Source organism: Homarus americanus, unplaced genomic scaffold, assembly GCF_018991925.1.
Source record: "Homarus americanus isolate GMGI-L3 unplaced genomic scaffold, GMGI_Hamer_2.0 scaffold37678, whole genome shotgun sequence".
In the NCBI taxonomy this organism is placed as follows: domain Eukaryota; kingdom Metazoa; phylum Arthropoda; class Malacostraca; order Decapoda; family Nephropidae; genus Homarus; species Homarus americanus.
In genome coordinates, this window is record NW_024725520.1 from 737,788 (window position 1) to 809,876 (window position 72,089).

The 72,089-nt window shown below is 38.6% G+C and overlaps 3 protein-coding genes and 1 long non-coding RNA gene across 4 annotated transcripts; 3 read left to right on the forward strand and 1 right to left on the reverse strand.

The window, feature by feature from the left end:
- Positions 1–726: 726 nt before the first annotated feature.
- Positions 727–32,324, forward strand: LOC121865177 (ATP-dependent DNA helicase Q1-like). Its single transcript, XM_042364489.1, has 12 exons — positions 727–846; positions 4,166–4,336; positions 8,704–8,883; positions 10,624–10,754; positions 12,005–12,179; positions 12,502–12,668; positions 13,331–13,561; positions 16,362–16,463; positions 17,300–17,454; positions 21,530–21,708; positions 25,132–25,314; positions 29,959–32,324. The coding sequence occupies exons 1-12, from the start codon at positions 804–806 to the stop codon at positions 30,528–30,530; spliced, it is 2,289 nt and encodes a 762-aa protein (XP_042220423.1). The 5' UTR covers positions 727–803; the 3' UTR covers positions 30,531–32,324.
- A 4,414-nt stretch (positions 32,325–36,738) lies between these two features.
- LOC121865180 lies at positions 36,739–42,814 on the reverse strand. Its single transcript, XR_006088721.1, has 2 exons — positions 42,341–42,814; positions 36,739–37,551 (listed from the first exon to the last, which is right to left on the reverse strand). It is a non-coding gene; the product is annotated as an uncharacterized LOC121865180 (long non-coding RNA).
- On the forward strand, positions 41,587–56,383 carry LOC121865178 (exonuclease GOR-like). Its single transcript, XM_042364490.1, has 3 exons — positions 41,587–41,699; positions 45,346–45,505; positions 54,357–56,383. Exon 3 carries the CDS (start codon positions 54,385–54,387, stop codon positions 55,288–55,290), a length of 906 nt encoding a protein of 301 aa, XP_042220424.1. The 5' UTR covers positions 41,587–41,699; positions 45,346–45,505; positions 54,357–54,384; the 3' UTR covers positions 55,291–56,383.
- Positions 56,384–60,133: 3,750 nt separating this feature from the next.
- On the forward strand, positions 60,134–69,639 carry LOC121865182. The gene is made up of 4 exons (XM_042364492.1): positions 60,134–60,223; positions 67,234–67,362; positions 67,993–68,161; positions 69,244–69,639. Exons 2-4 carry the CDS (start codon positions 67,240–67,242, stop codon positions 69,504–69,506), a joined length of 555 nt encoding a protein of 184 aa, XP_042220426.1. The 5' UTR covers positions 60,134–60,223; positions 67,234–67,239; the 3' UTR covers positions 69,507–69,639.
- The last annotated feature ends 2,450 nt before the right edge of the window (positions 69,640–72,089 follow it).

Consider the following 72,089-nt stretch of genomic DNA (forward strand, 5'->3'; position numbering starts at 1 on the left):
TAGCGAGCCGACCTTTTGGTGAAGAATATAAAGGAAAAGAGTCGTGACCGATCGCCCAAGCGGCTAACAAGCCGATCAGTGGCGAAGAGGATAAAAGTAAAAAGTAAAAAAGTGACATTGAATCTCAGCAGCCATTCCTTCGACCATTCCTGGAGCCCACAGAGGTCCTTCTGCAGCTCTTCACAGTCCGCTTTTTGTGGTAGTGTGGGTGATAATTGTGGTGGTGGTGGTAGTGGGTGATAGTAAGAGGATGAAGAGGAAGATAAGCAGGAGGAGGAAGAGTTAGGAGAAAGAGGAGAACTATGTACAATACAGGTATCACCTATACACATCAACAGGACTCTCCCGGAAATGAAAGACCATTCTGGAAATAAGTACATGACTGCTTATTCGGCTATACTTTGTCAAGTTGATTTACTGTTTATCGTTATTGTATACCTGTACCACCTTGGCACACAGATAACTTTACTCCCATGCCTTCATGTACCGTATACCTACAGTGTCTATAGTCATCATGCTGAACCTGCATAGTTTATAGACATGTTTAAATATTGTAAACCCTTATGACAAATTTACCGAATAAATATTTTTTTATTATTATTATTATATTATTATTATTATTATTAAAACTGACAGATCCGTTCATGAATCAGATTTTAGAAAATAACAAAAGTGAAATCCGTGATGAATCTAAATCTGACTACCCCAGCAGGTGACCCTCCCTCCCTCCCTCTGGTGTAAACATCAACACGAGCTGTGAGGCAGAGCTCCATGCTGTGTGAAGTAAAACTCTCTTTTGGACTATGGGCGATTGTGAAATAACAGACTCAACGTGTAATATTAAAGGTATAGAGACCATCTTGGTAGAGTACATACATAGGTTTGCCTTATGTACTTTTTTGTAAATATTTTTCACCACTCAGCTGGTAAATATTTACAACTTCACAGTCGCTGATTTTTCAAAGAAAACGAATTTAAAAGCACCGAAATTTCATTGTGTTTTAAAGTGGATACTGTCGTAGTTATGGCAAATGTGTTAAAAAGTGTTTATTAGTTCAGTTTAAGTTAACCTAACCTATCATAATGACACCTGCCGTGAGTGAACGTACTGTTACCGACACAGGGGAACCGGCTGTGAAGTTCTCCATATTAGGCTCTAACCCAGTCTAATGTAACCTACTCAACCAATCTAGGTAAATAATTAGAAGCTGCCAACACCTACTTCTATATTGTCTCATATAGGGATAATGAAAAAATGGGTAAGTTTCACTTGTTGCCACTACACGAAATCAAAGTTGAAACCTAACCTGAACTCCACAGCACTTTGTATGTTTTTTTTACAACCAACCCGCTCGGTCCAAGCTTACTCGCGCGTCAATAAAAAAACGTAAAATTACAACATGACGCTTCAACAAAGTTTCTTTCATCCAGAACCATATATCAAAATAAGTACTTTCTATTTAATATAGCTGGGGGGTCCGACCCTGGCTTAGAAATTAGGTAAGGTTATGTAGGTTTATTTGGTTGGTTAGGTCAGGTTCTAGTAAATTTGCCATTTTAAAATAGTCATTATAATGATAAGAACATTGTAGAAAAAATGAATGAAATGAAACTCCTTCTGGTGGTAATGCTGTTCTAAAACATTAATTTTTTTTATGTACAGTATCTAATGTAAAAAATTTGAATTTATCATCTGTACAAAAATGTTATAAATTTTTTTTATTTTAGTGAGTATGAAACATAATAGCATTAATGTCTTTAAGAGTTTCCTGTTCAAATTTAACTTCAAACAAACATGGTGATGTGGTTGAGTTGACGGCCACAGAGAGTCTTTACGCATGATGAACTAGAAAATAAACCAAAATATGAAAGTGCTAATTGTGTTACTTCTTACTAGAATATTAATTTTTTTTAAGACAATTTTCTTTAAGTAGATTGATAAGTGTTGCAGTGTTGTGTACATCAGTCTCTGTAATACTGGAAGAGAGTGATGCATGTTTACTGTCTATTTCACTAAATTGTTCTGTAACAGGTCAGTGTTTTCTTACTTTATGAAAATCCCAAAAAGTTGAGAGAAGTAATTTGTGTAAGATTATTTGTATTTATTTATTTATTTTTCCTGGAGCCAACCTATGGCCACACACTATGATACCATGTCTCCCCTGCTTACACCTGGAACACTTTGTTTTTGCCAAAAGAACACTTCCAAAAGCTTAACAATATTGCTAGATACAGTAATATGATTAATCTGCAATAAAATGAATCAACTTAACTTACTAAACCTAAGTTAGGTTAGGCTGATTAGTTATGTTAAGTGAGGTTGATTCGTTTTATCAGCTAAATCATATAATGTAGGAGCAGCTGCTAAGCTGTTCCCCTGTGCAAGAAAAAATTTGGATGAAAAGTTGTTCAGGTGAAAATCGCCCTCCTATTTTTTTTAAATAACAAAACTGCTGTAATATAGTACTGGAGAGGGGTCTGACTAATTACCCAAATGTAGCCGCAATGAAGTCAAATAATGGTCCTACATGAATAAATCGGACTGCCAATCACTTCTCGACTGGTATTTGGTGTCACGAAGTCACCAAAAATTGGTAAACTTAATTTAATCTGAGTTAATAGATCGAGTGCATGTACCTAACCTAACCTAACCTCGACTAGTATTTGGTGTCACGAAGTCACAAAAAATTGGTAAACTTAATTTAATCTGAGTTAATAGATCAAGTGCATGTACCTAACCTAACCTAACACAACACAACACAACTCAGATTAAATTAAGTTTACCAATTTTTTGTGACTTTACGACACCAAATAATAATCGAGAAGTGATTCACAGCCCGATTTATGCTTGTACGACCATCATTTGACTTCATTGCGGCTACATTTGGGTAATTACTCACTCCCTCGGTACATGCACGCGATCTATTAACTCAGATTAAAGTAAGTTTTCCAATTTTTTGTGACTTTGTGACACCAAATACTAGTCGAGAAGTGATTAGCAGTCTGATTTATTCATGTAGGACCATTATTTGACTTCATTGCGGCTACATTTGGGTAATTAGTCGGACCGCTGGAGAGTACTGTACAGGTACTTATTACAAAATGTACAAATACAGTTATCTTTTTATGTTGTCATCTTTACTAAAAATTCTGAAAATTTATGGTTCTTGGTATGCATGTAACAAAAGCTGGGAAGTATTTCTGTGGATTAAACAAAGTGATGAAGCATCCCGGATGTAAGCACTGGAGAAATGGTGTAAAATTCTGGAGTGTTCATGGCAAAAAATATAAAATGATTCTCCAAAAAACTGTGGGTTTTTTATGGCAAACGAAAGCATTTACCTTCTACTATAGAAACATTTCCTCAAGTTACTGGTTAATATGCATTACTCCCTTCCAGTGTTGCCATTTTGTGTACCCAAGTCAGTGTTGGTCAACTTTCTGGACCAGATCATGTTATTGGAATATCCCGAGACTAGCAGTACAGTGGTGGATCATCACTCACTACTGCTACAATCAGACATAGTTCAATGATATTTATGTCAGTTAGCTGGAGTGCCAAAGGTGCAGAAGTCATGATGTATTGCCACTTACAAATTAGACTTAAAAGTAGGTAGGGTAATACTGTACTCTGGTGTAGTGTCACAGGATAACCAGGAAGTCAAGGAAATATTTCTATAGAAGGCAATGCAGTACCGGGTATATTTTTTTTTTCAAGAATATCCTCCAAAATGGCAAAGATTTGGAATGTTCATATTTTTGTTTTTCTTAGTTTTTGTTATAAATAACTTTGCTCCTCTCACCATGATGTCAGTTGTAACGTCTGAACTTGACAAGTGCTTCCCAATGATTGACCCAACACAAAGCGAGCAAATGCTTCTCAGCAGTCTTTCCACACCTTACCAAATTAAACCTCCCCAACTTAACCTAAACTACACACACACACACACACACACACAGTGTAACCCCCTGGTGGAACTTTATAAATGTCCCGGCCAGGACAGACAAGTTATTGAAGTCAGAGGTACTCCACGTAGGGGCTATAAAATGAGATCTCATATTTTGATCTTTCACATTTCTGAACAGGTGGGTCAACTATTGTCAGAATATACTAGAAAACAAGAGCCTTAGAGTTGCTTTTAATGTTAATTGTTCATATTTTCAGATCCAGAAACCTCTCTTAAGCAAGTGGAACAAGAACTAAGAAATGTTACCCGAGAGCTACAAATCCTTCAGGGTCGTAAACAAAAGTTAGAAGCCAAGAAAGAGAAGCTAATATATGCCATTCAACAACAAAAGTCTGCTCACCTGGCTCGGAATGACTGGGAGAGACAAGGTTAGTTTGTGTCTGTCTTGTTGTGTACAGTTTAAATGGCACTTCTCTTAAATATACCTGTAGCATGATACAGTATATGGGGAACTAGGGCCAGACAAGAACAAGACAAGCAGCACCTTGTAGGATGTGTTCTGTGTTTCTAGTGAAGTTTAAGTTAATCATTACAGAACCCCTTGATGAGACACTTGTGCTGTAGCTTGGCAGTGAACACTAACAGCTCTCAGCCTATGACTACTGTCACCCCTATTTTGTAGGTGTTATAGTTAAGCTGGGTGAGACAGTACATTTGTAGGTGTTATGGCTAAGCTGGGTGAGACAGTACATTTGTAGGTGTTATAGTTAAGCTGGGTGAGACAGTATATTTGTAGGTGTTATGGCTAAGCTGGGTGAGACAGTACATTTGTAGGTGTTATAGTTAAGCTGGGTGAGACAGTATATTTGTAGGTTTTATGGTTAACTGGTAGAGACACTATATTTGTAGATGTTAAGGTTAAGCTGGGAGAGAGTATATTTGTAGGTGTCACTGACCTATTATTTTTAGATGTGACAGACCTGGGTATTGTTGGGATGGAAAGTGTGTAAACAATAACATTATTTCCAAAGTGTAACAAGATACAGGTATCCCCCATTTACAATCTCCCCATGGTGTATACGATATTTCACTTGAACGATGGTGATGTAACACCCCCCTCCCCTTCCTATTTACGAGAAAAAATATTTGCATGAACAATTGTCATTGTCCAGCCAACATGGAATATAGAACACATCTTTCGGTGCACTTACCATCAGCGATATACTGGCACATTGCCACCCGGTGCACTATAGTCCCAAACTTTGTTCCATGGTGATTCCACATATCCATGATTGTGCAGCTCAAAAGCTAAAAAAAAAAAAAAGAAAAAATGGTGGTGGAATAACCCACCCAGGCACAGGTCTTTAACCCACAAAATTAGAGGAGAAAAAGAATATGCTAAGCTACACCACAAAGATGTGGAAACACAGGAAGAAGGCAAAGCATTTCACAATTTGGCTGTGTGAGGAAAGAAGGATATACTACAGTATAAGGGTTATTCTAGTGTGACCAACATCCACACAGAAACGGTGGGCACCACAGACAAGACGGGTGTTACGAGCCAACTGCCTTGCCGGCGGTGTACAGGATGCCAAATCCACCGAACATTGTCCGTTAAAGTACACTTCCTGTAAAAGAAAGAGTGAAGTAACATTGAAGGGAAGAGAGATTATCAACTAAAGGAGGAGAATTAATAAGATGAAATGCCTTTGATTTCATCCTATCTAACAGTTGGACAAAAGAAGAACCACCCTATATATAAGAGCAGTACTCGAAGTTAGGACAAATTAATCTCTTATATACCTGAAACAACTGCTTAGGAGTGAAGTAGCTACGGCATCTGTACAACATTCCCAGCTTTCGAGAGGCAGCTTTATCTGTGTTGTGGATGTGTGGCTTCCATGCCATATTAGAGGAAATGGTGAGGCCTAACATATCTATGGGTATTTTAGAATTTGGCAAATTGACTACATCCTGAAATGTGATTGGTGGGAGATCTTTTATTTTGGAATGTGTAATTGGTGAATAACCTTGTATACTGTGTTTTCTTACTACAAGTATTGAATTTGACCAAATTTCTATCTCCCCATTCGGGGCTACTGCACAGATCCACATTGATAGAAGAAATGATATCAGCTTTTGAAACCAATCTAGCTTGAGAGTTAAGGAGAAAGGATAAATGAGAAGAGTGAAGAGTCATCAGCATAAGAATGGATAGAATTAGTCGCAATGTGAAGTAAATTATTGATAAAAAGAGAGTAGGTGAAAAAACAGAACCCTGTGGAACACCACTATTGGTAGAGGTAGAGAAAGAGTGAGAGATCGGTTCCTCGACAACAACTGCCATGGATTAGTTCTCAAGGAAGCTATAAATGACATCAGAGTGGAGGAGAAAAACCATAAGAAGGAAGTTTAGAAAGTAAAGACTTGTGCCATACCCTGTCAAATGCTTTGGAGATGTTGAGGGCCACAACAAAGGTTTCCCCGTAATCCCGAAGAAAGGGTAACCAAAGATGAGTGCCGTAGGAGAACAGATCACCAGTAGATCTTGCCTGGCGGTCGGTATCTGTGTTGTTACTTATCGTCGGTGTTTTTATTACCTTACAATGAGAGGACATCACTAACATTCACATTATACTCTGATTTGGTGACTGTGAAGTGATTTTTGTTATGTTTTTGTGACTGTAAAGTGCTTGCCTCTGTTGTTGTGAACATAATGTGACCAGTGTGTGCTGCTATCGTTGTTTTTAGTTTTCCGTGATCATCGTTTGCTCTGTTTATGTGACGAAGTGCTTTCGCTCTGTTTTTGTGACTGTGAAATGAGCATTGTAACTTTGAGAATGTCTGGGAAGGCCAAGGCACCCAGGAAAACTGTGTCTCTGGAGGAGAAGCTTGACATTGTGAACCTGTGTGGAAGTCAGAGTAACATCTCTACTCCACCGTCAAGAGTCCCCTTAGCCTTGAAGGGGACATGTGATGATGACCAGGCTTGGTCTTAATGATGTGGTGGGTGTTTTTTAATTGTATTGTTACAGGGTTGGCATGATTAAAATCAAACCATTTTAATCAAGTGATTTTAATCGATTATAATCAGAGAAAATATCATTGATTATACTCACATTTATTTTTATTTTAAATAAAATCTACACAAAAATAAAGATATTTTACACTATTTTGTGTACTCCTTAACTATTTATCATCTAAAACTCTATAATAACATACAGATAGATGGACAGTCACAACACATTCTTTATGTTCATGTATGACTGATGAAGTTATTTTTGTACTCAGCCAGCATTATTACCTCACTAAATTAGGTTTATTTAAGTGGTTACTATGGTTTTACTAATGCTTCTTTTTAACATAACTATTGGTTGGCAATTCTTCCCTGAGCCATCACCCAGTGAGGAATATCTGCTGGGTGAATTTACTCATTTTGTCTTGGTCTGTGTTCATGTATGACCTAGAAGATATTACTTACATGCTCAGTCACCAGTATTATATACCTCACTGAATTATGTGTATTTAAGTAATTACAGGTTGACAATCCCTTATCCAAAATCCTTGGGGCCAGGGTCATTTCGGATTTCGGAATTTTTCGGTTTTCAGAATTTTTTTCTCCCCCACCCGGGCATAGATCACTGACCCACATCAGGGCCTGGGGGGCGAAAATATAATAAAAATGATAATAATAATAATAATTCATAGGTCTAGGTTGTGTTTCTCACTTTTGATCTCTTTTTCATTCTTGTATTTCTTTATTATTATTATTATTATTTTATTATTACAGTATTATTGTTATTATTAATTTTAATATTTTATTTTATTATTATTATTATTATTATTATTATTATTATCATTTTCGCCCCCAGACCTAATGTGGGTCAGTGATCTATGCCTGGAAGGCTAATCCTATTAAAAAAAAAAATAGCCCCACAAAAAACTTTCGGTTTTCGGAATTTCGGATAAAGGGTTGTCAACACTGTACTATGAACTTTACTAATGATTTTGTCTTCTATAAGTTCTACTACATGACCTATACTGTATGAACAAAATGTATTATTACAGTATTTATTTTATATAAATATAGAAGCATTTATTTCAAAATTCTGAAAATCGCAAGTATTATTTTCTTATTAATATATTATATTCGTACGGATATTGTACAGTAAAAAATCGATTATTAAAAAAATCGATTATTTTGATTTTCATTAAAAAAATCATATTTTTTTCCAACCCTAGTTGTAGGTATAGTATTAGTGTAGGAATTTTATTTTCAGTGATACATGTGGGTGTCAGACTGTGGGAATGTATCTCATTGAACCTCATGTTATAGTGATCCTGATTTACAACATTTCAACCTGCAATGGGTTTTTCAGGAATGTAACCCCATCATAAAAAGGGGGGATACCTGTATATCTTTTGTGGGGAAGTAGTTTGTTATAATCATGATATGTTTTCTCTAAATCATATAAGAAAATTAATGCCACATTTAGTATGTATAATGCATTCATCATATCTCACTTTGTCATTTGTACAGTAGTTCAAAAATATTATTTAATAAAAATGTCAGATCTCTCTGTATTTAACTAGCAATTTCTCAAGGAAAATTCACAAAATAATATATAAATAAATACTATAACTTAATCTGTTTTATGGTTGTTACATCAAGACAGTTAATTCTTCAGTCGAGGACCATTATTATTATACCCTTTAAAAGCAAAAATTTACTTTCTTCCCCAGTCCAGTGCTCAGAATAACAAGTGAAGACTTATTTTATTATTTTATTATACAGATTTTTCTTGGTCAAAAGAGTTGGAGAATGTACAGAAGAGTGTGTTCAAGATCCCAGCACTACGAGAGCACCAGCTACCCACCATAAATGCGACTCTCTCAGGTGTTGACTGTATCCTCATCATGCCTACAGGAGGAGGCAAGAGTTTGTGTTTCCAGCTGCCAGCTCTTGTGTCTAAAGGTAGATATAACATATCAGTAGTAGACAGGATTCTCACCTCTTGTATTAATATTAATGTAGTTCTTTCTATTTTATGTTTCAACACTTTATTCCCTTTAAAATATGAGTGGCCAAGCATGATCTTCTCTCAACATGGGTTTACAAAGGGAAAATCTTGTCTAACAAATCTGCTGACGTTTTTTAGGACAGTCTTCGAGGTAGTAGATAATGACGAAAATTACGATGTTATTTACTTAGACTTTAGCAAAGCGTTTGACAGAGTACTGCATCAGAGGCTTCTCAGAAAAGTTAAGGCTCATGGTATCGAGGGGAAAGTTTTAAATTTGATAAAATCATGGCTCACCGATAGAACACAGAGGGTCAGTGTTGATGGTGTTAAATCTGAGTGGGGCTGTGTAACCAGTGGGGTTCCCCAGGGGTCAGTACTGGGCCCACTCTTGTTCATAATCTACATAAACGATCTAGATGCTGGGATCAGTCGTGACATAAGCAAGTTTGCGGATGACACCAAAATAGGGCGGCAGATTAATTCAGGGCAGGATGCAAATGTACTACAGGAGGATTTAAATAAACTGCAGGAGTGGTCAGAAAAATGGCAAATGAAATTCAACACCAGCAAGTGCAGCGTACTTAATATTGGAAGAACAAATACTGTCAATGTATACAGCCTTAACAACATCAACCTAGAGAAGTTGATTTGTGAAAGAAACTTAGGGGTACTTGTAAGCCCGGACCTACTGCCTAGAAAACATTGTGTTAATGTTCGAAATAAGGCAAACAGTATTAGGTTTTATATCTAGAAGTGTAAGTAATAAGAGTGCAGAAGTCTTATTGCAACTATATCTTGTGCTAGTTAGGCCTCACTTCGATTATGCTGTTCAGTTCTGGTGCCCTTATTGTAGAATGGATATCAATTCACTGGAGTCGGTGCAGTGAAGAATGACGAAGATGATTCCGGGACTTAGAAACCTTCCATATCAAGATAGGTTAAAGAAACTAATCTTGCTTTCCCTAGAAAGACGAAGAGTGCGGGGAGATATGATAGAAGTATTTAAGTGGGTGAAAGGAATCAATAAAGGATAAAGTTCTTATAATATCCGAGCAGGATAGGACTCGTAGCAACTGATTTAAGTTGGATAAGTTTAGGTTTAGGAGGGAGATAGGAAGGAACTGGTTCACAAATAGGGTGGTGGACGAGTGGAACAAGCTTAGCAACTTTGTAGTAAGTGCTGGAATACTGGAAAGTTTAAAAAGGAGGCTAGATAGATTCATGGATGATAGAGAGTGGTAGTAACTCTCGACAGGAGCTGCCATGCACAGGCCAACTGGCCTATTGCAGACTCCTTATTTTCTTATGTTCTTATGTTTCTCTAACCCTTGTTAGAGGTTGGCTGACCCTTGGGTGAATTTGTATAAGTTGTTAAAGTTATCACCAAAACAACAACCAAACCCTGAGCACAGTGTGACCCACTGTCAAGGAATAACCCAGCAAGCCAGATCACTGACCCACCAAGTACTTAGCATGTAAGTCCCTAATTACTGTTGGGTAGACAGAGGCAACTGGTGTAAAAGAATCTCCATACATATTTTTATAAGAATGGAAAATTTGGTAGAGACAACTTATTACATGTAGATAGATAATGTGTTATAGATAATTGCTTGCATATATTGGCTTCTGTTGGTTCTTTAAGGCAATGGATATAAAATATGTTGTTAGTGTGTTGACTTGTTCTGTTACAGGCATCACCTTGGTAGTGTCTCCTCTAGTGTCACTGATGGAGGACCAGATGATGGGTCTGAAGGCTCGGGGGATTAACGCCAGAATGTTATGTGCATCCTCCACCAAAGAAGAAGTTAATGGAGTCCACGGTGTATGTACACATTTTAATATTTACTATCACTGTACAGGAGACAGGATTCATACTACTGCCTGTGATGTACAGGTATACAGGTTGACAATCCCTTATCTGAAATCCTTGGGACCAGATGCATTTCAGTTTTTGGAATTCTGCGGTTTTCAAAATGGTTAGGGTTTTTTTTTTTTTTTTTTTATTATTATACAGGGATCAGCCCACCCGGGCACAGGTCACTGACCCACATTGGGGCCTGGGGCTAAAATATAATAATAATAATAATAATAATAATAATAACAATAATAATAATTCATAGGTCTAGGTCGTGTTTCTCACTTTTGATCTTTTTTCATTCTTGTATTTCTATTATTATTATTATTATTATTATTTTATTATTACAGTATTATTGTTATTATTATCATTGTTATCATTCTTATTTTATTTTTGTGTATTTTTTATTAAAATTTTTATTTACTATGAATAGTTATTATTATTACTGTATTATCATTAATATTATAATTATTATTACTATTACATTTTCACCCCCCAGGCCCCGATGTGGGTCAGTGACCTGTGCCCGGGTGGGCTGTTACAAAAAAAAAAAAATTGCTCCACAAAAAAACTTTCGGTTTTCAGAGCTTTTCGGTTTTTGGAATTTCGGATAAAGGGTTGTCAACCTGTACCTTGTTATCTTGAATGGGTTAGGTTCCTTGATAAACATTTAGATAGTGAATAACAAAGCAAATGGGTAAAATAATGTTCAGTTCTCCCCCCAAAAAATTGCATTGCTGAATAGGAAGGAATGGTGAAGGTAGGCAGGTAGTGTTTGATTACCTCAGAAGTTGTGACTTTGCATTGCCAGTTCTCACCTGTGGGTTGGCATTAGGAAGGGAACAAGTCATAAAACTTTGCTTCAACATGTCTGATGACAACTAGGTCACCAGAGCTGTGCCCATCCCCTGGTCTTTACTGCATTTTCTGGACTAATTTGTAAATTTTTATAGTACCGTACAGGTAATGGCAAATATAGACATTAGATTTGGAAATTTTGCCAGAGAAGTCATGATTTTAGATTGATGTAGGATAGTACATATATAATGTATAAACTTTGCTAATAAAGATTTTATTTTAATGATTATTTTCTTGTGAAACTATTGTAATAATCGTACTAAGCACTTCCCCTTCTCTTGCTGACTAGTGGTGAGAGCAGTGTATGGTCAAGGAAAAAGTTGCTATTACAGCACTGAGTATATGCATTGTACCTTCAGGATATGATCAGTGCCAGCAGTGGACTGAAGTTGCTCTATGTAACACCGGAGAAGTTAGCAAAATCTAAGAGGTTCATGACGAAGTTACAGAAGATGCACCAGATGGGTAGATTTGCTCGCTTAGCAATAGATGAAGTCCATTGCTGTTCACAGTGGGGTCATGACTTTAGGCCAGGTATGTATTGCTTATGTTTTATATACTGTACCTAACCTGATGCTAATGGAACCTAACCTAACCTAATCTAATGCTAAACAATCTTAAACTAATGCTAACTTAACCTAATGCAACTTAGCCTAACCTAACTTACCTAATGCAATCTAATTTAATATAGTTTAACCTAACCCACTTCAACTCCCCCAGGTATCATTAAGGTGTTTTATCATCAGATGAAATAAGTTGGGGGTCTAATCTTCAGGTGATCCATACTTCACATTGGCTATAACTTGGATTTCATGTGTAAGTATTTTTCAGCCTAAAATTCCAAACTTTCTTACAGACTTCAAGTATCTCGGTATTATGCGTAAAATGTTTCCCGGCACACCAATTCTGGGATTGACGGCCACAGCAACTTCAAGAGTAATTCAAGATGTGCAGAAAATTCTTAACATTGGAGGTTGTTTAGTTCTCAAAGCTTCCTTCAATCGACCTAATTTATTTTATGAGGTAATGATTAAGTCAGTTTGTGAATTATCATCACTATTATTGCTGGGTGTGGAAGGGTTAAGAGTTCATCGTCTCTCTTAGAAATTACTTTTATAATATCACCTCGGCCACACACCACCACCCAGCATCACCTCGGCCACACACTGCTAAAAACACTGATTTCACAATGTCAAAATTCAACCCAGTTTTTCTTATAAGTTTAGGAGCATCAGTACTGTTGGGGACTAGATCATGGTAAAATTGTGACATATCACTAAGATATAACACAGGACAGTTGGGACACGTTACCGTAATATATTATGAATCTGTTGGGACACACTACTGTACTATGATGTATCATGACACTGTTGGGATACATCACTATGATGTATCATGACACTGTTGGGATACATCACTATGATGTATCATGACACTGTTGGGATACATCACTATGATGTATCATGACACTGTTGGGATACATCACTATGATGTATCATGACACTGTTGGGATACATTACTATGATGTATCATGGTACTGTTGGGATACAGTACTATGATATAACACAGCATTTGATACATTGCCATGTTATATCATGGCACTATTGGGACATACTGGTGGTTTACTGTGTCTAGGTCTGTATTATATATGTGCTTGTATTGTATGCTGTATATTTCCATTATAGGTACGACCCAAGCCATCAGTCCAGGCAGAGTGTATGTCTCAACTACAACACTTACTTGAGCGGGAGTTCAAAGGCCAGTCTGGGATCATCTACACCATGACCATTAAGGACGCAGTTGAACTGGTCAAAGAACTCAGATCTAAAAATTTGCGTGTTGCTCCCTATCATGCTCAGCTCGAGGCTGATGTTAGAAGCAAAGTACACAGAAAATGGGTAGAAAATGAATATCAGGTAAAATTGCAAAATAATTTTGTTTTGTTTTTAATGTATTTTTTATAGTTGTTATGGAACAGTTTTAGTAACATTTTGAATATCTTCCTTGTAAGTTTATTGATACTGCATTTTTACATTTATTGTCTCAGTGTGATGTTGATGATGCACTACTGTGCTGTAATGACCACTAGCTCCTTATCTTAACTAATATACTGTGATATTAACAGCTCACTCAAAACCTTTCTTATGAATAGAGAGACAATAGTTATCCTCAGTGGAAGTTCCTCGGCAACCTGATAACCAGTCTTTCAGTCAGTCAGTCAATCAACCAGTCAGTCTGGATTCTCAGTTAGTTTATCGCTTGTAAACCCATCAGCCTCACTGCTTCTCAGGATGTCATTACCTTCCATATTAAAGTCCTGCACAGTTATGCTGGCCAGGCAAGCTAAGTCAAATTATGACTGAGGTCAGAGGCTTCTACAGTATACATTACGCACAGAAGGTGAAACAACCATTATTGTTACAACAACATCTTTAACAGCTGTCTTCCGCTGTATACTGTATGTGGAGAAAAGATGACCCTTGAAAAGTTGGTTAAACTGAATCCATCTCTACTGTAATTCCCAAATTGATTCTTGAACCATGTATTCACAGGACGGCAATATCTTACGCCCAGAGTTTTAATCCCCCTCTTTATTGATGTAGGTCATCATGTTTCAACCCGAGTTTTAAAAAAAGTCACGAAGGACACCGCACTACAGTGCTTGACTGGGAGGTGTGGCGGTAAATTAAATTTCCATATTTTACGGCATATAAGACACATCCCCGGTTTAGCAAGGAGTATTTAGGAAAAAACTTGTTTTTGTATTTTCCTCATTGTAGCCATAGTTTTCTTAAAACTATATATTGTACAGTGCCAGTAAATGTGAGGAATGAATACAAATAATACTGATAAATAAGTTACAACAAAAAATATTGTATTGTTGAACCAATAAATAAAAGCCAAATGAAAGTTTAATACAGTTGTTATTTGCATATACTGTACTGTACTGTACGTCTGTACTCCCTGTTCATCATAGCAAAGGCGACGCTACCTCCGCCGATTCTCTAGCACCCCCTCCCCAACACACACACACACACACACACACACACACACGCACACACGCACACACACACACACACACACACACACCACCACCACCACCACCACCACCACCACCACCCGCCCAGCCGTCCACCCGCTTCCCCAATAAGCCAGCTAACTCATGGGCAAAGAAATGTATACCTTATTCCTTTTATGTGTTTGCCCTTAGGACAATTATTTCTTTTACTTTTTTCACAATATGTATGTAGGTTGGTGTGTACATGTATATCAGTAAAAATAAATGAAGAAAGTTCCGTATACCTGTATTTACCCAAAAATACGAGTTGAAAAACAACAGCTTGGCCCAGTAGCCTGGTGAATACAGAGACTAGTCTAACTTGGCTACAATGCGGCCAGTGATGTTAACAGATGTAAATGTGAAAAGAAAGTTATCTGCAAATCTTCATTTATATCAGGTATTTGTAGATTGAAAAATTTATGTTGCAGGTATGGCATTAATAGATTGTAATACTCATAAGAGTTCAGAAATAGTTACTGCTTAGCTACCTTTGAAGAGTTGGGTGTCTGCCGTACATGATGTTAATCGTCTCAGGTTATCGTCTTCAATACAGTGCAGAGTAGGTATAGATCGACTTTTTATATTTACAATAATTATTTTTTAATTAATTAAAAATAATAATGTTTAAGTAAGCAATAACATATTTTTAATTCTGGAGTTGGGTTAGGTAGAATTTATCCTTCTGGAGACAGCAACGGGGAGACCTCAACTTCACATATAGAATGCAGGCTGATTTTTTAGCCATTTTTCAGACAAAAATGTGCGTCTTATATGCCGTAAAATACGGTAATTCTAATCCTATAAGTTAATTTTATTGGAATTAATTAATTTTACCGCCACACCTCCTCATCAAGCACTGTAGTGCAGTGTCCTTCGTGACTTTTTCATTTTTTTTTAACTCAGGTTGAAGCACAATGACCCCCACTAATGGAAGAGTGGGATTAAAACTCCGGGCGTTAAGCACTTCGGCTAAGTAAAGTTATGATACTAAATCATAGTTATACCAATACAGTAAACCTTCGCCCAATGTGGGGGTTAGGTTCCTCGAAAACGTCACGCTGGGCAAACTTAACTTCGAGGAGAAGTCTGTTATTTTCTGTTGTTTGCTTTTTCAATGCAGATCTTTCAAAATTTCTCTGTATGACACACATATCATGAAGGGCCCTTTTGGACTTTAAACTTCTCTCCATTATTGGATCTATGTCGAAACACTTCTCACCAAGTTCAGTTACTTGCAGGAGGAATTCAAAGGTCACCTTAATTGTTAATTTAGGTTTTACAGGTTCCACTTCTGCATCATCATCACTTTTACTGTCATGTGCTATAAGCTCTTCAAGCTCCTCATTTGTTGGTTCTTGAAAATGCGAGTCCAACACTTCATTTACCTCCTCTTTCTGCATGTCATCAAAACCATCACCTCCAATTTCCTTTGCAAGTTTCACAATGTCTGCAATTTCTTTGTCAATCGTCGGAAATCCCCTGAAATCGTAAACAATTTCGGGCCAAAGTTGGTCCCAGCAAATGTTGACATAAGTTACAAGCCCGGCACCCACAAGAAAATTGCACCGAGTAGTTTGAAGTCATATGTGCCTCTGGAAATATGTGTCTAAAAATTTTTATACTGTACTTTGTATAAAGTTAAGTGTTTGTTACAGGCTGTGGTGGCAACCATTGCATTTGGTATGGGGATCGACAAACCTGATGTTCGCTTTGTTATTCATCATTGTATATCTAAGTCCATGGAGAACTTTTACCAGGTGAGGAAGAGATTTTATCTATATTATATAAGGAATTACATATATTTAGGTGTTTAAGTTCAGTCTTCCAATTGATTATACAGTATATATAATGGTATACAGTATTGGGATCAGCAGCTGTGTATGGCCTTCAAGTGTTGGGGGTTGAATCCTCCTCATGCATCAAGGCTCCAAACTCATAACTGGTATTGAATAAATTAGAAAACTAAATTATCCTTGACCTTCACCACAATTCCATAATATAGTAATACCCAGTGTAATGTAGGAACTTAAAAAAGGGAAAGGGTTGAAGAATTTTAGATGCCTTGACTAAACACACACACACACAGTATACTGTACTGTATGCTGATCTTCTTTTGTTCAACACTGTCTTTAACTGTCACCAAGAACATCACATTGGTTAAGTCACACACACAGCAGCTGCTCACCGCTTGTTATGACTTTCCATGTACTGGTGAAAATATATAACCTGTAATAACAAAAACAACAAACTGACAAAAATTAAGCATAATCAAACTTAAAGAATGAATCATATTACAAGTGTTGGGAAGTGAGTGATGAATATTAATAAGTGTTGGGAAGTGAGTGATGAATATTAGAAAGTGTTGGGAAGTGAGTGATGAATATTAATAATTGTTGGGAGGTGAGTGATGAATATTAATAAGTGTTGGGAGGTGAGTGATGAATATTCATAAATGTTAGGAGGTGAGTGATGAATATTAATGGGTGTTGGGAGGTGAGTGATGAATATTAATAAGTGTTGGGAGGTGAGTGATGAATATTAACAAGTGTTGGGAGGTGAGTGATGAATATTTTTCAATTCATTATACTTACAGGAGAGTGGAAGAGCAGGAAGAGATGCCAAGCCAGCAAAATGTATTGTGTTCTGGAGATTTGCTGACCTAGCACGACAAAGTACGATGGTGTTTACTGAGCAAACTGGATTAGAAAATCTCTATGGTCTGATCAGCTATTGTTTAGACAGTCACAGGTAAAGATTTTTTTTTAGTACTACAGGTATATGAGATATAATGTGTCATTACTCTCTGTGTGCAAACACAGGGTGGTGTAATGCATCTAGTGTGGCAGCATTATGTTAGTGTTATGGTGCAAGCACTGCTTGCTTTCTGTTGCTTTCAGCTACTGCCGCTGACTAGTCCTCGTGGCGAACATTAAAGCAACCTGCATAAGTCCTCCCCTGCCAGTACACAGCCTCTTCACCATCAAGACTCCTGCTGTGCTTCTTCGTGGCAACACACATTAACTGGGTGCTTCGTGGGCCCAGGCTAGGCCAGTAGGGGATCTCGGAGTAGCAGTGGGACCCAGAGGGACAGCGCATAGGCCCACTGGCATGGGGACACGTCCTGGCACCTACCAACCACTGCCCCGCTGCCTTGCGGATTAAACTTGGTAGGTATAAGGCTACGGGAGTGAAACCTGAACAAAAAATCTGCGTTGGAGCCCAGCATCAGGCAGACATGCTTACAGAGCTCCAACAAGACCTCAGCGACAGTATAGACAGAAGAGGTGACCACCATGGGAACAAAACTGCCACACTGGTGGACGAAGGCAATGCATGATGAACAGGCTACTAAGGCAAAACCCAACAAACTGGGCTATTGGCAGTCCATTGCAACTCTCCCTCTCCCCAGTCATTGCAACACTTGCACCACTGGATCAGGAAAAGGGAGAGCCAAGATTTGTGGTTGCAGCCTGCACTCCTGCCTCACATGCAGCCATCATACTCCTCATCGTCATCAAAACCCCTATACCCCCAAAAGTCCTATGGCGACGGACGAGTGGCGACGAGGACAGGCAGAGATGACTGCCAGGAGTCTTTAGTCACAACTCTGCACATGGGCGGCATCGATAAGATGGTCATTTATGTACTGGGATCTAGGCAGTAGTGCAATCCGGTCCTGTCTGTGCAACTGAGCAGCCCTTACGAGGAGCCACTCTGCTCACCCCACATGGGAAGGGGGCTAGAAAAGGTGCCCTAAACATAGCCTGCCTAAAGAACCAACATAACTGAGCAACCGCACCCAATTAGGTCATCCTTATGCGGTCGAAAACACAATCATAATAACAGATCAAAACAAAAACAAACTATACAACCTTTTATGGTCACTGCATGGAATGTCAGGACCCTTCTGGATACTGGCACAAATGAGCATCCTGAAAGAAGAACCGCCCTTGTGGCAAAAGAGCTGGCTAGGTATAACATTGACATAGCAGCCATTAGTGAGTCCGAGCTCGCAGACAAGGGTCAATTCATAGAATGGGGGTCTAACTATACCTTCTTCTGGAAGGGTAAGCCTGTTGCAGAGAGAAACCGCTTTTATGGAGTTGGCTTTGCCAATTTGCTATCTGCCAATGCATCCTACATAGGCTAACTGAAATGTCTGTTGGGATCAACGCGCGCTTCATGACTCTCCAAGTCCCACTGAATCACTCACGTTATGCTTTTTCATCATTGCATATGCCCCAACACTGGATGCAAAAGATGACATCAACGAGGCCTTTTACTTCGACCTCGACAGAGTGCAAACCTCTATCCCCAGAGAAGGTAAGGTTGTGCTCCTTGGTGACTTTAATGCCAGAGATGGCAGAAATGCCGACATTTCGTAGGGAATCATAGGGAGAAATGACTAGGCAAGTGTAATTCCGGTGGTCTCTCGGTTAACGAACACAATTCGTTCCAGAGGGTCGTTCGTTAACCGAATCCATTGTTTCAATGGGATATTGGGTAATTGGTTCCAGCTCGCCGAAAAGTACATACAAAGTAAAAAAAAAAAATGCAGTAAAGTACACTACTTACTTTGAGGTGTGTATGTAGAAGGTTCCTGGTTGATGATGATGATGGGAATTAGAAGTGGGGGTGGAGGAGAAGGGAGAAGAGAAGGAAGTGGGGATGGAGGAGAAATCACCTTTCAGGGGACCCATGCTTGATGCCGTCATTTCACCAATAAAATTTTAAGTTCACTAGGTGTAATTCAAGATTAGTTTCTTTAAATCAACACTGCACTGCACTATATATTATCAATATGTTAACTAAATTTCAGAATGACCAATAATTTCAATGAAAAATAATTTTAATGAAAAATTAAAAAATATTCAAGACACCAACAAAATAGATGTTCACTCCACTGTTTTCAAAGCCCAACTGACACCTTGTGGCTGAGTCAAGCTGCTGATGGGCACACAAAAAACTAGTTCCCTGTACTGCATATATTATCAATATGTTAAATAAATGTTAAAGTGACTTATAATTTTAATATAAAAATGCAAAAATATTAAAGAGCACAACTTTCTTGATATTTACTCCACTGGAAACGAATGTAAACATAGAACAAATTACTGAATTGGCAGGCTAGCCCATCAGCTGATGCTCACAGCAAAACGTGATGTTCGTAAGGATTTCCTTAATCAAATATTTGTTCCGTTAACCAAATTGAACATTCTTATGGAAGGTAATTCGTTAACCGAACCGTTCGTTAACCGAGGGACCATATATATATATATATATATATATATATATATATATATATATATATATATATATATATATATATATATATATATATATATATATATATATATATATATATATATATATATATATATATATATATATATATATATATATATATATATATATATATATATATATATATATATATATATATATATATATATATATATATCATGTAGATCCACAATGAAACGTGGATAAGATAAATCTTGATAAAATCACACGGAAAATGGAAACAACGGAGCACCTTAGCTTTCGTCTTTATTCAAGACATCTTCAGAGGCAACTGGATTAGCTCCCATAAAGATTTTTAGTTCGATTAACAAACAGAACTTCAATTAACGAAATCCTTACGACAAACACGTTTTGTTGTGCGCATCAGCTGATCGGCAGGTCCGCCAACACAGTAATTGGTTCTATGTTTACATTCGTTTCCAGTGAAATAAATATCAAGAAAGTTGGTCTCTTGAATATTTCTGCATTTTTTATATTAAAATTATTGGTCATTCTGAAATTTAGTTAACATATTGATAATATATACAGTACAGGAACAGTTTTTATGCACCCATCAGCTGATTGAATCACCCAACAACGCTTCTCAGTTTAACTTTGTTTACAGTGAACATCGACTTTGTTGGTCTCTTAAATATTTTTGCATTTTACATTAAAATTATGGGTCATTCCGAAATTTTTTTAACATATTAATAATAAACAGTGCAGAAATTATTATGAAACATGAAGAAGGCGTTAGAACCATTGCACTCGGTAAAGAATATGGCATGTCATCATCGACTGCCTCTACAATCAGCTGTTTGATATGTAAACAAAGCTGCCAGTAATACGACATACACACCTCAAAGTAAGTTAAAATACAGTATTCTATTGTTTTTTATTTATTATTTTACAGTGTACTGTACAGTACAGTACTGTATTTAGTTTATATTTAATGTTTTGTTAATTCTATTACTGGTATACAGTATTTTGTATGTACATTTTCTGTGAGTTGGAACCAATTACCCAATATCCCATTGAAATAATAGATTCGGTTAATGAAATTTTTGGTTAACGAACGACTCTGTGGAACGAATTGTGTTCGTTAACCGAGGAACCACTGTACTGTATATTTAAAACTATCAATACAAACTATACAGGTGCTCCTCTACTTACGAACGAGTTACATTCCTCAGGCTTGTTTGTAAGTCCAACTTTACTCCTGTAGATACCAAACATATTGTAAAAAATTAAAAGATTATGGATATTTAGTACAGCTATACCCTTTAATACAGCCTTAAAACCTGGCTCACTCTTCTCCTCTTAGGTAATGTTTGTTCTAACTGGAATTTTCTTCTAAATAATCCAGTCTCAACACATTAAATACCTGTTCTGGCAGGTAACCCCCCTCAGTGATGATGTTTGTATCTCTGAAAGTTTGTAAGTTGAACATCCTTAAGTAGAGGAGCACCTGTACTACATATCAGTATCTGTACATGATGACGATATTAAAGCTTTTAATCACTTTATAAATTACTTTCAGGTGCCGAAGAAATATGATAGCCGAACACTTTGATGAGAGATGGGAGACAGCCGACTGCCAAGGAATGTGTGATCACTGTAAAGCACCAAGAGAAGTTAAAAATTTAGACATAGCAAAATATGGTGAACACATTCTGATGATACTCGCTAACGCTGCTTGTGTGGATCAAAGGTTGACAGGCAAGTAATAAAAACTAAATTTAGTTTTTTAGATATCCTTATAATCACATCTCATCAGTGAGCGACCTTTGAAATACTGTGACTATTAAAGGCTCTCTCTTTATGTGCCCTTCAGCAGACTCCTTTAGTATGTATGACAGGTATTTTATATAAGCTGACCAAGTGGCCTGATAATGGTGTTCTTCCAAATATGCTATTGCTTATTATTCCCTCAGCCTAAGCAAGGGACCCTACTGAAAATAAGCATGTGATGGCTTAATTGGCTTATTGTTTACCATTGTTTGTATACTCTACCTGCACTCTCTATGTAGTTGCCTCCACATGAACTTACCACAGCTAAATGTAGGGGGGGGGGGGCACATTTATGAAATGTGGCAATGCAGCACCGTATAGTCATGGGCAGTAAACCATGGATTACCCTGTTTGCTGGTTCCCCATAGTTCAGTCCTAGTCACTCAGCCATGGCTACACAACAAAACTGCATAACTCATATTACCAGGTACAGTACCTTGTTTTCATCAATGTTAGAAGATCATAAACAGGGTGGGTCCAAGGATAGAGCCTTGTAGTACTGTACTCCATTGAGAACCTTTTTCCATTCAGAATATGTGCGAGTAAAGTTTCTTTCCATGAAACTGTGTTGTGATGCATTGAGGAGATTGTGCTCGGTCGGGTGTTCAATGATGACGTCCCTTAGAATTTTCTCAAAAAGTTTGCATGTATGAGATGTTAGGCTGATCAGCTTGTAGTTTTAAGCTGCACTTTTCCTACCCTTCTTGTTTACTGGGGTGACATTGGATGATTTCCATTCCCTCGCCACTTTACCTTGATCCAAAGATTTCCTGAATAAGAGTCAAAGTGGAATGCAAATCTCATTTAACACCTCACTGGCTTCATTATTGTTTTGGCTTTAACATAAGCAGAAAAAATATAAGACGAAAATAAGACTATATTTTTTCACACCAAATAAAGGAAAAAAAATATTTGTGTTCCCAGCATCATATCTCGGATATTTTCTCAAAAACCTACCAAGATAATATAAGTATAGAAGTGGAATTTTATGAGCTTTTTCATTGTGACTTTGGAATTTTTAAATGATTAATTCTGGGGAGGATGGATGAGGAAATAAAGAGACAAGTGTGACCTAACAGCATGACTCATGAGAAGAAACTGATGGACAGTGGAATTCCACCCACACTCTGGTACTTTCTGGAATCTTCCCTCGCAAGATCATGCTGTAATCTATGATGCATGAAATTATGATGCAACTTTCTTGAATTTTTTTTTATATATATATATTTTTTTTTTTTTAAACTATTTGCATTACCAGTGCAAATACTGTATAATAGTATTACCCAATTATTTGTCATAATGCGAGAGAGGATTAACTATCTTGTGTGAGTACATTCTAAATGCGGTAGCATATATGCACTTTTAACCCTGAAGATAGTGACTTATCTGTTCCAACAGTGGTAGAGATGATGGAGGTATACAGCTGGGTCTTGAGGGGGGAACCATTACAGGTGCATGGAGTCAGTTTAATGGTGACAGTTACTTCACTTGCTTTAAATATTTTAGATCAAATTCACATGTTTGGTCATGTAAAAATCACCTGTATGCATTGTTCACTTAATGCTAATGTACCCCGATATACAGTACTATTGCTATGTACGTTATTGTAATACACTTAAAATTTGTGACATGATATCCTGGTGGTTCTGAGATGAACTGATAGCACATTAGTTACCAAGTCATGAATTTTCTTTCATTCACTATTCTTCTGTTTCATTTATAGTGAGACCTCTATTTAATGGATTAAAGGGCAAGGAAAGTAAGTCTGTTATATCAAGGTCTGTTAGATGTAAAACACCCAACTAAAGGATTATATAAAAAGAGAAGTCTAGTATATGGAGGTTTTACCATATAATATATACTACTGTGAGCTGGTCTTGGTATGCCTTCATTATATTTTCCCTCAGTTTCTGACGTAATGCGACACTGATAAGATTAACCTCTTCACCAAGGTAACCTGGGTGATGCTATGAGTTGATTGCCTGAATAGTAAAGTTCTTATGCTGTGCCTGTATTTTTATAAAATGACAATACTGTAACTGTATTGTTTATGTACCTGTACAGTACATTGTGTACAGCATTGTCTATGTGTTCTGTATACATACTGAATCAATGTAAACTTGCATAGTGGTTTTACTGAATTGATGTGCTTGTCTATTTCTCTCTGTAACTAACTAACTAACTAACTAATTAATTCAGTGGCGTAGCTAGAGAGTTTGCCGCCCCCCCGTGCCCCCACAAAAAATACATATTGCACAGTGACTCACTCATATATATATATATATATATATATATATATATATATATATATATATATATATATATATATATATATATATATATATATATATATATATATATATATATATATATATATATATATATATATATATATACAGTATATATATTAAATAGTTTGTGTACCATTATAATATTACTGTACTTTCACATACTCAAATATAGTATGCTTTAAATACACCCCAAACATACTTAAACTTTATAAGTAACAGTTAAAGAAAAAGCAAAAGCGACATATAAGATAGGGAAAAAAGTAAAAAAGTGTAAAAATTAGGACCATCTTTATTTCTGAAATGAAAACTACAACTTTCTACAAAGTAACTTTTCTTGTTTTTTGTTGGCAAATTCTTCAATGACATTGTCAAAAACTATTTCATATGTCAATTGTCGCTCTATAGACAGTATGGCAAGATTTCTCAACCGCAAGGTGCTCATAGTAGATCTTAAGTAATTCTTGATCAGTTTTAGTTTCGAAAAACTCCTCTCACAGGTAGCAACACTAACAGCAATTGTGAGGAAAATCTTCAGCATTATTACTATATTTGGAACCGAGTTCCCAAGGTTATACTTTTGAATAAACTGCAAAAGTTCAAGGGGGCCTTCTTTCCACGCCTGTATTCTGTCTTTAATAGTTATAGCAGCAACAGCAACAAAATGATGAAGTCTTTTTCTCTCAACGAGGAACTCCTCTTTATCAATGTCGTCGTGATCGTGATCTATTTGACACTCATATTTATCATCCAAAAGATTCAATGGGGTAAGGAAGGCATATTTCTCAGCAAGTTCATGAAGCTGTTGAAATCTCAAAGTTATTTCTTGGATCACTCTGTCCGGCGAAGAAAACATTTCTCTCCTCAATTCAGTGTCGTATGGCAATTCAGCATCTCGTGATCCTTCACCCAAAAGTGCGCCCCAAAAGTGCTGCCCGGGCGGACCGCCCCCGCCCCCCAGCTACGCTAGTGAATTAATTTACCTGTCAAAATGACTTAGTGTTATGAAAGATCAACAACTATATAATTAAGTGATAAGAAGTTAACTGTGGTGTTGTTTCAGGTCAGAAGCTTGTTGACTTGTTCCTAGGTAAAGGTCCCGCCAAGATGCGAGTGCAGGAAGCTACAGTGACTGGAGTAACACGAGACAGGGCTGAGAACATCATTGCTTTTCTTCTTATTGATGGTTTCCTTAAAGAAGACTTCCACTTCACTCCCTACAGTACTATTAGCTACATTGTACCTGGTAAGTCTTGTCACTTTCTTCTCTTTTTGTCTTAAATAAATACAGTGATATCCGATTAGCCGGAACAAAGGGTGCAGAGCTCTTTTCGGGATAGAGATTTCCTGGTATCAAAACTTTCTCAAACCTGGGATAGGTTTCCGATAGTCTAAACTAGCGGAGTCTGTAAAAGCTGTTCTAATTAATTTAGAAACTTCATTTCTTTACTCAAATAATCCTGGTATTTTCCACTCATATGGAGCTGTGGGAGATTTGTAGATCTCCTGTTATTGACCGACCTGATGCAATGTCCAATAAGTAATATCCCCATTCGCCAGAACTCTTCAGTACCTGGAATTGAGGAGTTATGGCTAATTGGGATATTACTGTATATTGGGCAGTAACCTTATACAGTATTTGTATCTGATGTTGTGTACCAGAGGTGAGTGATGTTGTGTACCAGAAGGGGGTGATGTTGTGTAGCAGAAGGAGGTGATGTTGTGTACCAGAAGGAGGTGATGTTGGTACCAGAGGTGGGTGATTTTGTGTACCAGAGGTGGGTGATGTTGTGTACCAGAAGGGGTGATGTTGTGTACCAGAAGGAGGTGATTTTGTGTACCAGAAGGAGGTGATGTTGTGTAGCAGAAGGAGATGATGTTGTGTAGCAGAATGAGGTGATGTTGTGTACCAGAAGGAGGTGATGTTGTGTAGCAGAAGGAGGTGATGTTGTGTAGCAGAATGAGGTGATGTTGTGTACCAGAGGTGGGTGATATTGTGTACCAGAGGTGGGTGATGTTGTGTACCAGAGGTGGGTGATGTTGTGTAGCAGAAGGAGGTGATGTTGTGTAGCAGAAGGAGGTGATGTTGTGTACCAGAGGTGGGTGATGTTGTGTACCAGAAGGAGGTGATGTTGTGTACCAGAAGGGGTGATGTTGTGTACCAGAAGGGGTGATGTTGTGTACCAGAAGGAGGTGATGTGTACCAGAAGGGGGTGATGTTGTGTACCAGAGGTGGGTGATGTTGTGTACCAGAAGGAGGTGATGTTGTGTACCAGAAGGGGTGATGTTGTGTACCAGAAGGAGGTGATGTTGTGTACCAGAAGGGGTGATGTTGTATACCAGAGGGAGGTGATGTTGTGTACCAGAAGGGGTGATGTACCAGAAGGAGGTGATGTTGTGTACCAGAAGGAGGTGATGTTGTGTGAAGGAGGTGATGTTGTGTACCGAAGGAGGTGATGTGTACCAGAAGGGGTGATGTTGTGTACCAGAAGGGGTGATGTTGTGTACCAGAAGGGGTGATGTTGTGTACCAGAAGGGGTGATGTGTACCAGAAGGAGGTGATGTTGTGTACCAGAAGGAGGTGATGTTGTGTACCAGAAGGGGTGATGTTGTGTACCAGAAGGAGGTGATGTTGTGTACCAGAAGGGGTGATGTGTACCAGAAGGAGGTGATGTTGTGTACCAGAAGGAGGTGATGTTGTGTACCAGAAGGAGGTGATGTGTTGTGTACCAGAAGGAGGTGATGTTGTGTACCAGAAGGGTGTGATGTTGTGTACCAGAAGGGGTGATGTTGTGTACCAGAAGGGTGTGATGTTGTGTACCAGAAGGGGGTGATGTTGTGTACCAGAAGGAGGTGATGTTGTGTACCAGAAGGGGTGATGTACCAGAAGGGTGTGATGTTGTGTACCAGAAGGGTGTGATGTTGTGTACCAGAAGGAGGTGATGTTGTGTACCAGAAGGGATGTTGTGTACCAGAAGGGGTGATGTTGGTACCAGAAGGTGTGATGTTGTGTACCAGAAGGGGGTGATGTTGTGTACCAGAAGGAGGTGATGTTGTGTACCAGAAGGAGGTGATGTTGTGTACAGAAGGGGTGATGTTGGTACCAGAAGGGGTGATGTTGTGTACCAGAAGGGGGTGATGTTGTGTACCGAAGGGAGGTGATGTTGTGTACCAGAAGGGGGTGATGTTGTGTACCAGAAGGAGGTGATGTTGTGTACCAGAAGGGGGTGATGTTGTGTACCAGAAGGAGGTGATGTTGTGTACCAGAAGGAGGGGATGTTGTGTACCAGAAGGGGTGATGTTGTGTATAGAACGGGTGATGTTGTGTACAGAAGGTGATGTGTACCAGAAGGGGGTGATGTTGGTACCAGAAGGGGGTGATGTGTACCAGAAGGAGGTGATGTTGTGTACCAGAACGGGGTGATGTTGTGTACCAGAAGGGGTGATGTTGTGTACCAGAAGGAGGTGATGTTGTGTACCAGAAGGGTGTGATGTTGTGTACCAGAAGGGGTGATGTTGTACCAGAAGGGTGTGATGTTGTGTACCAGAAGGAGGTGATGTTGTGTACCAGAAGGAGGTGATGTTGTGTACCAGAAGGGGGTGATGTTGTGTACCAGAAGGGGTGTGATGTTGTGTACCAGAAGGGTGTGATGTTGTGTACCAGAAGGGGGTGATGTTGTGTACCAGAAGGAGCTGATGTTGTGTACCAGAAGGAGGTGATGTTGTGTACCAGAAGAGGTGATGTTGTGTACCAGAAGGGTGTGATGTTGTGTACCAGAAGGGTGTGATGTTGTGTACCAGAAGGAGGTGATGTTGTGTACCAGAAGGAGGTGATGTTGTGTACCAGAAGGGGGTGATGTTGTGTACCAGAAGGGTGTGATGTTGTATACAGAAGGGTGTGATGTTGTGTACCAGAAGGAGGTGATGTTGTGTACGAAGGAGGTGATGTTGTGTACCAGAAGGGGTGATGTTGTGTACCAGAAGGGTGTGATGTTGTGTACCAGAAGGGTGTGATGTTGTGTACCAGAAGGAGGTGATGTTGTGTACCAGAAGGAGGTGATGTTGTACCAGAAGGAGGTGATGTGAACAGAAGGAGGTGATGTTGTGTACCAGAAGGGGGTGATGTTGTGTACCAGAAGGGTGTGATGTTGTGTACCAGAAGGGTGTGATGTTGTGTACCAGAAGGAGGTGATGTTGTGTACCAGAAGGAGGTGATGTTGGGTACCAGAAGGGGGTGATGTTGTGTACCAGAAGGTGATGTTGTGTACCAGAAGGAGGTGATGTTGTGTACCAGAAGGAGGTGATGTTGTGTACCAGAAGGAGGTGATGTTGTGTACCAGAAGGAGGTGTGATGTGTACCAGAAGGGTGTGATGTTGTGTACCAGAAGGGTGTGATGTTGTGTACCAGAAGGGTGTGATGTTGTGTGAAGGGTGTGATGTTGGGAAGGGTGTGATGTTGTGTACCAGAAGGAGGTGATGTTGTGTACCAGAAGGTGATGTTGTGTACCAGAAGGGTGTGATGTTGTGTACCAGAAGGAGGTGATGTTGTGGTACCAGAAGGAGGTGATGTTGTGTACCAGAAGGAGGTGATGTTGTGTACCAGAAGGAGGTGATGTTGTGTACCAGAAGGAGGTGATGTTGTACCAGAAGGGTGTGATGTTGTGTACCAGAAGGGTGTGATGTTGTGTACCAGAAGGGTGTGATGTTGTGTACCAGAAGGGGGTGATGTTGTGTGAAGGGTGTGATGTTGTGTACCAGAAGGGTGTGATGTTGTGTACCAGAAGGGGGTGATGTTGTGTACCAGAAGGGGGTGATGTTGTGTACCAGAAGGAGGTGATGTTGTGTACCAGAAGGAGGTGATGTTGTGTACCAGAAGGGGGTGATGTTGTGTACCAGAAGGGTGTGGTGGTGATGGTTTATTTTTTGTTTCTGTATGTCAGCTGCTGGGACACACCTTTTCACATTTTTTCTTACATCAAAAGGAAAATACCGTACTGTATTTACTGTATACCTTGTGCCTTACACACAAGTACAGTAACATGGAAAATCATTCAGCAGTTCGAGTGGTGTCTCTTTGATCCTTTGCATAAGCATAAAAGTACAGTAGAATCCCAGTTATCCAGCTCCTAATGGTGATTGAGGGGTGTTATTTAAAGAGATTTTCTGGTTAGTTGAAGCTCACTTTTATGATCCCTCACTAAATCCTACAGTCCATAGTGCAACAGGCTGGCCTTTTGTCTCAGAAAAATGGACTTCTCTAACTCTTATCTCACTCTTTATTAATGATGTGGCTTAAGAATAAAGAAAATGTAATATCAAACTATAAAATAAGAAAAACGAGGAGCATGGGTGTGTAAATGTGGGAAGTGAATGTGTGTGTGGCGGCATTGAGCTATAACAGCAGGGCTGCTGTGCATACACACAGCGCAGCATAGCAGCCACACATCTGTGAGTCAGCTGGTTGACTGCCTGCCTGAACTGTTATGCATCGTCCAGAGGATAGTTTGAGTGTGGTAGGAACTATTTTTTTTTTACATAAAATATGTGCTATTGTATTTTATGATATGTTATGTCTCAGTTTTATTGTTTATCAAAGAAATAAATATGGCAGCTTCTCTCATTGTGCGTGATATTTAAACTTATGATAAGAGCTGATTAAGGAGAAATTTGTATATTACTACCACTGTATTTTATTTTGGTGCTGGCTACCGGATGCTGGATAACTGGGATGCTACTGTAATTTGTAATGACAGGAATGTTTGGTGATTTGATTACTTCAATCATCTTACCATTCAGAATAAAAGGACATTTGCAATGATAAGGTAGATGACTACATTATCTCCAAGAATATGTAATAATCTATACACTAATTATATCAATAACTTTGCAGGTCCAAAGGCAGGAGCTGGAATACCACCAAGTCCTTTAATTGTTGGTGGCATAAGAAAATTATCAAGTTTTTCAGAAGAGTCAGCAGAGTCAGACAAAATTACTTTGGCTACTAAACAGAACCATTCAGTTACAAGTAATGAAGCAAATAAAGGAACCAAGAGGAAAGGTGGCAGCAAACCAACAACCAATAACAGTGATCAGTATACCCACAGTAGCAACAAGGGTACTGGTGGCAAAGATCATCCTCAGAGTAGGAAGAGTGGTATCAAAACAGTTACTATTGTTACTAGTAGCAGTAATTACACAGATTCTGACACTGACTCAAAGCTGAACAGGAAATGTTATAAAAGAGAGGAATACAATAATGATGGTGGCAGTAAGAGTCAGGTAGAGATTAACTCAAGATATAATTCAGAAGATGAGAAGAAGACTTTAGAAAAGAAAGCCTCCTCACTTCTCACCTGCCATGATAATGAGAATTACCTCTCTACTGACTCTGACCAACCAACCTCATCTAAACGGAGAAAATTCATCACCATTGACAGTTCTGATGATGACTTAGATGATTAAGTACATTAATGGATTACAGTACTTTATTCCTTTTAAATTTAATGGTGTCATCATGCAGTTATTGGGGTGTCAGTTTTCATAGTACACCTGTACAGTACCAGATTTAGGTGCCTGGTCCAGGGTTTTCAGACATAACAGCTCAAACACTGGGCAATGCTCAGAAAACAAGTGGAAAAAGCATGCACCATAGACCATAGATGTACACTCCACAACTGACCAATGTGAAGTGACCGTCATTGACGCGTGTGATGCATAGAGTACTTATTTACATTAAGGTGGGCGGTCAATGATCGCATCCCATGGCAATATGTTCATCATATATATACTGTATTTGCAAATGTCTCTCATATTTCAAAACAGGGATGGATCCAAGGGGAGTCCTGGGGGTCTAGACCTCCTTTTCATCAGAAAATTCCAATACTTTTTCTTTAATGCAGTATTGTACTCAGGCATTTTTGTATAGTAAAAAGTAATTACTATTGCCTCAGAATATCTCTTAATGTCAATGCAAATGGCCTCAAAATGCCCATGATATTGGTCAGATCTAAAAAAATCTGGAGGGTGGTCTTACTGCCCCCCCCAGCTAGGTGGGCTCACTGTGCTCGCCAGCTTCTCTAACCAACAACTTCTTGGACCCCCACCCCCTTTTTGATATTCCTGAATCTGCCCCTGCAAAATTTTACCAAATATTGCCAAATTTTTAATATCTATTTCGTAACAGCAAAACATTATGAATTATGTCTGATTTCAAATCTGAGGAGTACAAATTATCTTTTTTTTACTGTACATATCCTCATCTTCACATCATCCACCTCTCATTGCATAAGGCCATCCATGCCACATGCACGCATGTCGGCACTCGGGAACCCTCAAAAGTCTTTGCGGCTCTGAAAGCTTCTACATCTAATAACAGTTTAAATAAAAAACATCTGATTTCCTGAAAGAGTAACATGATGTATGATTATTTTGCTTGAACTAATTTATTTTGAGCTTAACTAAGCCAATCTCTGTTAGTGTTATATGCTGACTGTTGTTTTGAACAGCTGTGCCTCCCTGGTGATATGGGCTTCCGAATACAGTAAGTCCTCACTTAACGTTGTGGTTCCGTTCTTGTAAACAGCGACGTTAACGGAATCAATTTTCCCCATAAGAAATAGATAAAATACGGCAGTTGTGTTCCCCAGTTTCCCATTGCTCCATAAAATACAGTACATTACATATACATAAGTTCAATGGAATTTTTTTAGAAAATAGTATATATTATACTGTACTATTTCCAAAAAGAAAAATAAACTTAATCATTTTGTATTGTACCCACTGATGGGCGGAAGTGGAGCGAATATGTGTTTGGTAGTGAAGAGGAGGAAGAGAAGGGTGGCTCCTCCCGCTCTGACTGGGTGAGAGAGGGTGATGCGTCGTACAAAGTAGTCCGTGACGACGTTATACCAAACTGGCGGGACGTTGTCCGAATCATGGTTATCTAAAGAGTAGCGACGTTAAAACGAAACAATGTTGTCGGGAGCAACGTTAAACGAGGACTTACTGTAATGGATTCCGTTTGAGTAACAACATCACTGTGGCTTAATTAGTCCAGTACTCAGGGTCTTTACTGTAGTTTATTATTTTGGCTTAACTTGAATACTATATTATAATTTATTGCTCTTGTATAGGGTGTGCCATAGATGGTGCACCATACTGTACTGGGTGTGTCATAGATGGTGCACCATACTGTACTGGGTGTGTCATAGATGGTGCACCATACTGTACAGGGTGTGCCATAGATGGTGCACCATACTGTACAGGGTGTGTCATAGATGGTGCACCATACTGTACAGGGTGTGTCATAGATGGTGCACCATACTGTACTGGGTGTGCCATAGATGGTGCACCATACTGTACTGGGTGTGCCATAAATGGTCCACCATACTGTACAGGGTGTGCCATAGATGGTGCACCATATTGTATGGGGTGTGCCATAGATGGTGCACCATACTGTACAGGGTGTGCCATAGATGGTGCACCATACTGTATAGGGTGTGTCATAGATGGTGCACCATACTGTATAAGGTATGCCATAGATGGTGCACCATACTGTACAGGGTGTGCCATAGATGGTGCACCATACTGTATAGGGTGAGCCATAGATGGTGCACCATACTGTACAGGGTGTGCCATAGATGGTGCACCATACTGTACAGGGTGTGCCATAGATGGTGCACCATACTGTACAGGGTGTGCCATAGATGGTGCACCATACTGTACAGGGTGTGCCATAGATGGTGCACCATACTGTACAGGAGCGGTTCCCAAACTTTTTAGGCCACGCACCCCCTTCCAAACTAGGACAGAGTTGGCACACCCTATCTCTTGTCATTGTAATGCACTTATGTATAAACACTGCATTATAAATGAGCACATTTTAACCAACCAATATTATGACGTCTTTGGAACATGAATATTGGTATGTTGCTACATACCTTATTAATGTGAAGGATGTGTCTGCATTTCGGTACAAAGGTCAGTGAAGTTGGGGGCAATTGAGCACAGTTTCACTCTTCTTTCTCAACATCTAACGAAACTTTGTCTTCACTGCTGTTAGCACAGAAAAACTGGCCTCTTATAAGTACGTACAGGAAAGCCTCCGATAACGACGGTTCTACTAACGATGATTCATATTTAAGACCCAAGTTAATTTAGGACCCAATTCAATGAATGTCGTTATTTTATTCGTATTTACGCCGAAAATATAATACAGGCCCACAATCCTTTATCTGAAACCCTTGGGACCAGATGTGTTTCGGAATTCGGAATTTTTTGGATTTCAGAACGGTAGCAAGGTACATATGCCGTATATTATGGTAACACCCTAGCTGGGTCTGTGGCAGCACCCAGTAAGCAAACACATTAATATTTCTGCAATGAACCTTATGAATATGAATTAAGAAATACATACAAAGTACAGTATACCAGTAATAGAATTAACAAAACATTAAATATAAACAAAATAGAGTATTGTACAGTATACTGTACAATAATAAATAAAAATCAATATAATATTTTAACAATTAATTTGAGGTGTGTTATATCTACATTCAAATTATTCGCTATCTTGCAAGGATTCCAGCAATGCAGCTTATATTCTGCTAACTTTAGTCACTGCAATAAACTCTCGATAACTCAGCATTTGATAACTTGGAATTTCATAGAACTCGGCATGGATATGGTCTCGGAATGTATTAGTATAACTCGGGAAATCCCGAGATATGTAAGATTATCTTGGAAAATCTCAGTATATCTGGCCACCTGCATCACCTACCATGCCTCTGTCACCTACCATGTATCTGTGTCACCTACTATGGTACTTCATTCTTTGCCTGCAGTGCTGCTAAGTGTTACTTTTTTACATTTAGTAATTACATGTACAATCAAAGACAAAAGTGGAGTCGCGGTTTTGTCCGAAGATTAAATATAACTCGTGAAACATTATGAGAGCCTCCTACCACAATGCAGAGCGCACCAAAAGTTTTAGCCCTTCGGCATATGTTTTCACCAAATTTCACGACACGACTTTTGTCTTTTGTACTGTACACATATATGGGTCGAAAAATATTTATTGTTGTAGAGTATTTTTGTAGGAGGGGGGAAGTGCCTCGATAAGTAGGAATTTGGGATAACTCGACAAGGCCAGAGCCCCATATGTGCCGAGTTATCTATAACTCGAGGGTTTAATGTACCTGTAAGATATGGTGTATCAATTTAATCTTCACCATTAGCACTCAATGTACTGTGTATCCATAAGTATCTCAACTTCTTTATTTCCTACCATCCCCTTCACCACTGGCATCCATTCAAATTTTCTATGTGCGAGATATACACAGGCACTGCTCACTAATGGTAGTCTCTTGCCATTAGCCTAAATTAGCTGTTTTTCTTCTATGCACGAGTTTACTTCTGCATTGGTTATCCCCCAGTAATAACTTCCAATATTTTCAGAGCATCAGAAATTGGCTCATCTGGAGCTTCATATCCAAAGTGCCTCTTTGTCATTCGAAGTTTCTTTTCCTTCAACACAGCCTCCACATTCATCTCCTCACACATGTCCTTAGCTGATGCTTTTTCTGAGGCAAATCCACTCTCATGGTAGCTCACCAGGAAGGCTCTTTAGTGTTCTTGAGTAAGCTCATAGCCACAACAAGCTGCATGGTGGTTGACTGAAGGAGCTTGCACACCTGTTGTATTTGTCTCAGAATGTCATACCATACCACGTTGCATATTCAAAAATGGTAAGATCCAACTTTCTCTATCCATGTCATAGGGTTTGTGACTTGGTTCCTCACATCCAGCAGGGCCTCCCTTACCTGTGTAGTTTGATAACACACAGGCTCTATAGCTTTGATATGGCTTTCCCACCTTGTCTCTGACCACGATTTCAGGGAGATATATACCCTGTTCTTCAGCATTGTCCATCGCTGTGTTGCAGCTGAAAACATGATAAACAGCTTCTGAAGAATTCCAAAGTACCCTAAGGCATCTAGGGAGCTTTTAACAGCATTTGCCTCCACCAGGTTTAGGGTATATGCACCACAAGGCAAAAAGAGTGCATGGAGATTTATTGCCAAGGGCCATATTTACACTCTTGTTTTCCTTTCATGTTTGACCCATAATTATCATATAAGTCTGTCCCATGTAATCAGCAAATGGTATGTTCATGTTCTCGAGTTTCTCATGAATAAGGTTTGCCAAATCTTAACCTGTTGTTACTAGTGAGCCAATGAAATACTCTTTGACCTCAGGGGTGTCTTTTTGTATTAGAGTACTTAAGGTGACTAAAATTTGTTCTTGATGGTTGATATTAGGCGTGCAATCCAATATAACAAAGTAGTACCTTGACTTTTTTACCTGTTACAATTTTCTCAAATGATTTTGTCACAAATTTACTCGATGAGATCATCTTGAATTCTTTTGCCAAGATAGGTGGTATGGGTTCCTACTCCTCTTTCAATTCATTTAATGTGTTCTTTTAAAATAGGATAAAATTTAGCTAGAAGCTCAATTTCTTTCTGGAAGTTCCCATTGTCTGCCTAATGTAGTGTCTGTGAACCTCCTCAAGGCAAGATTTCTCTCAGCTAATGATTGTATGATACACACGAAATATGAGAATATCCCTCCAGCTTCTTCTCTCTGCCTCTAAGAGAGAAACTTCTGTCTTCTCAATAATTTTCCCCAATTTAAGGTGCTCTTCCATATCTTTCCAAATTCCCATGTGTTTAATATGCTCTGGAAATAAAAATACAACAGCAAAACTTAAGGTGACCAGATGTCCTGATTTTTCAACGAGCATCCCGCATTCTGACAGCGTCACGATAATGTCCCGCATTTTCAGAATGTGTCCCGAAATGTCCCACTTCATTGACGAAAGAATAAATTTTACCACAAGAAATTCAAAATGTTTTTGAGAGAGAGAGAGATGTTGGCAGTGGCACAAAAAGTAATGTTTGGCAACTTAGCCCTCCAACTTCATATGATTCCTGTCCTGTCCGAGCTGCATGCATAGATGTCATATGTTACGTGATACATTTAATATTTTTAATTCACACAAGTGTAAAATTCTGTTTGTTGCCGTTTATAAAGTCCTTTACCGATATAAAAAGTGCATTGCAATGTCAAAGTGGTTTTTGTACATCATATATTGCATTATAATTCTCAATATATAACATACAAACATTGAAAATGTATACCAACAAGAGAAGAAAATTTACAAAAACAGGCAGAAAACTGCAACTGTAAGCTATGCTACTCACTGAATCCTCAGACAGTGTTGGTTAAACCGCTTGGACTATTACACGTGTGACGCACAGAAAAATAGGAAAATTATTTTTGTGTTGGACAGGTTTTCTTCATTTTGGTTGGGAAAATGCCAAAGTGAAAGTGCACATTTAATTCCTCCCTGCAGTTAAAATGCCCCGTTCTTATAAAAATGAAGACAGAAAGTGATGTACGTACAGGATGATGTATGAAATGTAACGGAGAGTTTAGCATTGCACATGATGGAGATAATGATATTGCTAAACATCTGATCTCACTGAAACACAAAGCTGTTGATGTCAGTGCCTTGTCTAGCAAAACAGTCACTACCCTTTTTTAAAAGTGTACCCCCTTCAGAACTGCTTTGAGCCAAAATTTTGATGTGTCAGAATGAATTGCCATACAATTGTTACAGATGTATTTGCTTCATATGCCTTATCAGAACTGGATAAACAGTTGAAAGATGCTCATTGTGAAACAATATTAACTGATGCAAGCAACCATGGCAGCAACAAAATTTTCCCTGTACTGATTTGCTTCTTTCAGCCCTATGAAGGTGTTCAAGTAAAACTCATTGACTTCCAGTCTCAGTCTGGAGAAACCTCGGATATTGTGGTGACCTACTTAACATATATTATCAAAGAACATGATCTTGGCAAGAAATTAGTTATTTTCTGCAGTGATAATACAAACTGTAATTTTGGTGGAGCTCAAAGAAAAGAAGTTAAAAACTTTCAGGAAATTTAATGCTTAGGCAGAGAATTGATTGGTTTTGGTTGCTGTGCAGACTGCCTGCGACTACAGTATTTGTCAGTTGTTGTCAAGATATATTCATATTTCTACTTGTATTCAGTTAAGAGTAGAAGACCTGAAGGACTTCTGCTATTTTGTGGAAATTGAATATAAACAAGATGGTTAGCACTAATGCCTGATGTTGAGAGAATTCTTAGAATGTTTCCTGGCTTAAAGTCGTATTTTCTCAGTCAAAGCAAGTGTCCTGTTGTGCTAAAGATTTTTTTTGAGAACCATTGTGCAGAAGTCTGGCTCAACTTTATGTATAGTCAGTCAACCACCTTCCATTAAGTTATATTCAATTGTTGCTTGTGTCTCTTCCGATGTCCACCATCCCAATCTTTTGCTGTTTGGACCATTCTCTCATCACCCTTTCCATCACAGCTGTTGTAGCACTATTGTATTCATAGTTTCAGCAGACACTCTGGAGAAAAAACCCAAATACAATATAACAGCACAAATTTATATACTGTGCTGCATCTGTGACATTAGATCAGAATTTTTTTTTCATAAAATTAAAGTACACTGTATTGGGAAAAGAATGTGAGAGTAGAGTCAACATAAATTGAAATGTGCCAGGGGTAGACTGAAGGAGGATGCCAGCCAGGTGGAGAGGATGTTTTCAAAGAATCAAAGTGGTGTAAAATTAAACTGAATGGGAGACACTTACTCATGTGAGATGTATCTACAGATCCCCAAACTGTAGCGTATTAAACCAAAGGAACTTAAGAGCCTTAATTGACAACGTAACGGCGCTAAACCCTAGCCACCTCCATGTCATGGGGGACTTTAACTATGGCAACATTGACTGGAGAAATGAATCCACGCCAAACGACATAAATAATCCTGCCACTCTTTTCATAAAAACTCTGAGAGACAATTTTCTATTCCTACATGTGAAAGATCCAACTCCCTACAAAGGGGAGCAAACACCCAAACCACTGGACCTCATCATAATCAACAAGGAGGGTATGGTGGCAAATCTGGAACACCTAGCCCCAGTTGGCGCCAGACACCACATAACGTTGTCCTTCAGATTTAACTGTTACTTGGTTCATGACAAAAATAGGTCTAGGTTAAAATATTACAAAGGAAATTACTATGGGATGAGGGAGGAGATGAGGCGTATACACTGGCCTGACTTGCTTAGAAATAAGAACGCAGACACTACGCTGAATATCATAGCTATTAAAGTGAACCATTTGATCAAGAAATATATACCAAAGACTAAACCCAGTGCCTCTAGGAATACAAGGCGACCCCTCCACATGAACCATGCGACAGTCAACAAAGTTGAGAAGAAAACTCAGGATTTAGAGACATGGGTTAGGACAAATGATGGGCAGGATAGGAGGATGTATGCCAGTTCCAGGAACCAAGCAAAGTCAGAGTGTAGAAGGGCTGAAAAAGAGTTCCAGAGGCAGATTGCAAGCAAGGTCAAGTCAAAGCCTTTTATCGCTACACAAAGTCGAAATTAAAAGCGCGAGTCAGCATATCGGATTATGCAGATTCTGGCCAGGATAAGATGGAGGCGTTGAAATTTGTGTTCCCTCGTTCACGAGAGGGCGCAAACTATCTTCCTTCATTGAGGAAAGATGGTTTGGCACAGTGCTGACCCACAGTGTTTTCTCAGATGAGGGCAAAAGAAATAAACTGTCAAAGCTAAAGATCCACGAGTCCTGGCCCTGAAATGGTCCACCCCAGTGTGTTAAGAGAACTGTGTAATGAGCTTGTGGAGCCCCTTAAGATCCTGTTCTGCAAATGCCTGGATGAACTAAAGGTCCCGATGACTGGAAAATGGCTATGTGAGTACTATTTTCAAGAAGGGCTATTGTCACTACATGAATAATTATATTCCAGTGAGCCTGACCAGCATAGTGTGTAAAGTACTAGACAGCATCATAAGAGATGCCATTATGGAACATCTACTATGATACAACCTCGTAAAGGACTGCCAGCATGGTTTTATGCCGGGATGCTCCTGCTTATCACAATTACTCAAGGTCCTGGATGTTTGGACTCAAATTCTAGAACAAAGCAGAAATATCGACAATATATACTGTACTTATATTTTGCCAAAGCTTTTGACAGCGTATCCCATGAAAGGCTGAGAATTAAATCGGTAGGATACGGGATTCGGGGAAGTGTCGTAGACTTTCTGCATGACCGCAAGCATTGTGTGGTGATTAATGGTACAAAATCGTCATGTGTACAGTCAACCAAAGATGTACTCACCCCAAGCCGGGTTTCGTGCTCGCAATATTACTTGGTAGTACTTGGTAAAGTAAGGCTGTATGTAATGGTGATTGTGATTGGTGGATCTATTTTCGGCTGTACCAGTCAGTATGAATATTAAAAGAACCAAAGGCAGCATTTTTATAATATAAACTATTCATCATTATTTAAGATCATGAGAAGTTTCCCAATTTTTGTATACAGGTACTTACTTAAATAATGAAGAGAATTATATTGATGAAGTGGCAACTCAACTGCAATCACAGCTGCCACATGATTTTCACCTCAATTTTTTTCATTATTTACGCAAATATACGAACATTTGGAAACTTCTCAATATCTAAAATAATGATGACTAGTTTATTATTATAAAAATGCTACCTTTGGTTCGTTTAATATTCATCCTGACTGTGATACAGCCGAAAATAGATCCACCAATCGCAATCACTTTTATATACACCCCTACTTTACCTTAACCCGTGACATCTCGCTTGCGAGGCAAGAACGGTACCGCTTCTACCACCGATGACCCCTACTTTACCTAATATTGCCAGGTAAAAATGCGAGCACAAAACCCAGAGTGGGGTCAGTCAATCTTTGGTTGACAGTACCTGTGACAAGCTGCATACCACAGGGCAGTGTATTGGGCCCATTGTTGTTTGTTTGCTTCATAAATTATATGCCAGAAGCTATTACACTCCACCACACAAATGTTTGCAGACGATGCTAAGTTATTTACTAAAAAAAACTGTGAAGTGCTACAGAAGGATCTCTACGAGCTTCAAGAATGGTCGAAGAAATGGCTGCTAAGATTCAATGCACAAAGTGCAAGAGGGTGCACCTGGGTCACACCAACAGTAAGGAGGTGTAACACATGTCCCAACAGGACTAAGAAACTGCATTAATTGAGACCAAATGTGAAAAAGGATTTGGGTGTGTATGTTGACAAGGAACATGAGTTCTCGGGCCATTGTGAGAAGAAGGTGAATCGGGCAACGAAACTAGTAGGTCTTATAAGAAAGTCGTTTAGATATGTGGATGGTTCGTCGCTCATCGCGCTTTTCAAGAGTGATGTGCTTCCCCGTCTGGTCCTTGAAGTATGCTAGAGACTGTCAATTGATTGAAAATGTACAAAGGAGGGTCACCAGACTGGTGCCTGCTCTACGGAACCTCAACTACCCAGAGATTAGAACGCCTATAACTGCCTAGCTTATCCTACAGATGGGCAAGGGGCGACCTAATCGAATGTGTAAACATCTCAGGGGATACTACACTGTCGACTGTACATATTGTACTTGGAGCTGACGGACACACGACCCACACGGGGTCACAGCTCAAGGTTGATGAAGCCACAAGCCCAGAAAACAGTGAGGGCAAACTTTTTCGGAGTGAGAATTGTGAACTCTTGGAACAATCTGCCAGAGAGTGTTGTGGTGGCACCGAGCGTGAGCTCATTCAAGGCCAGACTTGACCAACACTGGCGCAGGTTCCGATATATTCAGGAGCCAGTTCATGCCTAGTACTTGCCAACAGTGCGTAACAGAGACGTGACCGACCGCCCTAGCGGCTAACGAGCCAATCTGTGGCGAAGAGGGTAAAAGTAGCCTTCAGATGTTCAGTTTATGCTAGTGACCAAGTAGCCCTTGCTAGATTAAGTAGGGGTGCAGAAGATGGCACAGTGGCTAGAGTTAGGAGTGGCTGGAAGAAATTTAGGAAGTTATTTGTCTTGCTGAAAGAGAGGATATAGAGATAATAGCCTAATAATGTACTTCCAGGAATCCGAGCTTTGTTTGTAAAGCAATTTCATGCCTGGCTTACAAAATAAATGCATATCACTTAATTCGGAATGGCTGAGATATGAAAACATTATAATTTCAGGGTGTATTTGTGATTGTGACACTGGGTTTAATTTATGCATTGAAAACAAAAGGCAAATAGCTACCCATTGTACTCTAAGGCATTGGCATTGGTCCCCAACCTTTAATTCATGGGTACCCCATATTATGGAGACCTACGTGCAATGCAATCATATATATATATATATATATATATATATATATATATATATATATATATATATATATATATATATATATATATATATATATATATATATATATATATATATTTAATTTATTTATTTATTACATATATATATATATATATATATATATATATGTATATTTATTTATTTATTTATTTATTTATTTATTATATATATATACTGTGTGTGTGTTGTCAATGTGTAGAAGTCATGTGACGCTCCTGTGACTTTATTTCCGTTCACTGCGTATTTACCCCAGACCGGGCTCAGAGATAGCCAGCCTTCACATTTGGGTAAGTACACTCGTCCTGTCCAAGATTAAATGTAAAAATTATGTAACTGATATCAGACGTGTAAAACTGAAAATAACTGCAGTATATATGAGATTTTGGTTTTTTGAATGTAAATCCAAAATTTTGGCGCCTTCCACTATATTTACAATGATATATGTGGTCCAAAGCCTACAAAAAGTTGAGGATCACTGCTCTACAAATGAAGAACTGCTTTACCAAATTAACCCTCTAAATGGATATGCCCTCAAAGCTAAATAATATCGCCTCGTGTTAGCTAGTATTAAAAAATTAAGTTCATAACAGCAAAGGCACAATTCAGATGCCAGGTAGATATTTAAAATATAATATTTCTCATTGTTCAATGGTGATAAGAGAACTGCTATGTATGCAAATGATGAATATGTACTCTATTCCCTGCATTAGATTTTAGCTTAAAAATATATGTCCTACTAACCAGAATAATGAACATTAACGGCATTATGATAAGTTACTTGTCAGTACCAGCTGGTCACCTGACGAGCTTCAAATGTAAATGAGTTTCGCTTTAAATTACGGCCAATATTAATTGGTTGATAATTTGATTTGATCTATGTATGTAAATTTGTGATAACGTTTATAAAGACAATACTCCATATACGTACTGAGGCGTCCATTTTATCGCGTTGGTGGCGCCGGCGGAGACCTCCAATATGTTAACAGAACTTGTCAGCCGGTGATCACCCAACCATTAATTCAGTCTATAATGTTTAGCAACCTGTAGTGGTCCCGTACACGACATTTTTCGATTTTTCATAGTTCTATGTATACTAAATTAAAACATTTCTGGAAATCCAATTGAACTGAGAAGTCTTGAACGTCCTATGATACGGTCTTCACTCGACTGAACATGTGTACAGGATCACTACAGGTTGCCAAACATTTTTAGAACCGAATTAATGGTTTGGTGAGGAGTGCCGCTACACGATAGAGCTGTGCTCTGCTGTAGAACAAGACAATGAATTTACTTGATTTGAATATTGTCCGGCCACACTTGAATTGAATTAACTTGTCATTTCAAGTCAATTAATTCACTGTCTAGTTCTACAGCGGAGCACAGCTCTATCGTGTAGCGGCACTCCTCACTCAGCTATTAATTCAGTTTTTTTTTTCTTTTTCTTTTTGCTGGGATTAGCCCATCCGGGCACAGGTCACTGACCCACATCAGGACCTGGGTAGCTAATATATGATAATAATAACTTATTATTATTATTATAATAATTCATAAAAATTAATAACCAAATACTAAAAATAATAATAATAACCATAAATAAATACAAAAACGAAAAAATAAACCAAGAAAGAAACGATATACATTATGTATGTTGCGTTGTCTAAGTAAGAAACAACTGAGACCGTGCAATTGTGTGTAAATGAGACAGAAAGTCAGATCAGCAACCTGGGACTTGGTCACCCTTTTTTCGTGATGCCATATAGCAGCAGGGTCTACCATTACACAACACATTATGCTTCCAATATCTTCCCAGGCGGTAGTACCTCCCTGTTTGATAGCTCCCTCCTACTTACTACCTTCTACCTACAATGTGAACAAAGGCGTATTTTATGTTATATCGAAAAATGCATCAATAAATGCTTGTGTTGGATGTTGTATATATAACTATCTTGTATTTAAATGTACTGTGTGTGTACAGACTTTTTATCGAAATTACACTTTGCCTGAATATCATTCAGCTCCATTGATTGTATTGATCTTCTACAAGTACAGTGTTAGAATCCTTGTCTTCAACAACAACAAAATTTCAAAAGGGCACAGCATGACAGCGGCTTGATGTGCCACCAGACGAAATTCATGCGGTACTAACAGAGGCCCTCTGTCGGTACCAGCGTTTGTGTAAATTTTGCAGACGGTTGCCACTCAAATGACGACGTATTGTACTAATTACATACGTAGGCCCTCTCTGCAGTGTTCTCTTCTTTTTTTTTTAAGTTTAAACGTGGTAAGGGTATTGGTAACTACCTAAATCGTTTACCGATGTTTGCTGAATAATTACCCCCAAAAATTCCAACGCTTTTTTGTCCCCATCTAAATAATTTTGAATTATTTTTACTTAACTGACTACACCCTTCGCTGTACATGTATTTACAAGCCATGGCTGAGCCGAGGAATGGACGCGCACATTATTTTTTTTCTTTTATTCTCTTCACCACTGATCGGCTCGTTAGCCGCTTGGGAAAGAATCGCCAAAAATCAAGATTAAGTTTTAAAGGAAGGCATTGATTGAGTGGGAAATGAAAACTAAATGGTCTTTAGCTGAAATAGATGGCTTTCCGTCACGTTATAAAATTGTGAAACATTATTGCCCCGAACCTCCAGCGCTGATTGCAACCGATGCCAACTCTTCATGTCACCGTTACCAGAAACAATCGATTTTCAATGAAAAATATATAAAGACCGGATTTCCCCAAGATATATAGCTATTATCACCACCAATAAATTAATCAAATTACCGTCTTCATATCTAAGGGTTGGCGACCACAGTCTTCCACTCTAAGCGTTCTAGGGCTGTGTATTTGTTTAGGAACCCAGTGCATTCTTTTATTTCATCCATCCACCCCCGGTCTTTGCCTTCCCTGGCCCTCCTACTCTCAACTTTGCCCACTAATATTTCTGTTATTATCCCTTCATCCATAATTATATGACCAAAATATATATTTTTTCTTCCATACATTTCAAGTATTTCTCTTGAAGTTTCTGCTAATCTTAGTACTTCTTTATCTGTTTCATTGCCAATGTAGCTTATTCTTAGCATTCGCCTATGATACCACATTTCAAAGGCCTCTAACCTCTTTCTGGTGTCTGATGAATAACGTGTCCACGCACATGACCCATAAAATAGTCCTTGCCATATAAAGCCTTTCAGCAGACTTTTTCTCAAACTGAAGTTAATGTCTCTTTTTATTTGGTCTTTTAGATTATTAAATGCTGTTTTTGCTTGTCCTATTCTTGTTTTGATTTCTTCCGCACATCTACCATCACAGCTAGTATTACGTACCAAATACCAAACGTTTATGTTTCCTGTTGCCGACCATAATTTATATTTTAGGATTTATTTGCAATTTGGAAACAACCATTTCTTTCGTCTTTGCAGCATTAACATTTAACCCATAGTTTTCACCTTTTTCCACTAATCTTTTCCACTAATGCCTCTTCACAATCTGCGATAAGAGCAGTATCATCTACATAGTTTTTGTAATGCCTCTTCACTATCTGCGATAAGAACAGTATCATCTACATAGCGTATTTTTTTATATAACTTTACCATTAATTTTTAGCCCTTCATTATCACGTATAACTTCTCTCATTAAGAATTCTGAATATATATTATACAATATTGGACACTCCTTGTCTGACTACGAACCAATTATTTAGTTCATTATTTAATAACACTGCAGCCTCCTTCATTAATGTCTATTTTTTCCAAGATTTCTATAAGTTTATTGTGCTTTACTTTGTCAAAATCATTATCATCATAATCGGCAACAAAAACTGGTGGAATATTACCGCCCTAGTTATCGGCTCGTTTGCCAGAGTTTGTGGAATATTAGCCCAGTTCGGTACACGGTTCATAAACATATTTTTCTGTTGTAGATGTTGGCCAACCGCGCAGTGACGCTTTTCCGTCGTCTCATACCAGTATAGAACGTGACAACAAGCACCGAACGAACCTCCAGGGTCCAGTCACAGAATCATAGTCATTCAGCGGCTGAGAGCAGTACGCGCAACATCACCCCTCAAGCACTAACAGCAGGTATGGATTTTTTTTTTAATATTCTTTAAATTGCTTTACAAGTTTGCATTTGGTTCAGCGTGTATATAGACAACGCGGGTATGCCAACAATGTAACTAGAAAGTGTGTAGGTATAGAGTTTACAACGTACCTAGACAATGTGGTTATACACCAGAAACACTAAGTATGGAGGAAACTGCAGCGGGCCTACAGGCATTTACACCCAACCCCTTTTGCTCATATATCCATCCAACTATTGTTTGAAGCTATCCAGCATATTCGAGTTGATGTTTGGTCAATTTTTCCACTCGTCCACTACTCTATTTCCAAACCAATATTTACCTATTTCGCGCCTAAATCTAAGTTTGTCTAATTTAAAACCATTATTACGAGTTTGTTCCTGGTTGGATAATTTGAGTACCTTTGCGATGTCCCCTTTACTTAGCCCTGACTTCCATTTATACACCGCTTATCATATCGCCCCTCACTACGTATCACGAGGGAGTGCAAATTAAGATGCTTTAATCTGCTTCTGTACTCGAGGTTCCTAATGCCCGGGATTAGTCTTGTCATTTTCCTCTGAATTCCTTCCAAGGATTCTATATCCGTTCTGTAATACGGTAACCTTATACTGAGTACTTTACATTTGTCCACATTGAATTTCATCTGCCATTTTTCAGACAATTCGAAATTTTTTTTTAGATCTTCCTGTAGTTTGCTGAGTCCACGTCAGTTTTAATTACACGCCCTATGTTAGTGTTGCCAGCAAATTTCTTTTTTCTAATTTTTACGGGAATTAGCCCACCCGGGCACAGGTCAAACAACCCACTACGGGGCCTGGGGAATAAGAACTGAAAGAAATTGAAAATAGAGAGGTAAAAGGTTATACTGTGTTAATGTACACCACGAAGATGCCGGAAAACCAGCATCTTAAAGTGAGACAGATTGTATAAGTATGGAAACAGAAGAAGACAGAGCATTCCACAGTTTGGCTGTGAGGAAAGGAGGTACTATAACGCGGTCCGACTAATTACCCAAATGTACCCAAATGTAGTCGCAATGAAGTCAAATAATGGTCCTAGATGAATAAATCGGACTGCCAATCACTTCTCGACTAGTATTTGGTGTCAGAAAGTCACAAAAAAATGGAAAAGTTACTTTAATCTGAGTTAATAGATCGCGTGCATGTACCGAGGGAGCGAGGAATTACCCAAATGTAGCCGCAATGAAGTCAAATGATGGTCGTACAAGCGTAATTCGGGCTGTGAATCACTTCTCTATTATTATTTGGTGTCATAAAGTCAAACAAAATTGGTAAACTTAATTTAATCTGAGTTGTGTTGTGTTAGATACATGCACTTGATCTATTTACTCAGATTAAATTAAGTTTACTAATTTTTTGCGACTTCGTGACACCAAATACTAGTCAAGGTTAGGTTAGGTACATGCACTCGATCTATTAACTCAGATTAAATTAAGTTTACCAATTTTTTGTGACTGTGACACCAAATACTAGTCGAGAAGTGATTGGCAGTCCGATTTATTCATCTAGGATCATTATTTGACTTCATTGCGACTACATTTGGGTACATTTGGGTAATTCCTCGGTACATGCACGCGATCTATTAACTCAGATTAAAGTAAGTTTTCCAATTTTTTGTGACTTTGACACCAAATACTAGTCGAGAAGTGATTGGCAGTCCAATTTATTCATCTAGGACCATTATTTGACTTCATTCCGGCTATATTTGGCTACATTTGGTTAATTAGTCGGACCCCTATAACGGGTTATTCTCGTGTGACCGACATCCGCAGAGAAACGGTGGGCACCGCGGGCAAGAAGTGTGTTACGAGCCCACAGCCTTGCCAGCGGTACACAGGATGCCAAATCCACCGAACATTGCCCGTTAAAGTACCTGTAAAAGAGAAAGAGTAAAGCAACCTGGCGATGTTGATATCTATGTTGTTTATGTATAAAATAAATAATAATGGTCCAAGTACTGAGCCGTGGAGAATTCCACTTGTGACTTTGTTCCAATCGGATTTAGTGCCGTTAATGCCCACTCGCTGTTACCCGTCCTCGAACCACGCCCTAAATTATTTTAGAATATCTCCCTTAATGCCATGAGCCTCCACTTTTCTTATTAGTCTTTCGTGGGGGACTCTGTCGAGGGCTTTGCTAAAGTCGAGATATGCCATATAATTGTGCCTCTCGTCCACTGATTCGAAAAAGAGATGAAAAGAATGTTAATAGATTAGTTAAGACATGAACGCCCGCTTGTGAAGCCATGTTGGGAATCATTGATAAACTTGTGCTTCTCCAGGTGATTTCGAATAGAGTTTGAAGTGATTGCTTCCAGTAATTTGCCTACAATTGATGTTAGACTGATTGGACGGTAGTAATAGGATAGTTATCTATCCCCCCTTTTTGAAAATCTGTATTACATTCGCTATCCTCCAGGATTCTGGTACTTCACCAGTTTTTAAAGACATGCTAAACATTTTTGCTAAAGGTATACTAAGCTCTTTTTTACATTCCTTTAATATTCTGGCAAATATCTCATCGGGACCTGGTGACTTATTAGGCTTTAGTTTGTCCATTTGCTTACCAACATCGTTACTCGTCACTACTATCTCGCTTAATTTATTTTCTTCACATCTCTGTATAGATTCGGTGCCTCGGGTATCATGTTTAAATGTTCGGTGGTGAAAACTGTTGAAAAATATATATTCAGATTATTGCTCGGTCTTTAGCAGTTAGTTCGCCGTTTTCTGACTGTTGGTCCAATCTTTTCTCGTGATTTAGTTTGATACATTTAATAAAATCCCTTGGGGTTTGACTTCGCCTCCCTTGCTACCTTCAGTTCATTATTCCTCCTTGCTTTACTTATCTCGGTCTTAAAACCCTACCGGCCAATACCTTATAATAATTTCGGAGGTAAACTTCACCACTATTTATTCTAACTCGCTTAATTTATTTTCTACACATCTCGGTATAGAGTCGGTGCCTCGGGTATCATGTTTAAATGTTCCGTGGTGAAAACTGTTGAAATATATTTATTCTGATTATTGCTCGGTCGTCATCAGTTAGTTCGCCGGTATCTGACTATTAGTTCAATTTTTTCTCGTGTTTTAGTTTGATACATTTAATAGAATCCCTTGGGGTTTGACTTCGCCTTCATTATTCCTCTTTGCTTTACATATCTCGGTCTTAAAACCCTACCGGCTAATACCTTGTAAGTAATATCGGAGGTAAATTTCACCACTATTTATTCTACTTATAGCCTTTCTTTGTTCCTTAATATTCTTTAAATAATTATTTATCCATTTAGGGTCATTGTTTTTTTATTTGAGTTTTCTGTATGGTATGTTCTGCCTTTGTGCATTAAGTAACTTATTAATTAAATTTTTTTTGGAACTCGTCATCCTCAACTGTCAGGTCTCCTGGTAAGGTGCCCTCTGTGGGTACATTATACAAGAACATAAGAAAATAAGGAGTCTGCAATAGGCCGGTTGACCTGTGCATGGCAACTCCTGTCTAGAGTTACAACCACACTATCATCCATGAATCTATCTAGCCTCCTTTTAAAACTTTCCAGCATTCCAGCACTTGTTGCAAAGCTTGTTCCACTCGTCCACCACCCTATTTGTGAACCAGTTCCTGCCTATCTCCCTCCTAAACCTAAACTTAGCCAACTTAAATCTGTTGCTACGAGTTCTGTCCTGCTCGGATATTATAATAACTTTATCTATATCCCCTTTATTGATCCCTTTCACCCACTTAAATACTTCTATCATATCTTCCTGCACTCTTCGTCTTTCTAGGGAATGCAAGTTTAGTTTCTTTAATCTATCTTGAAATGGAAGGTTTTTAAGTCCCAGAATCATTTTCGTCATTCATCCATGCACCGACTCCAGTGAATTGATATCCATTCTATAATAAGGGCACCAGAACTGAACAGCATAATCTAGGTGCGGCTTGACTAGCACAAGATATAGTTGCAATATGACTCCGCACTCTTATTACTTACACTTGTAGATATAAAACCTAATACTCTGTGTGCCTTATTTTGAACATTAACGCGCTGTTTTCTAGGCCGTAGGTCCTGGCTTACAAGTCGACTACTCTAGGTTGATATTAAGGCTGTATACATTGAGTATTTGTTCTTCCAATATAAAGTATGCTGCACTTGCTGGTGTTGATTTTCATTTGCCATTTTTCTGACCACTCCTGCAGTTTATTTAAATCCTCCTGTAGTGCATTTGCATTCTGCCCTGAATTAATCTGCCGCCCTATTTTGGTGACATCCGCAAACGTGATCCTCTTCGCCACTGATCGGCTTGTTCTTGGGCGATCGGTCAGACTCTTTTCCTTTATATTCTTCACCAAAGGTTTAATCGGTCACGTCTCTGTCACGCACTGTTGGCAAATACTGGGCATGCACCGGCTCCTGAATGTACCTGAACCCGCTCCAGTGTTGGTCAAGTCTTCTCTTGAAAGAGCTCACACTCGGTGCCGTCACAACACCTCCAAGAGTTTACAACCCTCACTCCGAAAAAGTTTGCCCTCACGGTTTTCCGGACTTGCGGCTTCTTCAATCTTGAGCTGTGACCCCTTGTGGGGCGAGCGTCCGCCAGCTTAAGGACACTCAACTGAGACTGAGATACCTTGGTTAATGGACGGCTATTTGGGAAAACTGATTGGTTTTAGAATCAATATACTGATATGCAGCGTCATTGCTGCTGATCTTAGTAACTAGATCGATTATGTAGATTATGATCAAGAGTGGGCCCAGTACTGACCCCTGGGGAACCCCACTGGTTACACAGCCCCACTTAGACTTAACATAATCTACGCTGACCCTGTGCGTGTTCTATTGGTGAGCCATGATTTTATCCAATTTAAAAGTTTCTCCTCGATACCATGAGCCTTACTTTTCACTTAACATTGTGTGAGGTCACCGCATGTGATGTCATGTAATTCACCCCCAAGCGTGATGCCCCTTCTCTCAGCTGCCTCTTCAAATTATCAAAGTTTGCCCTTCTGAAATCCTGGACTTTAGTGGAATTTTCCGTGCAGCTGCCCTGAATTTCTAATTTAAATCTTGTATCTTGTGTTCGCTGTTGGCAAGTTTGTTCCCTATCACGACATTACTAATGAGGTTTTCTCTGTTTGACGGAACTAAATCGAGTATATTATTACCCCAGATAGGTTCAGTTATATGTTAGCGTGGGATTGTTTCAAGAAAATCCTCTGATTCTGAGTTACCTGTAAGGTCGATCCAATCTATTTGGCTAAAGTTAAAGTCGCCTACTATACAGACTTTGTTATGTATGGAAGCCCTGTGCATTTCATCCCAAATAAATCGCTCGTTAACTCTTAATCAAGATTAGGAAGTCTATATATTACTCCTGCGACTAATTTTTCCCTACCGTCTATTAATTTTATCAAAATTGTTTCTGTATTCCGCTCGGTTTTTATTTCCTTATTTGTTTCACACTTCATATTATCCCTGTCATAGATTGCAACACCGCTTCCTTTCCTAATCTGCCTATCGGTATGGAATAATTTGTAACCTGCAATTTGGTATTCGACTGGTAACTCACGCTAGTCTAGGTTTATCCACGTTTCTGTGAATGCTATTATATCGAATTTTTCGGGACATACCAGCGCCCTGAATTCATCCATTTTATTTCTCATACTTCTACTGTTAGTGTAGTAGTCATTTAAGTTAATCGTTTTCTGAAGTTAGTTGTGTTCTGAGTCTTCTCTTTGTTATGATTAGGATTTAACTCCCTGCCTAATTTAGTTTTGTCATCATTCCTAGCACTACTTCACTGTAACCTTTTCGTTTCATTTACCCGCTCCCACTGAAGTCTCCCCAATCCCTGCGCTCACATATTCCCCTAGCAGTTTAAAGATTTTGATATCTTTTGAACTGCCCTCTCGAGAGAGCCAACTAGGGTTGCCATCCCATCACTAGACAAATGTACCCCATCCCTAGTATTATGGTCCCTTCTGCTGTAAAAGTTGTCCCAGTTATCAATGAATGGGACTGATATTGACTTGCAATATGTCAAGACGGCCGTTGACTTCAACTGCCCTTGACAACCATTCATTGCCAACTCTCCTACTAGTCAGGACACCACTTATGTTAGGGATCCCTCCCTTCGACCTAATGCGTTCTATAGCTGTCTTGAACTTATCAAGAAGCTCCTCACTCCTACACAAGCCAATATCATTGCCTCCTGCACTGAGGCAGATAATGGGTTTGTTCCCATTACCAGACAAGATATTGTCCATCCTGTCAACTAATCCCCCACCCCAGCTCCTGGCAAACATACCCTCATCCTATTTATATTTTTATCACAAAAAGCTCTGTCCAGGTACCGTACCTGGGAATCACCAACAATAAAGGTTTTCGTACCTTCCTTTGTCAGCTTTGTCCCTGATTATGCTGATGTCCAATTCGTCTATCAAAGGACTGAAAAAGTTGGTACACTTAGCTGTTGTTGTCGTATCCTTGGTGTTTTTCACCACCAGTTTGGTCGTCCCTCTCCTCACAACCATCCATTCGTCTGAGTTTTCGTCAGACACGGGCATTCCTTGTCTCGTTTCTTCCTTCATCCTCGCTATCACATCCTTTAATTTCAAGGTTTCTTCCTTGGCCCCCTCTAACTCAGGGCACAGCCCTGTTCACAAGTAGCACTAGCCATTACCGACAATTAATAAACGGGAGCTAAGCCTGCCATGACCTTTCCTCTAGTGAGGTCAGAGCACTATTCAATGTACCTAGACAGTGTGGGTATACAAACAATGTACCTTGACTGTATGGGTATACAATGTACTGTACATTCGACAGAGAAGTGCCCCCTGATATGCTTATACACTTCGATTAGGTCGGGCGAAGCAGGTATTTTAATCTCTGGGTAGCTGAGGTTCCATAAAGCAGGCACCAGTCTGGTGGCCACCTTTGGACATTTTCAATCAGTTGACAGTCTCTAGCATACCTCGGGGACCAGACGTGGTGACAATACTCCAGACGCTTACTTAAGATCATCTTGACGAGCGACGGACCATCCAGATATGTAAACGATCTTATAAGACCTACTAGTTTCGTTGCCTGATTCACCTTCTCACAATGGCCCGAGAACTTCAGTTCATTGTCGACATACACCCAGGTCCATTTCACATTCGGTCTCAATTAATGCAGTATCTGCGTCCTGTTGGGACATGTGATACACCTTACTATCGGTGCGACCCAGGTGCTTCCTTTTGCACTTTGTGACGTTGAATCTTGGTATTCATTTCCTCGACCATTCATGAAGTGCAAAGAGATCTTTCTGCAGCTCTTCACAATCTATTTGGTTCTTAATTTCCCTAAATAACTTGGCATCGTCCGCAAACATTTGTATGGAGGAGTGTATAGCTTCTGGAATATCATTTATGAAGCAGACAAACAACAACGGGCCCAATACACTGTACTGTGGTACAGGGCCGGCGCCAGCCTATTTGGCGCCCTTAGCAGGAGTGCAGCTGGCTCCCCCACCCGCCTTCCACTTCACGATTGAGTTTGCCCACAAAGTAATCAAGGTACCATATTGAAGAAACTGTTTACCTTGCACTGATTTATTTTAATAAGATTCGGCGAAAGTAATCATGTTGACATCTTCAACCATCCTTTTTTTGGAAACACATAATTAGTATCAACCTGGTGAGGTCCTCTGCGAACAAGTTCTGCTTTTTCCTGGTTGGACATTGAGGATGGCCAGTCAGTGGGGTCACATTCGAGCTGTGGTGGTGCAGTACGAGCTGTGGTGGTGACACTGTATGTTGGCTGTAGCACTGTATTGGCGAGCTGTGGTGGTGACACTGTATCTGTTGGCTGTGAAGAATGGAGCTGTGGTGGTGACACTGTATGTTGGCTGTGTAGAAAGGAGCTGTGGTGGTGACACTGTATCTGTTGGCGCCCTTAGCATTTGTTAACCTCCCTTAATGGAAGCGGCGGCCCTGCTGTGGTACCCCGCTTGTGACGGTACACATGTACCATTTATCACCACACACTGTTTCCGGCCATGCAGAAAGTCTCCGCTCCACACTAGGACACTTCTCCGAATCCCGTACCCTTCCATTTTGATTCTCAGCCTTTCAAGGGGTAGCTGTCGAAAGCCTTGGCAAAATCTGAGTATATATTGTTGATATTGTCACCTTGTTCTAGAATTTGAGTCTAAGCATCTAGCACCTTGAGTAATTGTGTAAAGCAGGATCTTCCGGCATAAAACCGTGTTGGCATTCGTATACTGTACAAGGTTGTTTCGTAGCAGATGTTCCATCATGGCATCTCTTACGATGCTCTCTTACTAAACAATTTATTTCTTCGCCCACAAAGCACCTAGAGACATCATAAGACGGCCAAATATCCGTGTTTACCTTACAATTAAATGAGAATCTAAGAATCTTGTATCGTTTTTATTACTTATAATTATTATTATTATCCAAACAACATCTCTGGGGGAAAAGGGGAACCATATTTATTACTTCTTAATGGTGTTAACTAATTTTATAAACTTCTGGTAATAACTATAATATTATTGTTGTACTGTATTATGCCTTTAGGGGGATGTCCGTTTTCTATTGTAGACTTGACGAACATTGAAACACAGACTGAACTATCTAGCACAGTTTCTCTTCAATTTTTTTAATCTTATATTTTTACCTTTGTTCTAATTTTCTGTATTAACTGTACTTGACAAAAATTTCCATAATGTGTTTATTTTTCATATGCCTTTTAACTTATAATAGCCTATAATATAATGTTCAATTTAATTTTTACATGCCGGTACATATAACAATGTTTCTTAACATTTTCAGTTGAAGGTGTGAACATCAAGGCAGCGAGATGACACAGGAGATGGACAAGGTGTTGTATGACAGTGTGAAGCAGCTGGAGTTGTCTGAAGCTGAACTTCGCCGCTTTTGTTACCCACGCCCTCACTCGCAGTCCAAAAAATGTCAGCTCTTCAACATCAACAAGAGCTACAACAATGTGATGCCAGGTCCCCTCACCCGCACCTGTAAGCGCTGCGGGAAAGTGTACCACATTGACAAACACGGTCATCACATAATACAAGAGACGTGTGCACACCACTGGGGTAAACTGTCAAGGACATTATCGCCCTACTACTACTGCTGTAAGCGACCACGCTACTCCGAACCCTGCACCACTGCCGAGCATCACGTTACGGAAGAAATAGACCCTGATAATTTAACAGGTTACATCCACACGGGACGCGACAGTAGTGTTAATACAATTGGTATATACGCCCTGGACTGTGAGATGGTCTACACGACAGACGGAATGGATGTTGCCGCTATCTCTGTTGTGGATTGGAAGCGTCGGCTGGTGTATGAGACACTGGTTAAACCTGACGCTCCCATAGTGGACTACAACACAAAATTATCGGGGCTCACTGAGCAACAGTTCAGGAAAGTCACGACGCAACTACACGACGTCCATAAAAAGTTGCTGACGCTGTTCGGTAGTCACTCCATCCTGGTCGGTCACGGACTGGATCACGACCTTATGCGGCTAAAAGTTATACATGACCACGTGGTGGACACCAGCATCCTGTATCCTCACCCAAAGGGGCTTCCTATACGCAACTCACTGTCTTTCTTGAAGGAAAGGCACCTAGGTCTTGGCAAGACTTCCAACTTTGCCTACAAGTGCCGGGGCGACGCTGAGGCAACCATGATGCTCGTTCTAGCTAAGCGTAATAAGGGGAGGCGACAGTATAATTGTTGAGGTACACTGTTATAGTCGGACCTTGGAAAACCTACAGTATAGTGTTAAGTACCAACACTCCCATCATCTGTGGTGATGTGATATTTTTTTGTAAGTTTACTATTAATTACAACAAGAACCAAATTAATGTTTATTGTGTCACACTTAACCTTGTGAACTGTCTGTGTCTCGGTCAATAACACCTGTTAACTATCGGTATGTGTGTGCTAGTAACACCTGTGAAGTATGGGTGTGTGTATGTTGGTAACACCTGTGAAGCATGGGTGTGTATGTCGGTAACATCTGTGAATTATGGGTGTGTATCAGTATCACCTGTGGAGTATGAGGGTGTTTGTCAGTAACACCTGTGAAGTATGGGTGTATCATTAATACTTGTGAAGTATGGGTGTGTCAACACCTGTGAACTATGTGTGTGTGTGAGAGTTATGGGTGTGTGTCGGTAACACTGTCAACTATGGGTGTGTGTCAGTAACACCTGTGAGTTATGGGTGTGTCAGTAACACCTGTTAACTATGGGTGTGTGTCAGTAACGATTGTGACTTATGGATGTGTCGGTAACGCCTGTTTTTTTTTTGTCACAACCACAAATGATGTTTTGTTACATTACGGTAAGTGTCAATTACCTGAACTATCAAAAGTTTTTGTTTCAGTTCTGGTTGTATTATAAAAAAGTAATTTGTTATTAATTGCCAAAAGTTTTTAATTACTAAAAGTGATTTTACGTATCAGAAGATGTTTTAATTAACCAAAGAAAATGTTTACTTAATTTTTTTATTGTTTAATACGAAAAGTGTTTGTTACTACCCAATATTTTTGGTTATTACAAAAAGTGCTTTTACTTGTTATTAGAGCCCGGATGTTAGGCAAAATGCGATAAATGCCCATATTTGCCTATTTTGTTGAATAATTAACCCATTTTGTTGAATTATGCCTACAATGCTTATTTTAGTGTTTTCTGTTATTTGTCAATAAGGAATAAATTATTTATCTGCAATTAGTACGATTGTATGGGAGGAAGGAAGGTAATGTGGCTGTATACATACTTTTAGTGTGCGAGATTTCATTTATGTTGAATAAAGCCTACCAGTACTTACCTACTTTTTTCATAACTTCGTGTAACCATGCAACTGATACTTTATTGGTACTGTATATGTTAACAAACGGGTATATCTGTTAAGGGTCATGTGTAGTGAAAATGTATTTATTTTTTTTTCTGTTAAGGGACATGTGTAGTGAAAATGTATTTACCTTTTTTCTACCATTCACACGACGTTTGTTTGTTTCTCGCTTAGAAGAAGAATGGCAAAAATTGAAAGGCATAATGTACAAAATAAAAGTTTCAAAGGGTATAGAATAATTTTGCATTTTAAAAATAAAATGGTTGGTTGCCTATATTTGAATAGTTTAGTGTGTAGGGGTATCGAGATATTAATGTTGTCTAGCACTCAGGATGGAAGGAAACTCTAATGTGGTTTTCTTGTATAATATATAAGTTATATGATAGACAGTCTGGTGCTGGAGGTGCTGTGTGGTGAGGGGCTGCTTGGTAGAGACGTGCGGTGAGTAGCTTGTTGAAGGAGGTAGATGTGCAGGAGCTTCGTTAGATAAGATGTTGCCTGTTGCTGGCCTCCTGGTTGAATGAAATGTTAACAGTGTGGAGCTTGCTGGAGGAGATGTTGCTTGTTCAGGAAAATGGGCAGAATGAGAGTTGGTTGGTGAGGAAGCTCAGAGAAGGACATGCTTGCTGGCGGGAGCGAGGACCGCCAGGCAGGCGGAGGAGAGGCGAGGGTCGCCAGGCAGCGGCAGAGGAGGAGGTGTTGCTTGTTCAAGAAGATTGGTCAGACTGAATCTCAATGGAGAGACAGAGCTTATATACCCCGCAGCAGCCGCTATGAGTCATGGTGGGAAAACCCGAGAAGTAGCCGGTGACTAGTTTCGTTGCTAAGATACAGTAACATCTGGTTGGTTGCTAGGGAAGGCGGCACATTGGAATGTGATAGCAGGTGGTGGGCTGCTACGCAGTTAGTTTGTAGGGGAGTCGTCCACTACAATACTCCCCCTCCCCTCCAGGCGGTGTAGGAGACTTGTTGATTGTAGAGTTGCTTAGCACATGTGAGGAAGACCGGGCGGTGCATGCCTCATGTGAGACAACGGCGATGGCGTGATGAGCCGATCGCTGAAATACAACTGGAGCGAGGGACCGCCAGGCAGGCGGAGGAGAGGCGAGGGTCGCCAGGCAGCGGCAGAGGAGGAAGTGTTGCTTGTTCAAGAAGATTGGTCAGACTGAATCTCAATGGAGAGACAGAGCTTATATACCCCGCAGCAGCCGCTATGAGTCATGGTGGGAAAACCCGAGAAGTAGCCGGTGACTAGTTTCGTTGCTAAGATACGGTAACATCTGGTTGGTTGCTAGGGAAGGCGGCACATTGGAATGTGATAGCAGGTGGTGGGCTGCTACGCAGTTAGTTTGTAGGGGAGTCGTCCACTACAAGTGCCTATTTGCCTGCCTTTTTCAAGGATTTTATTTGCCACAGCATCCGGCTATTTTTATTAAACATCTTTATTTACTAGGATTTTTTATTTACTATTTTTTTAATTAACTACCAAAAAAGGCTTTTAACTCAATTTTTTCACGGTGAATAGCGCAACCAGGCATAGGTCATCGACCCACAACGAGGCCATGGGGGGGGGATAAGAATATAAATAAATTAAATATAGAAGAGAAAAATATAAACAATATATACCACGCAGATGCCGGAAGACCAGCTTATTGAAGTGAGGAAGATAGTAAGAGTATGGAAACGCAGAAGGCAGAGCATTACACAGTATAGCTGTGTGAGGAAAGAAGGTGCACTATAAAGGGTTATATTCTAGTGCCGACATCCACACACACGGTGGGCAAGACGAGTGATACGAGCCCAGCGGTACACAGGATGCCAAATCCACTGAACATTGCCCGTTAATATACCTGGTACCGAGTCTTGTAACTTGTGCATTTATACAGTATACTGTACAGTGCATGTTAACTCGCCTCTTTAATATCACCTTGTGTGTTTATTACAGTATTGAAAAGATTTAATACAGGTATACGATTGTAATAATAAAAATAAATAGGAAATGCATGAGTAATTTGGTGTAAATTGTTCCTTTACAAATCGGTATTTTCCTCAGCCGAGCTTATGGGAGACATTTTGAAAACTTATTGTTGAACTGAAAATTTATATGATCATCTCTTCGTGAAAATTACATAAAGTTTAATACATCTTATATGTGTATCATATCTTTCCACTTCCATAAAAATCAGGTATACATTCAGGAGCCGGTGCATGCCCAGTACTTGCCAGTGCGTGACAGAGACGTGACCGATCGCCCGGGCGGCTAGCGAGCCAATCTTTTGGTGAAGAGGATAAATGAAAAGGAAAAGTAATCAGAGACGTGACTGATCGCCCAAGCGGCTAACGAGCCAATCAGTGTTTAAGAGGATAAAAGTAATAGTGATAGCAGGTGGGCTGTCCACCTAGCTGAAACGAGTTGATAAATTGGGGTGGTGGCCACACAGCAGAGGCCCGCCCGCTCAAGGGAGGCAGGTGGAAGGGGGGGGGGGAGCTTAGCTAGCGAGGCATTCATTAGTGTAATGGGTGTTAATTTATGTTTGTTAGATGGTGGTGTTATTTGTTCACATACATGTGTAAAGTGGGTCTTGTTCTATGTTAGCATGGAGGCTCTTGGGCCACTAACTGTGCATTTTAGAAGTTACTCCTTTTAACTGGGAGAATATTGGGTCCTTCCGCTCTTCAAGTTTGCTCCAGATTCATGGACTTCACGGCGAGGCTAGGAGCTTATAGAAGAGGTCCGCCGGAAGTAAACGTTGCTGATAGCCGAACCCGCTCTGTCAGACGACGAGGCTTGGCTGGGAAACTCTAACAGGGATCGGCTGGTCAGCGACAAACGGCAGTGGCAGTTGTAGGGGAGAGTATCCACTACAAGCCTATTGCAGACTCCTTATGTTCTTCTTGTAACAGTGCGCCACTTAAATGACCAGTGTCACGGTCTCAGTCAGATTGTGCTGTGCTGAAAATGTTTTGCGCAGTTCAATCAAAACAAAATCAGTTACATATTTTTATGCCAATGCAACATTAAATAGCACAAGAAAACGTAAACAGAGCTCTATGGAAGTGGTGCTACGATTACTACTTATCTTTCTATGTACTGTACATTACTTACTTCAAACCTTGGAGAAAACTTCCCATAGTATTTTGTAAGTCACATAGGTAACACGGTAATACCCTTCTGACATCCAACCCGGGCCTAAAACTGAATTCGTGAAGTAGTGAAAAGATGCAAGCACTGCCACTGTACTATCTACTGTATGTCATATTTTTACAAGAAGCAATGTCTTAAATATAACACAAATGAAACGAGACGAAGTTTTTGTCTTCTTTGTAATGGAACTTGGCGTGTAAAACTATTCCTGTAACCAATTGCGAATTTCTATTATATTATTTTTATTGAAGCAAGTAAGCTAAATAGGTCATATTCTTAAAAAAAAGTCCATTAACAGATAATTCCATGCTGTTGTAATAATGACCAGAGGGAAACTTACTTTGAATTTAGTGAATAACTAATTATACCTTTAGAAACAATCATTTTTTATAGTTCTCTTAATTTTAAGGTACATATTATTAATTCATATACGTACATTATTTCATTATTATAAATAGTATTACATTTATCAAAATTACGCATATATGATTATTTATTTAAGTTAAAGTAGACATAGTTATAAAAGGTGTATGTGTGAGGTATCAGCTGAGGGAGAGACAACACCGGTGTTTGTTATTGTTAGTGAGAGACGGAGGGTGTAACGCGTGTTATTCCCATATAAACTAACTTATCGCTCTTTGGTAAATTATCAAGTACATTTCCTTCAGAGGTATGATACATGAAGGATATTTTAAGATGTTAGTTGGAATAATTTAATGCTTATATTCTTCATTAAGGAGATAGAGGCATGTTTAATAAGGTCTTCTTTGACATGGCTCATAAGAACTTGTGTTTTGAGGGACCTTATATCCTCTCGTTATTGTTATTCGTTTTATAGCTAAAATAGACATAGAATTTGACCTCCATCCTCATTTATGAGTCAATGTTTCAAGTGGTTGGTGTCTTGTATTTAGTTCTGATACCATACACTGTGTTGATTGTTTGAAACGATGCCTTAACGAGTTACACTAGACCAAACCCAGCGTGACCACTCCTGACAAAAGCTGACGTAACCTGACCTATCCTGTCCACACCTGACCTACCCTGACCACACCTGACCTACCCTGACCACACCTGACCTACCCTGACCACACCTGACCTACCCTGACCTACCCTGACCATACCTGACCTACCCTGACCACACCTGACCTACCCTGACCATACCTGACCTACCCTGCCCATACCTGACCTACCCTGACCACACCTGACCTACCCTGACCATACCTGACCTACCCTGACCACACCTGACCTACCCAGACCACACCTGACCTACCCTGACCACACCTGACCTACCCTGACCATACCTGACCTACCCTGACCATCCCAGAGATATCGTTTCGGTCATCCAACGAATTTAAGGATTTTAAGTTACGTTACCACCGTCCGAGAGAGGTTTAGGTTAGGTTGAAAGTATGTTTTTCCAATGGTTCTTGATGTGTGTGAACGATTCTGACATGCTTCCAAATAGGTGGATGACCAAAACGATAATTTTATCACACCAGATCTAGCCTGACAAAGGCTGACCACGCCTGACGTAGCCTGACCACACCTGACCAGTCAATTTAGGGCTAGTAGCCAGGTTTTGGTTAGCTTAGGTGAGGGCGGTTAGCAACAAACGAAGGTCAGATTCATTCGAATCACAACAAGAACCACAGGAAAAACGCATTTTTTATGGAAAAATCGAAGCCTGGCTACTATCACAAATGGACCACCTGACCTATGTGAACATTATACATACAAGTGTTCCTCTTCTTATGAACGAGTTACATTCCTGAGGATTGTAAGCAAAGCCATCCCTAGGGAGGGGTATGGGGCCAGGGTAATTCATCCACTGCGGGGCCCCTTTGCATTCTTAATATATATATATATATATATATATATATATATATATATATATATATATATATATATATATATATATATATATATATATATATATATATATATATATATATATATATATATATATATATATATATATATATATATATATATATATATATATATATATATATATATATATATATATATATATATATATATATATATATATATATATATATATATATATATATATATAAACTTATCACATCAGCAGAATAAAGATATATATCTTATCCATTTTTCATTGTGATTTACATATATATATATATATATATATATATATATATATATATATATATATATATATATATATATATATATATATATATATATATATATATATATATATATATATATATATATATATATATATATATATATATATATATATATAGTTAAAATTTATTCTTATTGTTACATACTGTAATATACATTTTGTTAATTCCCCAATCATACTATTACTATGCCAAGTACTGTATTATATAATTTACTATGTTATAACATCTTTCATATATTTCCCCATTTGTCAATCTTAGCATGTAAAAGTCGTCTGAAAAGTGTTGGTTTTCACCATTTTTTGGAAACACATAATTTTCACTAGATACCTTAACAGGTCCCTTGAATCCCGGCATTGTTTTAGCCTCTTTGTGGATGTATGTCCGTTCTGGCATGCGCTTCCATAATAAGCCAGTTTCATCCGCATTAAATATTTGCTCAGGCAAATAATTTCCCTCCACGATGACACGCTCTAGCTCCTCTTTAAAAGCTTCGGCAGCGCCCACATCAGCACTTGCTGCCTCTCCACTCACCTTTACACTATGCAAACTGTAGCGGTTCTTAAACCTTTGGAACCACCCATGACTTGCTGTGAAGGTTTGGTCGCACTCATCTCCTGCCTGCTCCTTCAGGCTTTCGAAAAGGCTTCTTTCCTTAGCCTGTAGGGTTAGAAGGCTTAAGGGTACACGCTTTTGTATCTGATCTTCCATCAGATCACTGTAGGTTATGTATCTAAGCTACTGTGCCAAGTAGCAACCTTGTATATAAGCTACTGTGCCGAGTAGCACTTATGTATATAATTACGTGGCAACACTGCACGAGTTATATGGCAACATTGCCCCGAGGCTGCCATATGGCAGGGCAGTCTCAGTCTGACTTCGTGAGCCGTGCATGGCACACGCTAGTCACCGCTTGTATTTCTCCTATCCGAATAAATGGACTTCAGTGTTACCCGGTGTTTCCCTACCCATCACTGCCTTCTTCAGGGAACACTTGGAACCTTCATGGCGCAGTGAGTAGAATCTGTGGACTTACAAGTGTGTGAACAATGGACAGTTAGCCGGCGATGTGCGAGTCGACTCTTAGTGTGTTGTGTTGCGCTGTGTTTCGCTGCGACGTGCAATGTTGCCACGTAATTATATACATAAGTGCTACTCGGCACAGTAGCTTATACACAAGGTTGCTACTCGGCACAGTAGCTTAGATACATAACCTACAATCACAAGTAATTTTTCCATCTCATGAATAGGACCTTGTCTTTTCTTTGTTATTATAGTTCCCTTTATAGGTGCTGATCCTTTCACTACCTCACGAATACGTTCCTTGTCCTTCAAAATAGTCGATATGGTCGAGTGCGAGAAGCCTAGGTTGCTACCGTTTTTCCATTTTCATACTGTATTATTATCTTCATTTTCTTCCCAAAAGTAATTGACTGTCTCCTTTTCTTCTGAGCACCACCAGCACTCTCACTTCTATGCTTGCCAGTCATTCTAAAGCGAATTAGATATGAAAATAATGTCAGTACACAGCGCAATCACTATCGACAACAATGACAGCCAAACACCAACTAAGCGCTCTACGGCATGGGTGCTGTAACCACGAGGCGACCCAGCCCACGCGACACTCTCGTACGGGGCAGAAACGTTTCGGTCTAGAAAATACGCGTGTCATTTGAAAATTTTTTGGTACCAACTGCTTGTGGATGGTCATACCAACTGAGGCAGGTCGCATGTGCGGGTGGTCGTAGGTCGAGTATGTCGTAAGTTGAGGAGTAGCTGTATAAATGGAAGTCAGGTTTAAACAAAGGTGATACAGTATAACAAAGGTACTTAAACTATTCAACCAGGAATGGACTCGTGGCAATGGTTTTAAATTAGTCAAAGTTAGATTAAATATAGGTAAACACTAGTATAAAATTATGTGCTGTTGTATAAAATTATAGAGCATGAGTGGAACAAGTTACCAAATACCTGTACCATTGTTAACTCGAACATGCAGGGAAGCTTCAAATATGCTGTAGGTTGGATAGATATATGAGTGATATGGGTTGTGTGTAAATGGGGCTGCCAAGTATGGGCCAATAGGCCTTCTGCAGTTTCTTCCTTTATTACGTTCTCAGACCTATGATACAGTACAGTGGTCCCTCGGTTAACGAGCACAATCCGTTCCAGCAGATTGCTCGTTAACCGAAACCATTGTTTCAATGGGTTTTTGGGTAATTGGTTCCAGCTCACCGAAAATTGCCTAAATTCAACAAAAAAGGTAGAAAAGTACACTTACTTTGAGGTGTGTATGTAGAAGGCTCCTGGATGATGATGATGGGAATTATAATGGGGGTGGAGGAGAAGGAAGAAGAGAAGGCATTGGGGTGGAAGAGAAGTCACCCCATGGCACCATTTCACCCATAAAATTTTAGTTCTCTTGGTGTATTTCAAGATTATTTTCTTTAAATCAACACTGCACTGCATTATATATTGTCAATATGTAAAATATATTTCAAAATGACCAATAATTTGCTTGGAAACACAGAAAAAAAGCATTTAGTTGAAGAGAGTCTCAAGCAAGATGTTACCTCCACTGAAAACAGAGAGAGACTAACACCTGTCTGGTGTGTTAACAGGCTGGATGGCACGCCAGAAACTAGTTTCTTTACCTTCAATTATGTTCAATAATTGTTAAAATGACTAAAAAAGTTAATATTAAACTTTTAAAATTATTGAATAGTATAAACTTATTGATATTTACTAAAATAGTAAGGAATTTAAGCCCTAAAACCGATTACTGTATTGGCGGACTAATACTACAGCTGGTGGACCGCCAAATGTAAGCGAAAACATGTTGAGGTCGGCTCGTAAAAAACTGGTTAATCGAGGGATTGCTCGTTAACCGAAGTTAAGAATCTTATGGAAGGTAAATCGTTAACCGAAATCTCGTTAACCGAGGCGCTCGTTAACCGAGGGACCACTGTATGTGAAAACTATTATGGCCTGAAATTAAAATTTTTTTAAATTCTTACATGGAAAAATTGTAGAAAATGCAAGAAGTGGAAATATTTGGTATTTTTTCGTATTAATAAAGTCTTCAATAAATAGGTACCAATTTTTTATTTATATGTTCTCTCATTCGGTCATGATTGTGATTATGTATTGTTTTCTTTTAGTTATCTGATTTGGAATCATAGGAATCATGATTACAGTTTTTAATGTAATTGTAATTGATTACTGTATATTACTTTTGTAAGGAATTGTAATCATGGATTTGTAAGGTAATTGTAATTGATTGCATTTGTGGAGGAATCATAACATGCCTGGTTACTAGCTCCCTCAAGGGAGTGCATTAGCACCTCCCCTGGAAAGTGAGAAATGCTTTTTTCTGCAATCCTTGTTCACAATATATGCATATGATATTACAAGTTTTTAGTGAACTGTGTGTTCTTTAACGTTTCCACAATGGACACTTGCAGTAAGCTGGTACTTTTGACAATTCCTCTGGCGGCTAAGCCTGGCTAGCTGACTCAGGTAAGACCGTCGTGATGTCGCCATTGCAGAGGAAAAATGTATAGCTACCTGGTGTTAGGTCACTTGTCATCAAAACTGACTACCTATGCATTATTTTACAATTAGTTAAATTAGCAATTTTTAGAAATATTTTGCATATTGTAACATAACTTACCTAATTGTGTTTATTCTTTTCAAATTTTGCTAACTAAAAAAAATATGATATTGGGTATTTGGGTAACTGCACAATTTCTTTAGTACAATACAACACATAATTGTAAACACCATGTAATATTCGTTAATTTGTATTATTACTGTACAGGGGGTCCCTGGGTTGTCGAAACACATGCTATGTGCAAACCGTACTTACAGAACAATGTTTAAAGTCCCACTATATCAAAGCTTAAGTCCTTATATACATCTAAAATAACTTATTTAAGAGAAAAGAAGAAATAGAATGACTAAATGCAGTGAATAAAAGTCAAAAATAAGTCATCAAGTAATGAAATACAGTGCGTACTGTAAATTTATAGTTCAACCTCGTTCGTATCGGCAGGCGTTCGTAAGTCGGACGTTCGTAAATCGGGGACCCTCTGTACTGCAGTCATAAATGAAAATAAGAGCAAAACTTATTGCTATACAGTACAGTAATAGAAAGCACTGAATTCGGTGCTGTTGGGAATAATTTATTTTTATTTATGCCTACTGCCATGGAAATTATTGACAATTACTGTACAGTATAAGCATGTCTCAAAAATATGCTACATTGGGTTCATGTATACCAAACATGTCACTTGCAAAAACCAAGTATGGTGGCAATGTGAGAAAAGATCCAGTGGTTGCTGAATGTTGGAAAAATAGCACAATTGAATGATATCCACAACATCTATAATTTTGCTGAGGAGTTGCAGTCATGGTTTGAAATGTGGACACAGTCAACATTTGCAGAAGAAAACCACATTTGATTCTGGTGCAACCTTGTCCTTGGATCTTCTGAAGCAGTGTGATTTGTTTCCTGCTATTCAAGAAGAAATACTGATCTCCTTCACACTTCCAGTATCCACTTGTGAAGTTGGTAGATCAATCGTTTAGCATGCTTAGCATGCATTGCCAGATGATATTAGATAGAAAGAAGGCCTTTACTGAAGATGTGATTGATCAGTTTGGACCTGATAAGAGCCGCCTGCAGCATTTATTTAACCAATGAAAGTATATTGCTAATGTTCTGAGCAAGTCACCATCATGACAGATAACATTGGCTGTCCCTAGATTTTTGGGATTAATGATAACAAATTAATTATTTTCATTATTTTTTAATCCTATGATAATTTTAGTGATTACGAATTTGGTGATAACACTTATAATTCATATTGCTCACCATACAGTACTCATAAGTACTAACTCAATTATACTTGATCAAACTTTTATATGGCTGTATATACCTGTTTTGAATAAACTGATATGTTCAGTCTTGTCTTGTTTTCTTTCACCTCCCTGGAAAAATTCTACAGACGCCCATGAAGTGCTGGTAATGATTCACTCAGATTTTACCATAATGTACCTTAGGCTGGTGGGGTATTGCTATAAGGTGGGGTTGCCACAGCACTGTAAAATTGCCATTCACATAGTTAACTGCTCGCCTCAACCTCCTGTGCAGCACCTTAGGATAACCACCCTGAAGCTAACCTAACCTGACTTAATCTTTCCTAACCACTCAAGTAACAATAAGGTGTTTAATCTTAAGGTAAAATAAGTTGGGGGTTAATCATCAGGTCATCCATATGATCTTTTGCAACCTTTATTTTAATTTAATTAATAGGAGATCACTTGAATATTAGCCCCTCCAGCTTATTGTCACCTTAAGATTTAAACATCCTAACACTACCGAGGTAGTTAGGTTAAGTTAGGTTGGTATTAGGGTGTTTAATCTTAAGATGAAAATAAACTGGGGGTTAAAGTTTCAGGTGATTCTTATTAAGTTTATGCGATCTCATATTAATGGTTTATATTTGTCCATTTTCAGTAGACCATGGAAGAGATCCACCTTGTTCCAGCAGTACAGAAACCATTATTTCGTCTGCCAACTCGGTCAGGCTTGGCCCTCCCATCTGTTTTGTCAGAATATGCTAAAAACCTGTCAAAACCTCAAAAGGTTAGTCTTTGATGGATGCTCTGTATTTATTTTGTTAATGTCAGGGTAATCAGTGCATTTAATATTCATGTTGACAAGGTTTTATTAATAGTTCAGGATGATCAGTGCCCTCTCTCTTTATCTATCTACGTACAAATGAGTTTTCTAGCGTAGCACAGACGAACTCTTTTCTATCGAGTTAAAATTTTCCAGGCTTTATCTTTCAATCTGGCCATTGAAATACTGTATAGGGTAGTGAGTTCCACAGGGTGTGGGGTAAAAATGTGCCGATCTGAAGTGTTTTGGTTAGTTCTTCTGTGCTACGCTAGACATCGCATAAATGAATCACTCCATGCAAGAACGAGACAAGCAACAAGGCAGTTTAGTACATACAGTATACCATTTTAATATTCAACCTTCCCTTTTTTGAACAGACAACTCAAACTGCTTTGTTGCTTTTGTTTTGTTCTTGGCTGGAGCACCTCATGTGTGTCCACAACATATGCAAACAATGGAAAGAGCTAATTATAATAATAAGATAAATAATTTATTCAGTAAAATTATCATGCAACTTTATAATTAGTTTGAAGTGTATATAGACAATGCAGGTACTGGGTGTATTACATGAATAAAATTATTGTTGTCTTGCAGATTGTAATAATCAGTGTAGGAACTGGTTTAGCATTGGTTGGACTCGTGGCTCGATATCTGCGTCGTCGTCGCCGTCGCACACCTCGAAAATCTGCGTTGGTCAAACATGATGACTTGACTCGCAGCTCTCGAAAAGCAAAGCCCATCACAATATGTAGTCCCTCTGGAGGTTAGTTTATGTAGACTAATATGGTTTTATGTAACTTATGTTGTGTTCCTTTGTCATAATTATTTATTTATTTATTTTTATGTATTTATTTATCATTTTCACAACTTCTATTGTTACTAGACAGTCAGGGGTCGGTCTGTGCTCTTGTTACAGCCTTCAATTTTTAGTGTTAACTGAAGTTCTTTGGTCTAGACAAGTAGTTTTAAGGTTGTTTATACAGTACGAGTTTCTAGAGCTACTTTTACATATCTTTGACTGTTGGCGGGTGAAATATATATTTTTTTATGGAATGTGCAGCAAAGTGTTAAATTTAAGTTAGATTCCTTGAAGGCTGTACAGTACAGTATATACTTGTAGATATTTGGGGAGTGAGTGGATTAGGACAGTGATGAGGTTATAGTGTGAAGAAGAAATGAGGTATGTGGGGTAGGATCATATGAAGATTACCCCCCTACAGCTTATTTCCCCTGAGAAACACCCTAACACGCCAGGTAGCATTCGGGGGTTTAATCATCGGGTGAAATAAGCTGGGGGCTTATCTTATTATGACCTGTAGGCTAGTTCTTGCTGTAGCTCCAGAGATGTTCCGGATATTCATAGTGTATACTGTAGTTGTGATGGTGTGTTACTGATAGTTTAATGAGGGGGTTGTTAGGGTCCTCTCACCAACTCACCTCTGTAAACTAATTCAAATACCCCAGTGAAGAAAAACTGGTGTTAGTGTTGGAGAAAAAAAATTGAAGTTTGGAGAGTCACCAATAAGTGAAATTAATCAACATTATGAATACTTTACTGTAATTTTGAGTCATTCAAGTATTATACTGTGTACTGTACCTAATTCTGAGTTGTTCTTATATTAATGAAAATTACTGTACTGTATATCATAATGTGAAAAAGAAGAAAAGATGCTTGCAACTGTGTACTGTACTGTATATTGATATCCGACATCCTCAGTTGGAACACTGAGAATTGTGGCAATAAGGTAGTAGCTATACAGTGTAGAGCTGAAGGGACTCAGTATCATACTAACAATCATTACATTGGCAAAAAAATATCAATAAACTATTGTATTTCTCTTTCAGAAATTCACAGTGTTGGGGGCAATGTGTCTCCAGGATTCCATCGTTCTGTTCATCGTCAAAGTTCGATCTCTGTGAGCAGTGATCGAACAAGCGTAGCCTCTGTGTTAACCACACATGCTGCCGACGCTAACACACTGACGCCTCAGCAGTACGGAGTTATGGGTAAGAACACCATGTTTGTTGTGAGTGCTGATGTAGGCCCAGTAGAGAATGAGACCTTTCGTAATTTTAGTCTGAAGATTAGCCCCCAAGTGCTCACCTAAAGAGTTGTACCCCCAGCTTAACCAGCCTGAAGATTAACATCCCAAAACTACCTGGGAAATTAATCTTCAAAAGAGCATAAAGGCCAAAATTGTGAATGCAGGTACAGGTTAGCAATCCATTATCCGAAATCCTTGGGGCCAGATGTGTTTCGGATTTCAGAATGGTTAGGTTAGTTTTTTTTTTTTTTTTACACCAGGATCAGCCCATCCTGGCACAGGTCACTGCCCACATTGGGCCTGGGGGGCGAAAATGTAATAATTATAATTATAATAATTCGTATGTTTAGGTCGTGTTTCTCACTTTTGATCTTTTTTAATTCTTGTATTTATTATTATTATTATTATTATTATTATTATTATAATTATATTATTATTATTATTATTATTATTGTTGTTGTTGTTGTTATTATTATTATTATTGTTATCATTCATATTTTATTATTTAATTTTTGTGTATTTTTTATTATAAATTTATTAACTATGAATTATTATTATTATTATTGTTATTATTATTATTATTATTATTATTATTATTATTATTATTATTATTAATATTATTGTTGTTGTTGTTGTTGTTGTTATTATTGTTATCATTCATATTTTATTATTTTATTTTTGTGTATTTTTATTATAAATTTTATTAACTATGAATTATTATTATTATTATTATTATTATTATTATTATTACAGTCGGGCCTTAACATACGCGGGTTTAACTTACACGGATTTTTGCAAATACGCGGATTGCCACTGGAGGAATAGACATTCAAAGGAATGTACATTATTCAAATCGTGTGCGACACCACACACACACACACACACACACACACACACACACACACACACACACACACACACACACACATCGCCCGCGCCACCCCCGTTCCCGCGCTCCCTCAGTCAGTCTCGCTGTAACCACGCTTGTGTTGACATCAGCATTGTAGTTGCAAAAATATTACATTGCCGTGAATGTATTATATCGAGCACAGTATGAATAGAATATCACTAATATAACAGTATTTTAACCGAAAACTATTAAAAAAACGAGTAACGTCTCTTGAACATCGGAAGGTTAGGTAAAGTCTTTTGTTTTCATGTAGTTTATCCTAATTTACATTGAAATACATTATGTTTCAGCAAAACTATTTATTTCTGAGAATATGGAAATGTAATATTTTTGCTGAAATGACGTACGTATTACAGTGGAAAGTGACGAAAGCAATGACTTTCGCTTTCTTTCGTTCAAAAGATGTTACCGGAATCGCTTTTTGAATGGGTTTCAGTTAAAAAACTGTTGTATTACAATAATATTCTATCCTAATTCACTTGTGATGCAACAGTTTTTTAACTGAAAATTACTGTAACATCTTTTGAACGAAAGAAAGCGAAAGTCATTGTTTTTGTCACGATTTTATCCCACTTTCCACTATAATACGTACGTCATTTCAGCAACATTATTACATTTCCGTGAATGTATTATATCAAGCACAGTATGAATAGAATATCATTGTAATATAACAGTATTTTAACCGAAAACTATTAAAAAAACGAGTAACATATCTTGAACATGGGAAGGTTAGGTAAAGTCTTTTGTTTTTGTCATGTATTTTATCCCATTTTACATTGAAGTACAGTACATCACATTTCAGCAAAACTACTATTTATTTCTGAGAATATATTCATTCAGGCACAGTTTAGGTAAAATATACATGTGCTGTAACATGTTTTAAATTGAAAACGATTCGAAAAACACGTACCCTCTGGCCCTGTTCAAGGAGAAGACTGGGAGGAGCTGTTTGGTGCTGAAGACGATGACAAGTAAATGATTTTGATGGATTTTAATGAAAATATTCAGAAATATGGTATCGTAGTATTTATTCAAGTGAATTAGGATAGAATATTATTGTAATACAACAGTTTTTAACTGAAAACCATTCGAAAAGTGATTACGGTACGGTAAAATCTTTTGAACAACGAAAGAAAGCGAAAGTCATTGTTTTCGTCATGATTTTATCCCACTTTCCACTGTAATACGTACGTCATTTCAGCAAAAATATTACATTTCCATATTTATTTCTGAGAATATATTCATTCAGTCACAGTTAAGGTAAAATGTACTTGTGATGTAATATTTTAATGAAAATACCCGGTATTTAGAAATACGGTATCGTAGTTTTATTTTGTTTCAAATTTAATTAACATAGATTGATGTTTCAAATGTAATGAACAAAAATTTATGTATCTATAAATAAACTTAAAAAAATCAATACTTTATGTTTTACATCGTCCTGTGCTACCATACCATGCATTTGGCTACTTTGGGCTTGCTATGATGACGCAAGAGATCTGCCCTGGCAACTGTACCGACACTCACAGCTGATGGTGCGTCGTTTCCATTGTTTACTGGTAGTTACTGGTAAATATTTTTCAACCTAACAAAACTATTACCCGTTTAGAGGTCGACCCCCAATTTTTTGCCAAAAATTTGGTCTTAAAAACTCGAACTATACACAGGTATATACGGTCAATAAGGACATGGGGGGCCAGGGGTGTTTTAGGGGGCAGCAAAAATACGCGGATTCT

Bases quoted from the DNA above. Each gene is read 5' to 3' on its own strand.
- LOC121865177 (XM_042364489.1), top strand. From the start codon at position 804: ATGGGCGATTGTGAAATAACAGACTCAACGTGTAATATTAAAG. The intron at 10,755-12,004 runs GTATGTACACAT...TTGTACCTTCAG, and splicing joins AAGTTAATGGAGTCCACGGT to GATATGATCAGTGCCAGCAG. The intron at 25,315-29,958 runs GTAAGTCTTGTC...ATAACTTTGCAG, and splicing joins TATTAGCTACATTGTACCTG to GTCCAAAGGCAGGAGCTGGA.
- LOC121865178 (XM_042364490.1), top strand. From the start codon at position 54,385: ATGACACAGGAGATGGACAAGGTGTTGTATGACAGTGTGAAGCAGCTG.
- LOC121865182 (XM_042364492.1), top strand. From the start codon at position 67,240: ATGGAAGAGATCCACCTTGTTCCAGCAGTACAGAAACCATTATTTCGT. The intron at 67,363-67,992 runs GTTAGTCTTTGA...GTTGTCTTGCAG, and splicing joins ACCTGTCAAAACCTCAAAAG to ATTGTAATAATCAGTGTAGG. The intron at 68,162-69,243 runs GTTAGTTTATGT...TTTCTCTTTCAG, and splicing joins AATATGTAGTCCCTCTGGAG to AAATTCACAGTGTTGGGGGC.